General features: G+C 34.6%; 1 protein-coding gene across 1 annotated transcript; it reads right to left on the bottom strand.

Annotated features, from left to right (window-relative positions):
* Positions 1–16,183: 16,183 nt before the first annotated feature.
* LOC139007050 (beta-casein-like) lies at positions 16,184–53,141 on the bottom strand. Its single transcript, XM_070410039.1, has 7 exons — positions 53,091–53,141; positions 51,977–52,003; positions 50,914–50,937; positions 50,534–50,578; positions 48,706–49,245; positions 17,206–17,247; positions 16,184–16,492 (listed from the first exon to the last, which is right to left on the bottom strand). Exons 1-6 carry the CDS (start codon positions 53,139–53,141, stop codon positions 17,242–17,244), a joined length of 693 nt encoding a protein of 230 aa, XP_070266140.1. The 3' UTR covers positions 16,184–16,492; positions 17,206–17,241.
* Between the last annotated feature and the right edge of the window lie 18,948 nt (positions 53,142–72,089).

Genomic DNA, 72,089 nt, shown 5'->3' with positions numbered 1-72,089 from the left:
AGATGTACCACAGTTTTTTAATCCACTCATCTGCTGATGGGTACTTAGGCTGCTTCAAAATCTTAGCTATGGTGAATTGTGCCGCTGCTATGAACATAGGGGTGCATATATCCTTTCTGATTGGTGTTCCTAGTTTCTTGGGATATATTCCTAGAAGTGGGATCACTCAGTCAAATGGGAGTTCTATTTTTAGTTTTCTGAGTAAACTCCATACTGTTCTCTACAATGGCTGCACCAGTCTGCATTCCCACTAGCAGTGCACGAGGGTTCCTTTTTCTCTGCATCTTTGAGGATTTATTTTTTAAAAATCAGACTTATTTCAATACTTACTGAACCTTGTATAACTTTTTTTTCATTGACAATGTACTGGAGATTGCATTTAATGTTGAAAATCAACTATGTGCCATCAGTCATAGAAATAAATAAAAAATAATAAGGATAATAAAAATAATAAGTTGAATTGGACTTTATTTGACTTAATAAAATTGTTATAATGTTTTGTTTACATCTAAAAGAGCGACAATTTCTAATTCAGTTGTTCAATTATAGCATAGGAGATCCACCTAATAAATATTTCCTTAAAACTCCTGATAAAAAATAAAACCTTAAATAATATTTGTAGGGTCTGGTCTATAGACACATAAAGCATGTTTGAGTCATTTATGTGGTTCCTCAAACTTTATGGTACACAAAGAATCACCTGGAGATGTTGATAACATGAGATTGCAATGCACGTCCTGGATTCTGACTCAACATGCCTGGAAAGAGGGCCTATGACTTTGCATTTCCATCAAGCTCCCAGGTGATAGTCACATGAGCCACATTTTGAGTCACAATGGACTTGTACACCAAATATACCTAAGGCTCAAAAATGACTTTTTGTGTATTCAGTTCTGAGTACATTACATTATCCAACCAGCATCAAAGAACTGAATTTTTATACAAATTTGCTTCAGGACATAGTGAAAAAGAATTTTCCCTCATATCTAGTGGAATCATGTTAAAGCATGGCTCACAGCAAGGAGCATGAACATCTAAAGACTCAAAGGAAGTGAATTCAATATCAAAACATATGCATCCAGTTACTATGTGAGACATAGAGGACTGAGCTTCTGTGATCATAGGCCTTTAAAAATAAGAATTGTTTTGTTATCTAACACTCGGTGGATGACTGCATTTTGGCAAACATTGGAATATACTTTAAGACAGAATATTTCCAAGTCAATAGAAAAAAGATACACAGTAATAATCTGCAGGAGGCACATGTGAAGAAATGATGGCTCCAATTTTATTATGCCAGTTGTTACCATATATTAGAGAACCAGTTAAATTTTGATCAGATAGTATCATTTGGGGCATGGAGTTTTCCCACCTTGGACTCCATTTGTTCACATACAGCAGATGGTGTTCTACAGAAAAACTTTTACCATTTCAATTCATTCCCACGCTTCCTTTACGGTAGCATACTTTTCTCTGTGTCTTATTCATGCACACCTAGACAAACGCTGGCATTAACACATGATGGGTACAATTGTTTCCTGGTCACCCTGCTTCACAATCTTCTATTGTAAAGTTTAAGTCTATTCTTAGTATCTGTGGGGACAGATTTTGGGCATTATTTTTGGTTCTATAATATGATCTCATAATTGACATGATTTAAAAGACAAATGGAGGATCTCAGGGTATATAAATACTTCAGTCCTCTAGAAAAGCACACCATCTCTTAGGGATTCGCAATTTCAGCTTCTTGAACTCCTGCATCGCATCTTGTATTAAAGGTAATCTATTCATGGACAATCGAATCTAATGTCTTATTGTGATTTTTGTTTGCTAGAATAAGTTGTAAACCATTTAAAGTGTATGTTATTTATTGATATTCTCTCATAAAAAACAGTTTAAAGAAATGATGATTCTATGTCAGGAGGATCTGAAAGTGAGGACAGATTGGAATGCCTCTAAGGCAGCGGTTCTCTACCTGTGGGTCGCGACCCCTTTGGGGGTCGAACGACCCTTTCACAGGGGTCACCTAAGACCATCGGAAAACACATGTATAATTGCATATTGTTTTTGTGATTAATCACTATGCTTTAATTATGTTCAATTTGTAACAATGAAATCGGGGGTCACCACAACATGAGGAACTGTATTAAAGGGTCGCGGCATTAGGAAGGTTGAGAACCACTGCTCTAAGGTGACAACAAGCAGGGAGATTGGGGCTGGCAGCCACTGTTCACACCCGCTGATGGCATCAAGCCATCAGGACCAGCTCTGGGCGGCAGCAGCAGGTGCGAGAGCAGCTTGGGCGCCAGCTGTGGATGCCAGCAGGGCGAGCACCAGCAGCAGGTGCGAAAGCCAAATGGGACCTCAGTGTGCGGGAGCAAAGAATTTTCAGTAACCACAGTTTAGAGGTTCGCCCAGATGACAGCAACCGGTGCCCTGCCTTGGTCTGCTGCCCCCACTCGCCTGCTGCACCATCCCACCAGGGCCAAGGCCTGCCATGTTCCACCCTCTGCCACCTGCTGCCAATGCCCACTGTGTTCTGCGTGCACCCCCTGGTGGTCACAGCAACTGGCTGTTTGATTGTTCAGTTGTTTTGCTGTTTCGGTCTATTTGCATATTAGGGTTTATAGAGAGAGAAAGATGATCTCTTGAGTAGCATAAACTCTATTTTTGAGTGTGTGTGTATTACTTCAATGATTTAATTAACCTTCATCACAGTTACTGTGTTACCATCACTAATTCATTTTCCATTATCTTCATTGTTCTTTTTATCATAAATATAAATTCTGATTTCCAGCATAGTTAGCACTGTATAACACACTCTTTTGTTTTAGGAATTTCTTTATTTAACATATTTTTATTTCATGTGTGATTTGGTGGAAGATGCAATTTTTTATACTATATCAATATTATACCATTGCGTTCTTTGGATAATATTTCTCAAAGATTGTAATATATCCATCTGGATATCTATCTGTAGAAGACCAGTTTATGTGAATTTCCATTCATCCTCTACTTTTAATGAAATCTGAGGTAGGAACAAGACTAATGCTGCATCCTTGTTTATATCATAACGTGACCGAATATTTGATAAGTAGTTTCTGATGAAAAAAAAACTTCTTCAAGAAATATGTCATTTTTTCAGTTTGTCGAATGGCACATTCCTGAGTTAATGACACAAAATTAGCAGATAATGAACAAGGGAAATACCATCAGTCACAAATTGTGCTTCATATGTTAGTGATTTAGAGTTATTAGGCAGAAGAATAGTTTCTCCAATCATTGAATATAAGGTGCTACTTTATTGTTCTGTTAAAACTGGGGGCCAAAAATTATAAGGGGGGAAAAAAGCTTTCACTCACTATTTAGTTTATAGTTTGCAATATGTTTTATTTAGAAGTCTATAACTATGAAATAAATAATCTGCTTTATTTTCTATACAACAGCAAAAGAATTGAGTTCATTTATATATATTAACTTACAAAAACCTATCAAAGAGTCCCAGATTAGGGTAATCTCATTGAATCATATGCTTTGGAGATTAAATCATTTTTACCTATTCTACAAATGCATCTACAAATATTTCCCCTGAAACTTCTTTGTAATTTGATTTTTCTTTATCCATTATCATTAATTTCCTAATTAGGGTGACACCACCTCCTCAATTCTCAAGCTAGCAATCTGACTGATATTCTCTAACTCTATTGTAAAATCTGTCCCTTTTACTACTAAACATTTCTTTAAACTCTGCCTTAACAATTACCTCATATGCCATGATGTAAGGCATCTGTAAGATCACAATTTAAATGGCCATCCGGTCTCTGTTTTCGTTCTTACTTGGTGAATTATTTCATTTCCTGAATGCTATCCTCTCTCTCATTTTTGTTTCTTTGCAGGTTCCCTAAACCTCTCTTTATTTATTCTATATAATCTAACACAAGCTTTACTTTTTCTTTACTTTAATACCACCCATTCTCTCATTCTGTTTAAGATGTCCATTTTGTCTGCTTTTATGACACTTTCTTATTTCTGCACCAATAGCACTTACCTTTACTTATCAATGTCCCCTACTAGTGTCTAAGTTCCATGATGTCAGGCGATGTGCTTTAATTCTCTTTGTAAATCCAGTCTGTTTCCCAAAGCTGTGGGTCCTATTTTATCAACAAGTGATTTGCAAGTGCAGGAATGAGTGTGTTACTGATCTGTCATGTATGCTTTCACAGGACTCAGCCAAACGTGAAGATCTTTGTTTTCACCTTTATCGTGGCTCTCATGGTTGCCATGATTGTAAGTATATCAGAACATTTTGAAGAATACGTTCTCAGGAGTTATTCAGAGATTGTCTCTTATTTCTTGTGTTGTGGGCCACAGTTGCATCGCCTGAACATGGTTTTGTATGGACGTTTTCCTTGAATTAACCTACATCAGTGCATTAGGGACTTAGAATAAATCTCAAGTACACACAGACAGACTCTAAGCATACACAGAAGTGCAAGTTAAAAAAAAATCCTGGAAGAACAGAGAACACCATAATCAATTACCAGTCTGTACCTGTACAATCAATACGTAAATACACATAGTTTTTCAGCAACTTAGAACATACATGGTCTTGAGCTAATCCACATGTTAAATTTTCATTTTCACTCTCTTGGTCCCAATGATTGACTTTCTTCCTTATCATGCAATTTGGACCCAAGTGCATTGATACCGGAGTGTAGCAAATTAATTATAGCCTAAGCCTAATCTTCATTCTGTCACTAATATGAAACAGCTAGCTTAGTACATAAGTTTCCTAAGATTTGCTTCCATTTTGTTTAATGATCATTGTGGCAGCTAAGAGCATTTTGATACTCAATCTAGAATTATACAATTGAGATGTTCATTCTTTCTTTTTTTCTTTTTTCAAGAGTGCTGATTCTGCATCTGAAGAGGTAAGACATGTTCACATACTGAGAAACTTAGTAATTAAACATGGATAACAATTTTAATTTGTTCTTTATTTTAACAGGACCATGGTTCCATCGGAAGAAGATACAATGTAAGTATTTTCCAGATAATCTATTATAATAAAACATTTTCTTTTCTGCATATTTATTCTATTAGAAGAATCAATCCTTCTCTCTTAAACATACCCATATAATGAATGCTTAATGTAGACATTGAGTTTATTTATTTATGATAAACTGGTCAAAGACTCAAAGCTTATGTACTGTTAGCATTTACATAGAAACATATAATGCTACCCTCAAGAATCCAGTTATATTCACAGAATATGAGTATCTTTGTTTGGTATGTAATTGCCTTCACCTAAAGAATAGTTGACATTCAAAATCTATTAAATATAATAAATGTGTAATGGAGCTTAGAGGCTGCTAATGACACAGGAGATGTGGTAAATTTTCACCTTTTGATTCTTGTGGAGGACAATGAAGTCACTATGTTAAGTTAAATTGTTCTTGTTAAATAAGATGAAAAATTCATTTACTTGACATTCTGTAATGAAATGTATTCTAGATATCTCAAATTATTTTCATATTTCATATCAATATGATAAGGTCTCAAACATTCTTACTAATATATTAAATAAATGAATTCTAACATTCTTTCATCTTTTTCTTTTTTCAAGAGTGCTGATTCTTCATTTGAAGAGGTAAGACATGTTCACATACTGAGAAAGTTAGTAATTAAACATGGATAACAATTTTAAATAAATCTCACAGATGTTTTAAAACATCTGTGAGCGGTTGGCTATAGTCAATGGCTCCTCCTGTATTATAAAACAATAAAGTTGTCAACAAAGTGTATAACTGTAAATGTTTTCTTACTTTTCTCTTCTTTGTAAAAATTTTAATTAGAAAAGTGAAAACCTATCTAATATTTTGGAAAATCAAACATGTAGATGATATACAAGTTCCTACCAACTGTAACACCTCTGTTTCTAATGGAAATTATTGTGACTAAATAAAATGATGAATAAAATAGATCCAGAGACATAGAAGCATGGAACAGACTGTGGAATCTCAGAGGGAAGCAGAGGGTAGGTGGGTTGGCAGGAAGAGATTAAACAAAGAACTTATATGCATATATGCATAACCCATAGACGTATAATATAGTGTGGTGAGAGCCTGGGGTTGGGTGGGGGTTTAGGCTAGAAAGGGTCAATGGGGAAAAAAGGGAGTCATCTATAATACTTTCAACAATAAAGAATTATAAAAAAAGAAATTATTGTGAAATATTTATACTGTCATTGTCTCAATTCTTTGCAATTTTATCTTTTTAGGCAGAATATTACCCAATTCACTCCTGACATCAACGGTCTCCAAGCATTTATCCATCCTATTATCCATCCAATTATCCATCTTATTATCCAGATCCAGCTGCATATTAAAATGAAGGAAAGTAGTAATCACAGGACAGATGACAGAGGTAAGCCGCATCTAGTGACATATTTTGCTCTCCAGAAATTTCATTGGTGAGAATTAAAACAAGAATAAATAAAATGAAGCCATCAAATCCCAAACAGACCGGTTTGAGCAGTACAGCTAGGTGTAGCTTTCCTAAAGTTGCATTTATTCCTCTAAATGTTTCTAAAAGAAAAGTTCTGTGCTGGTGTGGTTTGAGGTGGGCTTTTAGGACGGGAACCCTGGTGTTTGTATCCTGTTTGGGAAAACTACTAGTTTCATGACCTTGAACTATTTCTAATCTTTACTATGGAATTACAGGTATTATAGTATGTACCCACTTCTCAGAATTGGTGAGAATATCTAAAGAAATATTCCATCAATGCCCATGATTAAAGTTGTATGTGATTGTGACTATACCATGCCGTGCATTAAATCTGTGCTGCATATAGTTTAAAACATGACCTTCAACAATGTAATCTTTGGAGCAGGGGCACAAACACCATCAGGAACTTGTTAGAAAGTTAGAGTGTGAAGGCCTACCCAGACCTATTCAATCAGAATCTGTATTTTAATAGGGTTCCTATTTGATTCATAACACAATAAAGTTTGAGAAACTTAACCTTGGGACTCTGATGAGCAATTAGGATGGAGCTCTAATATAGTTCCAATGAGAAGATGAGGAAATATTATAAATTTACTCTTAAAAAGTCCATTTTATCTCAAACAACATTAAGGATTACAAATTCCTTGGAAGATTAAATATTTCACTACAAAATAAAGCAGTTCTACAATTTGAAGCTGAAACAATTCCAAGAGATTTCAACTATTTTTAAATACACATGCATAATTTATTCAAGTTCAGCTCCAATTACTGACAGGGCAAAGAGTCTGAGCTTACTCCCTAGGCTGTAATAGCTGAATATAGCTGATCAAGAAAGGTTATATTAAAAATATCATTTGCACACTCTGCAACAAAGAGTCAAGGGTTCAATTCTTGGTCAGAGCACACATCTAAGTGAGTATTAAAAAGTTAAATAGATATATATATTGGAGAGAAAAAGATGGATTAATTTTGTGCACTACTCTAGAGAAGGGGCAGGCAAACTGAGATAGGCTGGTGATAGAAAGACTTACAAGAAATAGGAGAAAGAAAACTAAGAAAACATCAGTGGATTTCATAATGGATTGAAATAAGAATGAAAACAGGGAAGGGGAAAAGGAGAAATGGATGCATGTTTCATTTAGCACGTAAAAATGTTAAGCAAATATGCCTTTCAGAAAAGGAACAATTTTCTCCTGTTGTCTCTCCCTTATTTTGCTTTGGTTTTACAGAGACTTCTGTGCCTATGTTTTGCTTGGTTTATGTAGGGGAGGTTAAAGAAAATCATTTGGCTTTGTTAATTTTAGAAGTGAATAGCATTCAAATTAAAAAACCACATGCACTCACATGCAGTATTGAACCTCATGTGAGAAGTGACAGGTGGGGTAAACCACCAAAGAAGCTTATTCAATGATTTTTCATTCTTTGTTCAATGTTTCCTAAAACACTGAAATGCATAAAAGAAAAAATTATAGCTAGGTGCATATAATTAGCTTGGCCAGGAGATTTAAAGACATAGAAATAAGGAATTCTTTGAAAGACACAATTAAAAATAAATCCTGGTTCTTGTGACACTGTTTTAGGAAATAGGGATGCAGCTGAAATTTGTATTCATTAAGTCATCAGATATTTGTGGACCGCATGGTGAGCATGCAGTGAGCTAGCAGTGGAACACAAATACCTATAAGCTAGAGTCTCTGCAGTGGACAGCTTATCGTCTAGTCATGAAGATGGCTATAAAACCATCCATCATCAGTCAGATTATCATTTGACAAAGCAGGGATGTGACCGGATGTGTTATTGAGGCCTATTGCATAAGCCGCAGTATGGCCAGAAGGGTGAGGGGAGTATTGACACGCCATAAAAAAATTCACAGGGAAACTAGCACAGTAATTTCAGTTGGGAAATAAAAGCTAGAACTAAGAAAGAAGTAGCAGAGATAGCAGTAATTTATTCTAAATTGGAATCTAATCATATAACTACTTCAGAATCATTTTAATAAAGCTTTTTATGTGAATAATTTTAACCAAGACATGGTTTTGGGCCAAGCAACCTTTGTTGTGTCAAGTAAAAACTTTTCAAAAATAGACAAGGAAATACTTTATTCTAAGCAAAGATCTTTGCCATGAGGAGGACGCTTGAATCTCAGAAATCTGCAAGTGTCTCAAAATGAAACAGAAAAGGGTTTTTTTTTTCTTTTTCCTACATGGTAGAGAGAAGTAAGTAAAGATAAGTATAAGCTTTTAAGGGGAAAGTGAGCCAACTTGGGTAAATGACCAGTAGGAAAAATTGTCCACTGTAGTCAGCAGACCTTCAGGATAAGCTGATATCTGGGGCATAATTCATTTTTCAGTGCTTGTTCAAGATTTGGGACAAGCAGAAGGTTAGAGCAACCTGACTATCTTTTGGTAGGGGTAACAAAAGTGTAACTATGAACACTTGGTTAGGCACAAAGAAATAGATCTAGATATAATTCAAAAACAGGAAAGCATACTGGAATTAGCAATAACTTGGTCTGTTTTTAATAAAAAACATTTTCTCTTTATCTACAGGCTTGGTGAGAAGACTTTTTTGCTCTCTCCTCATGATGATCCTTCTTACTCAAAAATCCTTTGGTTTATCTAGCAATATATTATCAGCCTGTTTACAATAAATACATCCAAAGTGCCTCAAAAGGCATATTTTGTCAAACAATTCAAAGTGTAGGGTATTATTTGTATTCTCCAATGCATTATATTGGAATTTAAAAATAAATTGACCCAAAAGTAATGTTTCTGTCTACAAATTTCAGCTTTAAAAAAAAAAGCAAAAAAATACCAGCAACCAAAGGAAAAGTCAATCAAGCAGTAGTGTTATATGAACAACACACATCTGAGACCAATGATCCATAGTTGTAACACAGTAGTAATCTTATTCTCTGGACTATTTGATTGCTTTCTAATTTGTTCTCTGTGTTAAAATATCATAAAATGAAAAAAAAAACTTTGCATGTTCAATAAATTGATCTATGAAGCATGTGTCGGATATCCCATTGTATTTATTTCCTAGCCCTGCCAGAACAAAGTACTATAACTGGTGGCTAAGAAGCACCAGCAGAGCCTTGCTCTTTGTGACAGCGCTAGAGTAAAATTCATCTTGGCCTCTTCCTAGTTCCTGACATTTACTGGAAATCCTGACATTTCTTGGTTTGTAAATGCATCACTGCAATCCCTATCTCTGTTGTCACAAAACTGTCTTCTCCCTCTTTGTCTTTTCCTATAAAGACTAATGACACACACCTTACTCCTGGATAACCTTGTCTTAACTAATCACATCCGCAATTACCCATGTTTCCAAATAAGATCAATTTTTGAGGTATGAGAAGTTAAGACTTCAACATATCTTTGGGGAGGGACACAATTGAATGTATAGCAGTCATATTTATTTTTATTCTCATTAACATTTTTTGCAACTATTATATATCAACATTAACAATATTTTTCAGTCTGTCAATATTTTTAACCAAAGACATACGATGTTGTTTTATAATCTTCTGGGACAATTATCACAGAAGAAAGCAGATCATAATCGAGCTGAATAGCTATTCAAAGAGCAAGTAAATCGTCTAGGCAATGACATTGTAGTTGTGAACTGTTCTGTACTAAAAGAAAGGTTAATGCATGCAGTTTACATAAAATCACCAGAGTACTAAGCAAAATGTTGTCTTTAGTCATATTTGTAAGGGAAGCTAATGTACTTCTAGCAGGTGGCTGGAAAGAAAATCTCACTTATGCAATGGTTGTAAATATTGGCAGCTAAAATCTACAAAGTACAGTCTATTATAACTTTTATGAGATAGGAAATTTTATCACCAAAATTCATGAAAACAGACCTTTACTCTTCTTTGGAAAAGCAGCCAAATTAAAGGCCAATCTCCATTCTGCAGAGGGTTGCACAAAAGAGAGAGAGAGAGCAACTTCTGGAACTAAAGACATTGGAAGGGAACAGCGGGATAGTACCAAGGCTCTGATGCTGAGGCAAGAATGTGAGAGTGAAGAGAGGTTGGTAGAATGCAGGGTTACATGTCCTGTGTGCTGTCTCCTGAACTGCCTTACGACCCTCCAGTTTACACACTTTGCATGTAAAAAGCAGTTGAAATTTAACAAATCCAAAATGGAACTCTATGTTTTTACCCCTCATCCTGTCTCAGTTAATTTTGCCCTGCATTTCGCAGTTTCAAAACCTAAGAATAATCATTGTTTTTTTACTCCTCTGTCCTTTAATTGGCCCTGCCTCTAATATTAACAATCAAATAGTTGATTCAATATATATATTTATATATATGTGTATATATATATATATATATATATATATATATATATATATATATTTGATTAGTTTCTCAACTCATGATTTGTGACCACATTGAGTTTCATTTATAAAGAAGTTTCAAGTACAGCATGGTTTCAAAGTATGTATGTTTTTATTTTTTTAATATATTTTTATTGATTTCAGAGAGGAAGGGAGAGGGAGAGAGAGATAGAAACATCAATGATGAGAGAGAATCACTGATCCGCTGACTCCCTACTAGAGATCTAGCCCACAACCCGGGCATGTGCCCTTGACCAGAATTGAACCCAGGACTCTTCAGTCCATAGGCTGATGCTCTATCCACTGAGCAAAAACAGCTAGGGCCAAAATAGGTATGTTTTTAACAGGCAGATGTCATGTAGATGTTAGTTAGTCATTATTCATGAAATTAGGCCTTGACAAATGACTTTGCTTTGTGGTTTTCTTTTGGAAGAGGCTAGATGCAAGTGTTAGCGTTTAAACATCCTATCATTGCCCCACCACTCAAAGAGATATCCTTACATGCATATAAATGTTCAAATGCCTCAAACAATTCTTTCCCTTTGTGGTGACATGATTCTGGCCAAGTAACTTAACCTAGGTGATCCCCATTTTACCTTATGTGGTGATATCCTGCAGGAGCTGCTGGAAGAATTAGTGCAATAACAAATATAAGGCACCTACAGAATCAATATCCAACATAGAACAAATACTTAAACATGGCAACCAAACTGATGTTCACTTTCTATGCTTAGGGGTTAAAGGCTTTTCCACAACTAATTATTAAATCTTTTTTTTAAATTATTAAATCTTTACACAATCTTGTTGACTCAAGTACTATTACATCCAGATAAAGAATGCAATATCAAACAGAATTACATTACTTATTCCAAATTATACATCAGTAAACTGTAAGAAAAAAATCAACATTTAGCTTATTACATTCTAAAGCCCATGATATTATAATAATCTCATATTTCCTGTGTCAGTTACTTATGGTTGCTACAACAAATTGCCAGAAACCTAGTAGCAAAAAATTTTAATAAAAGTTTGGAAACATAGTATTGAGGTAAGAATTTGATAAGTATACCCCAGGAGTTCATCACCACCATTAAGGCCACAGACATATTCATCTTTTGCAAAAATTTCCTCCCACTCCCTTGATTATTATGATATTATGTGAATGTATATAATAATAACATTTATTATAAAATCTACCCTTTTAGAAAATCGTAAGTATGTGATTCAGTATTGTTAGCTAAAGGAGCTATAGAGACCTATGTACAGTAGGTCTCTAGAACATTTACCTTGCACAAGCTAAGCTTTGTACCTCCGACCATCACCACCCTTTTTTCCCCTCACTGTGTCCCCTGGCAAGCTCCATTCTACTCTAAGCATCTATGACTATGACAATTTTAGATTCTACATAGAAATGAGATCATAAAATATCGTACTTTCTATGTCTGACTTATTTCAATTAGCATAATATCCTCAGGCCCACCCATGTTGTTCCAGATGGCAGAATTCCTCATGTTAGAAGGTGAATTATATTTTATTTTATGTATATTCTACAAATGCAAATTTTCTACCATATCCTTATTCTTATTTTTCAAATTTCAACCCCATAAGGCTAAAACCATGCATTTTGCAATTTCATTATCCAGTCATTCCACAGTTCCTGAGGAAACCAGATCCTATGTCCTATGATTGAATTGCATTCAAGTCAAAAGCTAAAAGGTGATTCTGCATTTGGTGAAGTCCCACACACAGGGAAGAAGAAGCAGGTGGGCCTGGCATGGTTTTATATGTAACATACATTTTAAATTTATAAAGCAACAAACAGGCACTTAGAAAAACTCACATAAAAGGAATGATTACAAAGCAAATATATAAACAAGGTTAATAGAAAGAAAATCACTAGCACCAGAGAGCACCTCCTCATGTTCCTTATCAAGATCTAACTCCCTCAGATAGATACTAGTCTAATTTATTTCACTAGAAATTAATATTGTATAGATTCCAATAGAGTCTATTTATGGGGCATGAACTCTGTTATATTTTGTGTCTGGTTACTGTCATTCAATAATCTTATATAATAAAGAGGTAATATGGAAATTAAACATCACGCCATCACAAGATGGCTACACCCACAGTGGAAGCAGGGTTCCCATAAGAAGCAATCAGCGGGGATATGAGGTTGCATGGTGCCGGGCCGTGGCGGGGACCTGTGGGTGCATCCCCCACCCAGTAGGGCTTGGTGGGGGACTCCGGTGCTGGGTTGGGGGACCTCAGGCTGTGCCCTTCGCCCTGGCCAGGGGACCTGAGGCTGCGCCCCCCCCACCCGGCAAGGCATGACGGGGGACTTGAAGCTGTGCCCCCTTCCCGGCGCCAGGCCAGGGGACCTGAAGCTGTGCCCCCTGTCTGGTGGGGCTTGACAGGGGTGAGGCCAGCTGTGTCTGGGTCTCGTGCAATTTCGATGCATGCACGGGTGGACGGGGACTTGACTTTGGGTCCCACAGTGTGCCCCAGACTCTGACAGGAGGAAGATTTTATTATACATTTTACTAATTTTCTTTCATCTCGGACACTTCTATTATAAAGAAAGGGTAAATAGCAATATTAAAATATTTCCTCTAATTAATTCCCTTTTGATGTGCATGACTTTTATGCACTGGGCCACTAGTATTAATATAAAATTCATCCTTATTGGTTTGTGTGGCAGTTGCTCACCCATATTTGTGTGGCAGTATAAGATTCCATTCTATTGAATATTACAATTTATTTATACAAAATAAATTGGATTCATATTAGTGTGATTTTACTTTAAGATCTTAAGAATGATACTGCTAAGCTGAAACTGGTTTGCGTCAGTGGATAGAGCGTCGGCCTGCGGACTGAAAGGTCCCAGGTTTGATTCCAGTCAAGGGCATGTACCTGGGTTGTGGGCACATCCCCAGTGGGAGATGTGCAGGAGGCAGCTGGTTGATGTTTCTCTCTCATCGATGTTTCTAACTCTCTAACTCTCTCCCTTCCTCTCTGTAAAAAATCAATAAAATATATATTTAAAAAAATAAGAATGATACTGCTAAGAACATTGGGTACATATATTTAATGCACATATACATTATTTCTATTTGCTATATATCTGAGTGGAACTACTAGTCATGAAATATGCAAAGGTTGATCTTAGACACAGACTGACACTGGTTTCTAAGGTATTTGTTCCATTTTACATTTTCATCATCATGGCTTAGCATTCATTTTGTTTGCATTTATTATTTATTTGTTTATTCATTTATTTGTTTATTTATTTATGCCTGCCTGAGGATTTTTTTTTCTATTGCTTTTTCAGAGAAAGTGGAAGGGGAAGAGAGAGAGAGAGAGGGAGAGAGAGAGAGTGTGTGTGTGTGTGAGAGAGAGAAATATCGATGTGAAAAAGAGACATGGACAGGCTGCCCTATGCACACCCCTCCAAAAGCTGTGGGGAGCCAATTGCAATCCAGAAACACGCCCTTCACCTGGAATCAAACCAGTGACCCTTTGGTACACAGGCCTACCTGTATCTTCTGCGCAACACCTGCCCAGGCTTCTTTAGTTTGTTTTTGCAAACACTTGATATGTTAATTTTTGTTGTTGTTCATTTTAGTCATTCAAATGCTTGTCATGATATTATATAACAGCTTTAATTTGCATGTTTAGTATATTTTCATAGGTTTATTGTCCAATAAGATATTCTCCTTTGTGAAGTGCCTATTCAAACGAATCTATTGCCCATACCCTATCAGTTGTCTTTTTTATTGAAGTATGCTCAATTAAATTTAAGCAAGTTAGAGAATGAATCCAGATGAAGAGTTATGTTTGGCCAAGCCAGGTTTGTAATATTAATTAGATACTCAGGTGTGGAAGCCAAGAAGGCCAGTGGAATTTATGAGCTTGGAGATGAGGACAGAAGTTTGAAGATATACATTTAGATGCTCTCAGATGATGGATGGATTAAAACCATGAAACTAAACAATATCAGCCAGATAAGGCTAACTCGAGGGTACTCCAACCCTAAACGATTTGGAAAACAAAATATCAGAAGGGATACTGCAAAGAAATGGCTAGTTAATTAAGGGAGAAACCAAGGGTTTAACAGGTTTAGGATTGCAAATGAAGAGAAGTCTGATATTTCAAAAAAGTAAGAATAATCAAGTTTACCAAATAGCACTGAAAAGATGGTTAACACGAACATTTTATCAAGAAGAAAGTTGGAGATCTTGGAAAAATAAGTCGATTCAGTAGGGACAAAAGCTTGATGGGAACAGGTTGATCAAAGGATAACATATGTTTGGTTTGCACTTGATCCTGAAGGTTAGGAAAACGTGGAGGATGCAGCAAAGTGGGAATAATTGCTAGCGATGAATCATTGTGTAAACTCAAGTGGACGGACCTGAGTGTGCAATGCAGGAGTTGGTAGAGGAATAATTCATCACAATGAAATAATTATTCCACTGTCAGTGACAATGCATATCAGAGCTTTCTGTAAGTTTTCGGTTCTTGGGCATTACTGGCAAAAATCACATAACCCACCTCTACTGATTGTGGTACTGGCTCTTGCTGCTCTGATATAAGTCAAGTCAGCAATACAGAGCAACAAGAAACACTTATCAGGTACTGTGCAGTCCACTAATCACATTCAAACTTCAATAAAACCCTTTAAATTGGCTCTTATATAGATGTTGAAATCGAAGCTCTAAAACAGTGATGGCAAACCTTTTGAGCTTGGCGTGTCAGCATTTTGAAAAACCCTAACTTAACTCTGGTGCCGTGTCACATATAGAAAATTTTTGATATTTGCAACTATAGTAAAACAAAGATTTATAGTTTTGATATTTATTTTATATATTTAAACGCGATTTAACAAAGAAAAATCAACCAAAAAAATGAGTTGGCGTGTCACCTCTGACACGCGTGTCATAGGTTCGCCATCACTGCCCTAAAAGATCAAGTAACTTTTAAAGCACAACTTAGCTGCTATGTTGCAGAGCTGTGAATCAAATTTCACATTTGAAACTTTTTTTCTAGGGAGACCAAAGAATCTGACATCTAATGTTGTGTACTTTGGAGGGTGAAAGGCACAGGTGTAATAGTTAAACTGTGACAATGGGGGTAACCAAGTCTTTCTAGAGCAAACCCAGCATATGATTATCTTTTCCCTCTACTTTTCAATATATCTTAATACTTAATTCAAAGCTCTCCATTTAATTTCAATCTTCCCTGGCTATTTTTTACAACAATAATAATCTAAAGTTAACATTAAAGGAACCAATTATGTTTGAAAACTTATAATAAAGACAGGATAACTTAATATGCGTAAAGGGTTAATTTATTGAAATGACTGTTTAGGAAATAGCAATAATAAGTACAATTACAGAAACTATTTGAATACATATTATTGATAGGGTTATGGCATTTCCAACTTGAAATTGAAATTTGTGGTACCTTCTGAATTAAAATATGGAAAAGAGAGGTTATGAGTCAAATTAAAATGAATGTTATATAATACATAAATAAATACATTTTCATGTTTTGCATGTCAAATCATTTAAAAATGTTAACTTTTGTAGAGCAGGATACAAAAATTGAAAAGATGCCACATTTCCAGTCACAGTCAATTCTATGGAATAGAGAACAAATATAGAATTAGTTGTGTTTTATTATATAACCGTACATGTCTCTCCATTTATAATTTTGGGGTGACTAACTCATTAGAGGAACTTTATTACCAATGCACCATGTTGTGCCCTATCTTGCATATGAAAGTCTTCTAAGACCAAAGAGCATCTGACTTGGAATTGTTTTAGAGAAATATCTAGTTTACCATAATAAGTAAAAATTGGTATCTCAAGAATCTCAAAGTTATATTCTCTCCCCTTTTTAATCCTCACACTGGGACTCAATATTTTTATTTGACCCATGAATTAAAAGACAATATGTAAATTTTAAATGTGATAAAAACCATTAAATTTTAATAAGGTAGAAATGAGAATGCAAGTAGATTGTTTTAAAAGTCATACATATTTACATAAAAGTAGAAGAAATTGTTTTCAGTATTACTCTGAAAATTATGGTAATCAAGCATAAGAACATAGGCACTTAAAAAACATATCTGTCAATAATGCAATTATATTTAATGAAATATAAGATGCATAATTTCAGGTGAGTACATAATACTCAACTGTGTGAATGTACATGACACATTGATAATAAATAATTAATTTTGTATGTTGATGGAGTTTGTCACTATCTTGGGCTTATTCAGGACAATGTAATGTAAAAATGTGTTAACTATAAAGACAATCAGTCTAATCACCAACAGTAAGAACTTACCAAATATGAGGGGCAAACATTAACTTTGAAATCCTCTTAAACCTTAAAAAAGAGAAAAATAAATAAATATACAATTAACTTCTTGGCTAGAACAATTCTAAAAATTTAATCAATGTGGGAGTGGGTGGAGGTATAAGAGGGTAAGAGGGCAGGATAAATGGTGATAAAAATTGTAATTAAAAAATAAATAAAAATTTGGCCAATAATGAAATAGATATCTCACTCATTTGTCCTCTCATGTACATATAGAACAAGATATGCATTAAAGCATGTAGAGAATAGATGTGCACAAGGAAAACTTCAAAACTGTAGAAAATAATAGAACTTCTCTATTCTACACTCAAATTCCCAAATTCAACTGTCTTTAGTACATTTCAATCTTCTTTAGCTATATTCTCTAGACATCAATTAAATCAGAATCTCTGAACTAATTTCTTCTAAATATTCAGTATCTTCTACATACATAATCAGAACAATTCTTTCTAAACACCTATGAGTATTCCTAGACATTGGTACTTGGTGGGAAACAAGATTTCTAGATTATTTATTTGTGTAACTAGAACTGAGAATCCCTGATGTCAACTATGTGCATTAGGATGTCCATTAAATATTCATTTCTTCTTTTATTCTGGATCTCTCACTTCTTCTACTATCATATATACACATCATGAATGAAACAGCAGAGTTAATAAAGTAGGACTTACTTGTTGTAAGTTGTAAACTGGGGCAATAGGTTGCATCGCAGGGTAGAATGCCTGCGTAGGGTCAACCAGAAGCTCTGGGTTCAGCACAAGGGCTTGGGCAGGCATCGCTCTCTGGGGGTAGGTCAGCACTTGCTGGGAAAGAGGCAGGACTTTGGACTGAGGAAGGGAGACCAGGGGCTGAGCCAGGGGCTGAGTGGGAAGCATGGGAGTCTGAAGAAGAGGCTGTGGGATCTGGGGCATCCAGGGCTGGAGCAGAGGCAGAGAAAGCTGTGCCTTGAGATCAGTGAGGTTTGGGATCTGGCGCTGAAGAAATGGCACTACTGGAGATTTAGGCAATTGCATCACATTGCGCTTAGGAATGATGGTCTCCTTAGTACTGGGGATTTCCATCACTTCAGGCTGAAGGAGAGGCAGCACCATAGCAGGCTGAGCAAGAGGCAGCATGTTTTGTGGAAGGACAGGGTAAGGCATGGGCTCAGCATAAGGATAGAAAAGAGGCTGTGGCTGGACAAAGGGGTGGGTTTTGTCCTGGCGTTCATCCTGGAAAAACAGAAAAAGAATCTTTGTGTCCATGATTCAGCTATAATTGTCATTCATGATGAGTTAACCTCCTCTCTATTGAGGAATCCTGAGTGAAAGAGATGGAAAACCTTTTACTTATGCTGGTAAATCATGTGAAAATCATTTAAATACTCATTGAAAGGTTTCTTACTAACCCACTCCTTTTTAGGGTGACCCAGATCAAACTGAAATCAGTGTTTAGGGATTTCAAGCTTGTTTCTCCTTTCTGAGTAGCTTTCAATACTGTGGCTAGCTGTACAGTTTGGTACTCAGAGGGCATGCACTTCTCAACGTGGTGGAATAATATTAAACCAGATTGTTTTATATAATGAAAGTTAATTTTTTAAAAACTTAGAGGAATGTCTCCAAAGTTCATTTCTCTGTGTTTTAATGAAAAGTAAATCTTAATTTCTGTTTTAATTGAAGGAGTGCCTCAAAACCAGCTAACTTCCAGCACTGCTTTCATTGGCTGATGGTCATTTCTGTGAGTCTTTAAAGAGCCATCTTTTTGTAAATTTATTTTCAGTTATAGAAATATTTGGTGTATGTTCCAAACAAATGGTAGCCATTGATAAAGCAAGAAGTTGAAATAATATAATTAGATAACTATGTTACCACATGTGTAATTTAATGAAATAATTCTTTGTTGTCTAAGAAAACCTAATTTTTAAGCAAGGTCTGCTACTTAATAACTGTATGATATTGTCAGACAATTGTGTACTCAGTTGTTCTGTATCTCAATTCTCTCCTCTGTGTCATGCAAAGTCTTTTATGAACTGTATTCATCAATGTTAATATAAAATATACAATTTTAAAGTAAATCCTTGAGTATTTACTGTGTGCCAGCTCATCAACCCTAGGGGATTATTAATATTTTCAGTTTATAGTTGAAGAAATGGAAGTGCAGAGAAACTTGGGGCCACAGTTATACAGCTAATCAATGATCAGATTCGGATTTGTGCCATATTTTCTTCCCATTTCTTTCATAAGCCTATCTATCTTGAAAATAAGGGAAATTAGTTCCCAACCTGAACTTGTATCCAATAGTGTACATTTCTGGAAAACAGGTGCACCATTAATAAAGTGAGCAAATCAATAATTATTCTTAAGTATTTAGTCTATTTTCTATAAGTGGATTATGAGCTTAAAAATTCACTTTTATCTTTAAAAATATTTATAATATTTTATTTCTTATTCTGGCAGCATTTTATTACAATTCTTTGGACTGAATAATGCACTTCTTTTTGTATGGATTATATTTTATAATAATTTTTGAAATATATGCATCATGAACAGATTACCTTTCTTTGTTGCTGTTTCTCATTTTCAAACTGCTCAAGTTTCTGTTAAAAAACAAATAACTTGAAAATAAATAGTATGATCTGTAGTAATTAAATGTAGGACATTTTGAAAATATTACATTTAAATATAAGTGTTTTATCTCCTCCCCACACACACCTTAAGTGGAATATAAAACTGAAATTCATAGACACAATAGTATGGTGGTTGCCAGAAAGAAGAGGTTTGGGGGTAAAGGATAAATGGGGTCAAAAATGGTGAATGAAGATGATTTGACTTAGGGTGATGGGCACAGAATGCTATATACTGATCATGTATCATAGAAATGTACATTTAAATTCTATATGATCCTATTAACCAATGTCACTCCAATAAATTTTAAAAATAAATAGCTTTACCTTGTTGATGTGGGTAATGGATTCCTTCATAAAAATAAAAATAAAAATAGGTTAAGTTATAATGGAAATTTTTTTGCCAGTATGAAACAGAAAATGAAGAAATTACAAGGTTAATGTGGACATCTTGCTTGATAATATTTAAAATACAGCATAATTACTGAAACTTATATGTTTCACTGTTTTACACAAGCTTATTCTATAAAAGAGACAGATGAATGCAGTCAAGAAAGAAGAGGAAATTAGCAAACATATTACAAACAGAGGCATTTTATAGACGCTAGTTTTCCCTCTATGTTCCCTCCCTATGACAACAAATGAAAAATACAAAATCAACAAAAGACGCCATCTGATTCTAAAAGAATAAAATTCATTAATAAGAAATTATAAGTGTTCATACATTCTGTTCATTATTCTTAGTTCATTAGTTATGTTCAGTCTTCAAATGAACTGTAAGAACTAAAATACTTTCCCTAAGGATCTGGTAACCTTTAAGAAGACATAAAGTAATCCAGGTACCATTTATCAGGTGACAGACCCCAACAGTGGTGCAAGTGTACATATCTGCCTGACTCTCCCAGACAGACTGAAGACTAAAACTAAGTCTCACTGCTTCTTATTTACTAAAGTGACTCCTGTAATGACAAAATATGTCTATTTGCATGTCTTCCCACCCCTATATTGCAATTCTTTCCTATGGGCATCTGCTTTTCAATTTGTAGCACAGCTCCTACTCAATGTTTAATCCACAGAAAGTGCTCAAAAAGCAGTCAAAGCAGGACATGAGGTCAGGGTGGAGAGAGCTCAAGACACAAAAAAAGGACTGTAGAGTTCTCTTGAAGAAGAGGGTGAGGCACAGTGACAATCCAAGTAGCAGCTAGCACAGAAAGTGCTTGAACAGAGAATTCTGCAGGCATTTTACTTTGTTCTTAAATACATCATGGAAATTTACATTAGAATTTATGTGTCAGAACTAGCTGCCATGACTTAAATACCCTAAAGTAACACAGTATAAGCAGGGGTGGGGAACCTTTTTTCTGCCAAGGACAATTTGGATATTTATATCATCGTTTGGGGGCCATTTTAAATTATCAACTTAAAAATTAGCCTGCTATATTTGGTAAAACATTTCATTAGCTCACCCCTAATGCCTTGGCAGGGCCAGACCAAGTGATTTTGCAGGCCTTATACTGCCTGAGTTGTTCCTCACTCCTTCAAGAGTATCTAGCAATTTATTCTTCCTGTATGGAAAATAGCCACAAAAGGAACATTGTCTTACCTCACTGCTGGAAATGCTTTCTACAGTCTGTAAAGAAAAATACAAAATCAATAACTGGATCATCAGAGAATATTATTTTTTATTTTTTTTATATTTCAATTTGAGAGCGAGAGAGACAGAGAGAGAGAAAGAGAGACTTCGATGCAGGAGAGAAACATGTATAACTTGCCTCCTTTCCACCACAACCAAGGATTAAACCCACAGCCTTTTGGTGTATGGGACAACCCTCCAATTAAGTGAGCCATAACAGCCAGGGCAGAATGTTACTATTCATAGTTGTTAAATTTTTCTATAAATAAAATCTTACCTCACTAGATACACTGAGTTCTTTTTTCTGTAAAAACAAAAACAAAACAAAACACCATTTAGTTTCCATAGCTAACTCATTTTCTATTTACTTTTCACCTTCTTTATGCAGAGATATGTCCTTCACAAACTTAAGAAATAAAAAAATGTTGTATGTCTTCTGAGATCCTTGAAATGCAATCGTGTTTTATGTCTTTTATACTTGATAACTTCAATAGTATAATTTTATTTTACCTGAGTGAAGAACAGTTTTTCACAAGTAACAGAAAGGGAGTTATTTGAATTTGTATCAAACACTTTTCATTATGGTTACAAGTATATTTATAAATATGACTATTGTTTTATGCTTCACCCTCTGGATTTCTTTGAGTAGACACAGGTAGGATTTGGCCTGATGCCCCAGGGTAAAAGGTACATCAGTTTCATCACTGACATGTTTATCTAGGTTGCACTACATGCAATTGTATGTGTTCAATATGACTCCTTTTTATTGTTTATATATTTGTTTCTTCTTCTTTTGCCTGATGCTTATTGGTTTGTTTGTTTTTTAGGGACTGGTTTCCCAGTGGTGTAGAAAACATTTAACCAAGATTTATGGTCCTACAGGACTCTATTGAAATAATGGGTGAAAATAAGTGATTAACAAAATATTTGCTGAAATTCAGCTTTATATGTGCATTTAATGTTAATCATTTAGCGTTTTTTCTTACCTCCCAGGCAAGAGAAAGGGCCACGAGGCAGGCAAGGATGAGGACCTTCATGGCTCTCAAGTCCTGTGAAAGGGAAAATGAGGAAATGATAGTGTAGTTGTCTAACCTCTTATTTAGGTAGAATTACTTTTTTAAAAAGAAACTAAAAACAATGTAAAATATTTGCATTTTAGAAAAAAATACTAAGAGAAGTTTTATTATACACCAAAGACAAAATCTACAATGGCAACTTGATCTGACATATCAATTTTATAGTTTAATGCCAACCATTCAGATTTTTTTCAGCTATCAGCTGTACCCTACCTCACTCTTTTTTATCTCATTTAAATACAGTATGCTGTGTGTTTTTTCAAAAGATAGAAAGAAGCTTTAAATTTTATATAAAACTTTATTAATTGCATCATTTATTCAAAATGAGTAATATTTATTTCACATCCTTAAATATCCGATGCTGTCTGGTGTCTTGATTTAAAATAATAGAACAAAATATTAAGGTCTCAGCCCTAATGAATCCTCATATCTGTTGGGAAAACGCTGATTAAAGAAAATGTATACATAGAAGAACATATTTTGTTTTTACCTTTCTAGGAATATTTTGTTTAATCATATGTCCTTATTTCTAAGCAAGACTGGGATCTTTGTTTAAGCATTTCATTATTTGCTTCACTTATACAGATATTTCTTGGACTGAATGGTTTCTTTATTTTTCATGTGTACCCAGTACACAGTCTTCATCCTCATAATCCTAATGATGTCTCTTCTCCTTTGTGACATGTAACTTTATATATCATACACCATGTCTTTTCTTTTTTCTGTAATCTCTTGATTTATCAAAGGATCAGATTCTGTTGCCCAGTCGCTACTGCAGACCACTCCTTCTTGTAGCATAACATAAACTATTTGTTAACATTTTTTACCATAATGTATTCAATGCTTGACTTTGTTTCATCTCTATAATTTCTTGTAAAAATATTATTTGTCCTATCAATACATGTTGACAAATAATCTTCAATTTATAAACAGATTTATAAACTGAATCTCTAAACTACAAATATTTCATGAAAAAAGCTTTCTAATTCATCAGAAAATATTATTTTCTATATTTTAATGTTGAAATATTTTTCTTTTTCAGCAAAAGTATATTTCCTAGCCTTTCCTTAAGGTTGTTATACAATTATTTTTAAATTTAATTTATTGTGGTGACATTGGTTAATAAAATTATATGTTTCAAGTGTACATTTCTATAGTATATCATTGGTGTATTGCATTATTTACTTACCAGCTAATGTCAAATCTGTTTCAACCACCATATATTTGACTCCCTTTACCCCTAACTACTTCTCCCCATGTCTCTTTTCTTGTGGTAACCACCATAGTGTTGTCTGTAACTATAAGGTTTTTTACTTTGTCCTGTTTGTCCAGTTCTATGTGAGTGAAATTACATAATTCTTGAATTTTTCTGTCTGACTTATTTTGCTTATCATAATAAGATTCATTCATGGTCTTGCAAATAGCAGTATTAATTTTACTTTGTTTAAGACCTCCATAAGTTTACAAATAATTTATTCGCAGATTTCAAAAAAGTGTTAGAGATGATTATGGTTATGAAAGATCTCATTACATTTTCCAAATTTATTATTAGCATTTTATATGCCATTTTTTAAGCCAGATTTCCATAGTGACTAATTTATTCTCAGGTACGCTTTCTTCAAATCACTCTTTTGTTTTTGATTCCAAGTTATTTGTATATATTCTAGAATTTCTTAAAAGTAAAATGTTGTATCTCTTTAACTAAATTCTGTATTTCATATGTCTATTTTTAAATTATTTTGAAATATAAATTGAAAAAAGTGGTATGCTGCATGTTGTAAACAAGTTTTATTAATACACTCTTCTAAAAATTATTCAAAAGCATTTCTAGTAGTATATGTTCCCAAACAATTCCTATAATATCTTGACTCAACATGCCACTTCTATACCTACCTGGTGAATAAAGTTTTCCCAATAATTATTCCTATTCCCTTACAATAATTTAAATATATTTGCTTTAATGACTGTGGTATGTTTAATAAAATTGGAAGAGTTATTTAATTCAGAAAGGAGATTTTTAAGTTGTGTTTAATTGTTTTAAATTTATTGATCTCAAAAAGAGAGAGACATTGATATGATTTTCCACTTATTTGTGCATTTATTGCTTTATTCTTGTATGTGTTCTAACCAAGGATAGAACCTTCAACTTTGGCATATTAAGACAACACTCTAACCAACTGAGCTACCCAGTCAGAGCCTGAAAATTGATCTGTTAATATAACCTCTTAACTAGCCTTGTATTAAAAAATATTAATCACCATTATTATATTTTCTTGAACTCATTAAGCTTATGTGATCATTATAATTTTTACCAAATCTTTATAAGCACTTTTACTATTTTCACATAAGTTTTTAAAATAAAGTCAGCACTACATAAATACTTTTTTTCAAATACTATATTTTAAAAATTATTTTCTTTATATGTATATGTATATATATCATATATGTATAAATACCAAGTTTAAAATAAAGCAAAAACAGGACACATCAAACTTATATCTTAAGTTCTTACCTTTCTTCAAAGTGGAGAACGAGAAGTGAAGAAAGAGCTTAGTGAATGATGGTCTGTCTGCTTTTGTGGCTACTTATATAGTATATTTAATGGTATGCTAATTTTATTGTTTGAAAAAAATCAATAGTGAGTTTCAATTCCAAGAAATTGACATTATCAGAAGATAATTTCTGCCTAATATCTGTCCCCAGAAATGCCCAGGAGCATTTTAACAAGGGAGCAATTCACATCTGTAAAGGAAATCAGTCCAGGAAATGAAATTATCGAATAACTAAAGACAATCCTTAGAGGACAGTGGCCTTCTGGCTCAGAGGCCAAGCTTTGAGACATAGGTTTCTAGCACTTGGTGGTTCGTCAAGATCTCAGCTGTGGGGAAACATTATATGAGAGCGAGTGGAACGTAGGGGCTTCACAAAGGCCACAATTTCATGCTAATCGGAGCAGTTGTTAGTGCTTTGTGCCACATTGGGGGAAAAATGACAAGATAAGTCCATGATGGTAGCTTCATTGTGTAAGTCAAATTACTCGCTCCAGTGACGCTTAATCTGGGGATAAAAAAATCATTTCTTAAAACCTTTACCTTGTACACAAGAGGAATAAGCCTCCCTCTGTAAAGAAACAGCCAAGAAAAGGAATCTGGATGGCTGGTATAAAAAAAAAGAGGATAAGATCAGTAAACATGATATATACTTTGAAATATAGGGTAGAAAAATTAAAATTAAATGATCTTATTTTCCCTACTGATGTGAATGATTGAGTTTTCAACTGAAAGTGAGACAAGTGGTGATGAGTTTGTGATATTTAAAAGAGGGAACATTTTCGGTTACTGTGAAAATAAAAATGAATGAAGATTTCCTCAACAGTAATGCCTAATGAGAGTAGAAATCAGCTTGTTTTCTTTACCCCAGTTGATTTATGCCAAGAAGGTTGCATTACAATATCAAAAGATCAAAGGAATGTTGGGGTAAGGACAGGGAATTGAATGTGTTTGTACTAAAATTTCTAATCATGAAGTGGTGGAGCTAGGAAAGAGGAGATGGCAGTAGTTGAGTAATAAACCAGAACTCTCATATGGGCTTGAAGAAAGAAAAGGGAAAAAAAAAGGAAAAAGCAAGTCCTATAAGAGTGAGCAATGTTAAGAAGTACAGATTACAGTTTTTGACCAGCTGGGAATTTCAGCATCAGAAAGAACAGACTTTCTGGCCCCAGCTGGTATTCTCAGTGGTTAGAGCTTTGGCCCACACACTGAAATGTCCCAAGTTCAATTCCTGGTCAAGGTTCATACCTGGGTTGTGGGTTCAATCCCAGTGCCTAGTTGGCGTGCGTCCAGCAGAAAACCATGCAATGTGTCTCTCTCACATTCATGTTTCTCTGTTTCTCTTTTTCTCTTCTTTCCTTTCTCTCAAAAAAAAAGAAGAAAAAAAAAAAAAAAAAAAGAAAGAAAGAAAGCCAAAAAGAGACTTTCTGGACAATGACTAGATCCAAAGATATTCAAGTATGCAGTATTGAAGATAGGCAGATATGAAGGTTGTTGAAGGTCAATAGTTAAATATACTCCATTTTAATATCTTTGTTTGCCAGAATTTTGCTAGTTCCCAAGAATGCAACAACAATAAAAAAGACAAAATTCTTGTCCCTAAGGACATCAAAACCTTTAGGATAAATTAATATGAAGCTGACTTGTTATGAAATTAAAAAACATTTTAAAAATACATATTTTGTATATTTTTATTGATTTCAGAGAGGAAGGGAGAGGGAGAGAGAGATAGAAACATGAATGATTAAAGAGAATCATTGATTGGCTGCCTCTTGCATGCCCCCTACTGGTGATAGAGCCAGCAACCCGGGCATATGCCCTTGACTGGAATCTAACCTGGGACCCTTCAGTCCACAGGCTGATGCTCTATCCACTAAGCCATATCAGCTAGGGCTGTAACAAACATTTTAAAATAAAACTATAATAAGGTGCAATACACACAAGGGAAATGCCTAATTTATGTTAGCTGATGAATAGGAGAAGCAAAGAGGATCTTCTTGGAGACAGGAGTCATGAGTAGGATCTTGAAGCCAGATGAAGGGTTTGACTTGAGGAGGAGAGAGAATTTTAGGCTAAAAAGAAATAAAGGAATAGGGTCTTGGATATCAGAAACCAGTAAATACAACTAAATCAAGTAGTGAATCGGGGTCATAAAATACAATGCAGGGAATCTGGAGATGAGAACAGAGAATGAAAAAGAGGTCAGATAACAACGAGCAAAGCATGCTGTGCTCCTTATAAGCAAGAATTATATTCTGAAAAGGAGACATATATATTCCTATATGTAATACTTTAAACAATAAAGGATTTTCTAAAAAAATTATTCTGGAGTTGGTGCGAATTTGCTGATGGGTTTTAGGACAGAATTACATCTAGAAAATAACTACTTGTAAAAAATAATTGATAATGCTACAAATTTATTAAATTGAGACTTCTCAGGTTTGAGCTCATATCTTTTGCAGTGAGTTAATGTTCATCAGCTAATGTTTATGGAAGGACAGAAGATTAGAAAAGGGAGAAATATGTAATACTTTACACATAAAAAATTTAAAAAAAAAAAAGAATAAAGGAATCTGGAGCCCAGGGAGGAAAAGGGTCTTTCCCAAAGTTCACAATAATGTCTGAAGCAGGCTTCAAAAGTACTTAGTATGTGCCTATTTACAAAAGCAGTCTTCAAGTTTTTGTTCAATTAAGTACATAAACATAATTGGTTGATTGTGTTTTACACTGCTCAATTTTACACTCTTCTCTTTTTCTGTTTGCTGTGTTTAAGAGGTAATACATTCAGGACTTTAGCACAGGTATATGCCCTTTTAAAGCAAGTAAATAAAGTATTTGCATACTTAATAATTTTCCTTTGTAATATAACTTGCATTTATATCATGCTTGATGTTTGAGGGAGGGGATCACTGCTAATTGTCACTATACTGCTTAGAAAACCTAAGTCAATGTCTATTGTCTGTTTCAACCATTCAGCTAATATTTATTCTTGGACCATGTTCATACTGAGCAAGGCAGAAGGCATGAAAAGAAATGATGAAACAATCCATGTCATAAGTCCTATTGGAAAGAGCCATGTCTGCTCTCAGTTGCCATTGTCACTGGCATAAATTTGCATGATTTCTAAGAAAAGAAATACAAAAGCATTCATGTCCTACCCATTCAATATTTCCTTTTCATTTTCTCAGCAAAATGATTTACATATTGTACAATATATACAGCACTTCTTTATGACACCTTTTCAACAATTTTGAATTACATAAATCAGTACTTATTGAGTCTGTTGGGCCAGAATGTATGTAAAACCTTGATCAAAAAAAAAAAAAAGATCACTAACAATACTCTAGAGAAAAATGCTTGTCTAAGAAAAAATTGAAAATCCAGAAGTTTAACATCAGTGTCACTGGTTAGGTAAGCTTCAGAACACAATGACAAGTAGGTAGCAAAGTGCCATGTAGGCAACCCAAGATTTCCCAATACATAACTTGAGTTGCCATTTTGTAAGGTAAAATAAGAATTTTATCCATTGAAATTTTATATGACAACCCTCATTGAGAAGCAAGAAATAATCAAAGCAAGATGTTCTAAGACTACTTGTCATAAACAGAATGTGCTCATCCAAAGCTCTTTCCCATATTGGGCGACAGATCTGAAATGCTCAGGCATGAGGTTTGGGTGAAGCACAAAGGCGAAGCTATATACCAGTAAATAACAATCTCAAGAAAGAAAGCAGATAGGAAACCAGGATAAAGAGTATATTACAGGGACCAAAAATGTTAAAAAAAAATGAGAACTGTAAGATACACTAAATATTACCCATATGGTGTTTTGAAGATTTTTTTAGTGATGGGGAAACTGAAGATGTGAGAATTTGCATTATTTGCTCAGGACACTACGACTATTTAGAGATAGGGCTGGTACTAAAATCCTCTGTTTCCTGAGTAATATTTGAGATACTGTTTAATAACTGCCAAAACATTTCAGGGGGGAAGAAAGTAAAATGAAAAAATAGTGTGAATTTGCATAATGATCCAGGTTTTTGTATAGTATAACATATACGTGTTACCTCTGACAAATTATTAGATAAAAATAGGTATTTCTGCATTATGTATATAGAGTATTTCAATTATTCCAATGAGATTGTTCAAATATAATAAAAACATCTTATATTTAAAACACAGCTATTAAAATTTATTAATAAAGTTAGTCAAGAATCAAAGAATAAGAAACCTATATTATTCCCATTAGCCTGTCAAGTTTTTTTTTGTATTAAATGTTTATTTAAAATTTTTATTAAATATATTGGTTATAACATTATGTAGGTTTCAAATATACAACTCTATCCATCATCTTGTATATTGTATTGTGTGTCCTCCCCAACATCAAGTCTCCTTCTGACACAACTTATCCCCCATTTACCTTCTTCTACCTACCCCACCCTGGTAATTTTTCTGGTAATCACAATATTGCTATCTGTGTTTATGTGTGTGTGGCTTTTTTGCTTAATCCCTTCATCCTTTTCACCTAGCCCCCAACACCCTCACCAAGACACCTGACAGTCTTTTCTCTGTATCTATGAGTCCATTTCTATTTTGTTTGCTTATTTATTTATTGGATTACATATATATTTTTATTTGTAATTAAATTGCTCTTGCTATTTCTCCTGCTTTGGATTTTGATCTTCCATGCTCATCCCCATACTCAATTTACCTTTTCTTAAATGTCATTCTACCAGAGAAGATATTCTGGACTCTCATATTTCAAATGTCATCTGTGCCCTTGCCTGTTAGTTTCTTAGAGCACATATCACCACCTGAGATATATGTAGCATTTTTTAATTTCTGGTTTTCTATTCCCAATTATAATGTAAGCTCCAGGAGAGCGGGGGTTTTGTCTCTTTTGTTCTCTGCTATGTCCTCAGCATGCAGAGAAGTGCTTGAGAGCCAGACACTCAATAAATACATCATTCAATAAATATTTGCTGAATGAAAGTCATTGGAGAAACCACTAATAGAGGGTCTTAGATCATTTATGGCTTGTTTTGTTTTTGTTTGTTTTTGCTTACCTGTTGCTGTGGAGTTAAATTAGGGGTTATCTTCAGGCTTCTATGGACTTACTGAAAATATGAGGATCCCGGAGAAGGTTGAGAATAGGAACTGTGGCTAATGAACCAGGGACAAATCAGAGAAATGTTAGAATTGTTCAAAAATGTAGGATATGAAATGTGATAAACTAGAGGCCTGTTGAACAAAGAGATTCATGCAATAGGCCGTCCCTTCCCTTAGCAGCTGGCACCAGTTTTCCTCTGGCACCAGGGACCCAGGCCTTTGCTCTGGCTGGGCTCCAGCCAGAGCCACCCCTCCCCCCAGCCATGAGGGCTGATCCCTGGGGGCGTGAGGCCTCGCGGCTCCACCGATCCCCAGGGCGTGAGGCCTGGAGGCTCTGCTGATCTCGGGCGTGAGGCCTTGCTGCTCAGCTGGCTTCAGTTAATTTGAATATCGCCCTGATTAGCCAATGGGAAGCTAGCAAAGGTACGGTCAATTACCCTTTTTGTCTTTTATTAGATAGGATAGATTAGAATTGGTTGACCTCATAGAAACTCTCATATAAAGTTGAATCAGTATTAGCCAAACTGGGAAAAGGAATTGGTTAAAGGAATGATTATGGCATCTTAGTTTATCAATATGAAAAATTGAAATAAACACTATACACAAAAGATTATATTTCAAAGTTATTTCTCTATGATCCAAAATGGTGGTGGAGTTAGGTACAAGCTACACTCACCTCTCCCCAGCTCCAAACTGAAATTACAACTAGATTATAGAACAATCATCCTGAATAACCAACTGAAGACTAGCTGAAAAGAAGTCCTATAACCAAGGATTTACAGAAATCACATTGAGATTGATAGGAAGTGTGGAGATGTGAAAAGGGTTGGCTCCTTTCCCACAGACAGTCGACAAGGTTCTGGAGGGATATCTTAGCTGAGGGTGGGGTTGAGGAAGAGATTCCCGCCGGAAAGCCTCAGTCTAAAACCCAAGCCAGTCTCTTTAGCCAGGAGCACCAGAGCCATGAAGAGGCACCCACATAACATCTGCCTGTGAAAGATGCAGGTTTTCTGTCAGCCGGGGAGAGATGGGGGTTTGCAAGAGACACGGGTACCATCTTAAAGGACCAGTGCACACAATTTTGTTTGCAGTCACTCATCCAGGGCTACAGTGGAGGGAGGGCGAAGTGGGCTAGTCCCTTGAGGAGAGACTGGGATTTGTGGCTGTGGGTAGAGAGCTGAAGGGACAGCTGCCATAATCTCTGTGCTGAGCCATTCTCCCGTACCACAGAGGCCAACGTTCTTGGGTTGACCTGTTCATGCCTGGGATTGAAGCGGTGATACCTTCTTTACTTTGACCTTACAGAAACCACCAGCCCCTCAACCTTTCCACATATGTTTATTTTCTCTGCTCACTTCCAATTTTATTTGTTTTTTAAAATAGAGGATGTCAAGTTTATCACTTAGTACATACTTGCAATAACTCAAATGACTTCTGTGAAACTGTGGCTTTAAATAGCCCTACTTGTTTAAATCGGAATCCTAGAAATACCTTAAATTTACTCACACTGTTGTCCTACCAAGGACATTCAAATCTATAGGAAAAAAAAATTAATTTAGGTTTCCTATACATAGACTACAACACTACTCACAAAATATTTTTCTTGCTTTTGGCCACACATCTCTAATTCTTTTCCTTCAACAAACTATTCAAAAATAGCACTAATTTTTGAAGCATATAACTCATCACACTCACTAGTCAATTACAGGAAAAAAATCACCTATTTTGTAGAGAAAATTGCTTCTATTTGGCATAACTATCTTTAGATTGCCACCTCACTCTTCTGTAAATTGACTAATATCTGATCAGATCTCTAACTTTCTCCCTCCAGTCATAAAGTTTTAGATGAAACATAATTTCTAAAGATGTTTTATCACTGTGATTTGGTTTTCATTTCCTGAATCTTCCTGAGTGAATTTATTTAAAGTAGGATTCACTTTCCAATGAACATTTTGACGATGCATAAATATTATATTTGCCTGGCTGGTGCTGCTCAGTGGTTGACACTCGACCCAGGAACCATGAGATCACTGTTTGACACCTGGTCTAGGACACATGCCCAGGTTGCAAGCTTGATCCCCAGTGGGGGGCATGCAGAAGGTAGCTGAATAATGATTCTCATCACTGATGTTTCTATCTCTTTCTCCCTCTTCCTTCCTCTCTCTGAAATCAATAAAAACATTTTTTTAATTATGCTTTATATTTAAATATATTTTTATTGATGTCAGAGAGGCAGGGAGAGGAAGAGAGAGATAGAAACATCCCAGGCATGTGTCCTTTACTGGAATCAAACCCGAGACCTTTCAGCCCACAGGCCAATGCTCTATCAACTGAGCCAAACCACTAGGGCTAATGTTTATATTTAAACCATTTCTATCTGAGATACAATTTATATATTTTCTGCTTAATCCAGAGCCCACTTTATTACATCTATTCTAGATAAGAAGATTGTAGTTCATGGAGGCTAAGCACTCTGCAAGGTCATTGCAACATTTGTTCATTATACTTCCTTCCTGAATTTTCACCTTCTTGGCTTCCACAATTCAAAAATTGCCTGGAAATGATCATCTCTTCTGCTGTTCTTTCCATTCTAGGAAATTTTCATGGACTTCTCAAATTTTCTTTCACATTTCCTTGTTGTTATCAAAGGATTCTGGCCTTTGCCCACTTCTCTTCTGATTCTACAGCAATATAACACAAACTGGTTTTTAGTTAAATAAACTGCATGCGTTTTGTCATAGACTCCATACATTCATTGCAGGAGAAGTAAAGGAGGGAGAGGAGAAAGAGAAGAAAAGTGTGGGGCGGGGGGTGAGAAAAAAGAGGGAGGAAAAAAAGAGGATAAGAATAAGAAAAGGGAAATTCAGCACAAATATCATCATAAATGCTCATTTAAAGATTGCATCTTTATGCCACCAACTTTATGCCACACTTGTGATATAGCAGTCACTCTTTATTGTTTTTTTTCCTTGTCACTGACATTTTCAATCATTATGGTGCTTGGTTGTAGTTTATATGATACCTGTTTTATTTAATTATACAATAACAGGACAAGTTCTGGTTCATCAATATTCTAAAATGGCCTACTGTTCATAGAGGATGAATCCATAAGTAACACACAAGGCCAGTCCTATGTGTAAATTCCACTGTTCTTGTTTACTTCTATCACACATAATCCCCACACTTCCTATCACCTTGAAGCAGAAAATGGCGTGTGGAATAATGCCCAAATATAAGTGTCCCTGCCTAAAATACGGGTGAGTTGGGTTAATCGTAGGTTTTAACTGGGTGTATGAGCAACTATCAATTTTTATTACCTAGAGTTTTTTTCGTTTTTTTTCTCATGTCGTAGTTTGGTCGTGTCTTTGAATCGCCAGTTTATACTTTCTTCAGTAGATTGTGAATATCATAGGTCCATGAATATAGTACCTAGTAGAGAAATTACTGTAGAAATGAATGAAGGGAAAAAGAATGTGAGGCAAATAAGCAAGAGAGAGGGAGAAAAAAAAGAGAAAGGAAAGAAGAAAATCATTTGACAGTCCCCAAACAAATAAAGCAAGATGTATTTTTTAAAAATCATACTTATTTTTATACTTACTGAATCTTGTATAACTTTTATCCATTGAGAATATACTAGACAATGGATTTGTTTTGAAGTGAGAATTGTCTAAATATCTACAAGGAGTAGAAATCAATAAAACAAAGATTATGAATTATTTAAATTGAATTGGACTTTATTTGCTTTAATAAAACATTAATGTTTTGTCTACTACCTAGAAAATAACAATATCTACTGCTGTTGTTTGAATATAGCATAGAAGATTCACCTAACAAATATTATCTTAAAGCACTTGATAAAAATTGAAACCTTAAATTCTATTTATACAGTCAGGTCTACAGAAACATAATGCACTTATGAGTTGATTATGTGGTTTCTCAAAATTTATTGTAAACAAGGAATCACCTAGAGATATTGGTAACATTAGATTGCTGCTGCACCTCCTGGATTCTGATTCAACATGCCTGGAAAGAAGGCCTATAAATTCCCATTTGCAACAAGTTCTCTGGTGATGCTGACTGTGATGGTCACATGAGCCACATTTTGAGTAACCACAGACTTGGACACCAAATATACCTAAAGCTTAAAACTGACTTTCTGAGTATTCCGTTCTGAGTATATTACTTTATGCAACCAGTTGCAAAGAGCTAAATTTTTATAAAAACTTACCTGGGGACTTAATGAAAATTAGTTTTTCCTCCTATCTAGGAAGAATCATGCTAAAACATCACAGTAGGAACATGAGCCCCTAGAGACTCAAAGAAAGTAAATTCAATACCAAAACATATGGATCCAGTTACTATGTGAGACATAGAGGACTGACCTCTGCTATCATTGGAATTTAATACTAAGATTTGTTTTATTATCTTATACTCGATAGGTTACTGCATTTTGACAAACATTTGAATATACTTTAGGACTTAAAATATTCCAAAGTCAGTAGAATAGAGGTACATTGTAATAATTCATAGGAGACATATTTGAAATAAATGGTGACTCCAATTTGATTATTATAAGAGTTGCCACCATATATTAGAAAACCTGTAAAATTTTGATAAAATAGTATCATTTTGGACATGGAGTTTTCCCATCTTAGACATGCATTTGTTCAAATAGAGCAGGTGGTGTTCCACAAACACACTTTCACCATTTCAATTCATTTCCACGCTCACTTTACCGTAGCACACATTTCTCTGAGGCTTGTTCATGTATAACTAGACAAACTCTGGGATTAACACATGATGAGCACAATTATTTCCTCGTCACTCTGCTTCACAATCTCCTATTGTAAACTTTAAGTCTATTCTTAGTATCTTTGGGGACAGATTTGGGGCATTATTTTTAGTTCAATATTTATCATCTCATAGTTGACATGATTTAGAAAAACAAATGGAGGATTTCAGGGTATATAAATACACCAGTCCTCTAGAAAAACACACCATCTCTTAAGGCTTCACAGTATCAGTTTCTTGAACTCTTACGACTCATCTTGGGTAAAAGGTAATATATTTACGAAAAATGTAATATGATGTCTTTTTCTGATTTTTGTTTGGCAGAGTAAATTATAAACTATTTTTAAAATGTACATTATTTATCGGTAATTTCCCATAAAGAAATGATTGAAAGAAGTAATGATCCTATGTCAGAGTTGGAAGTTGAGGACAGGATCACAATGACCCTAAATTTACAGCAAGCATTGTACCAAAGGAATAATATAGAACAAAGGGGAGATATGCTCATGTTCTCCATAGATGGAAAATCCTAGATGTCTTTTTATTTTCTTGACTCAATTTATAACAACCACTGTGTTAATATTTAATTTTACCTTTAACTTAAAGGTTAAGATTATCTTTTATACAAAAAATGATCCCTTGAGTAGCATTAAGTTTAATTTTTTTCACATGTGTGTATTATTTCAAAGGTTTAATTAACCATCACCAAAGTTACTGTATTACTATCACTAATTCATTTTCCATTACATTTTCATTGTTTTTTTATCATAAAAATAGTTTCTGATTTTCTGCCTAATTAGCACTATATATATAATAGACTATTTTGTTTTATTGATTCATTTTATGTAATATATTTTTATTTCATTGTGATTTGGTTGAAATTTATACTACATCAAATTTTTATCATTGTGTTCTTTGGATAATATTTCTTTAAAAATCCTAAATTATCTATCTGGGTATCTATCTATAATTAGTTTCTTTGAATTTACCTTAATTCCCTACTTTCAATAAAATTTGAAATATGAACAATACTAAAAGCTGCATTTTAATTTGTATTATCACATGACTAAATGTTTGGTAAGTAGTAGAGGATAAAAAAAACTTCATCAAGAAACATAATTTTCTTAGTTTTTCCAATGATACAGTCCTAAGTTTAAACCAATGAGGCAAAATCAGCATATAAGGAACAAGAGAAATACCATCAGTCACAAATTGTGCTTCATATGTCTGGGATTTAGAATTATTATACAGAATAGTTTCTTCTATTATCAGAATAAAAATGTTTTTCTATTATTCTATCAAAAGTGAGGGCCTAAAATGATCAGTGGGAAAAAATTTTTACTCACTATTTACCTTATAGTTTATAATATGTTTTTATTTAGAAGTCTGTAACTGAGAAATGAATAATTAGATTTATTTCTCATACAACAGCAACAGAAATGAGTTCACTTGTATATATTGGATTACAGAAAGCCTATCAGAGTCCCAGATTAAAGAACTTTTGTTGAATAATATTTTTTGGAGATTAAATCATTTTTACCAATCCAACTTCTCAATTTATCTATAATTATTTTCCCTGAAACTCCTTTAATTTGACTTTTCTTTGTCCATTATCATAAGTTTTCTAATACTAAGGTAATACCACCTCCACAATTCTCAAGCCAGAAACCTATCTGATTTTTTCTACCTCTATTATAAAAACTGTTTCTGTTGCTTGAATTCTAACTTCTAAACATTTCTTTAAACCTTACCTTAATTATTACATCATATGTCATTATGTAAGGCCCCTATAATGTCACAACAATCTAAATGATCAGCCTGTTTCCATTTTTGCTCTGCTTACCTGGTGAACTATTCCATTTTTTATGTGTTATCCTCTCTCTCATTTTGTTTCTCCAAATCTCTCTTTGCTTATTCTATATACACAAGCTTTACCTTTTCTTTGCTTTAATACTACTACCTTTCCTCTCTTGGTCTGTTTAAGATGCCCGTTTTGTCTGTTTTTATGATACTACTAGAGCCCTGGTGCACGTAATTCGTGCACTTGAGGGGGCCCCTCAGCCAGCCTGCACCCTCTCACAGTTGGGAGCCCTTGGGGGATGTCTGACTAATGGCTTAGGCCCACTCTCCATGCTGCCACAGAGGTGGGAGAGGCTCCCACCACGGCCACTATGTTCACCAGCTGTGAGCCTGGCTTCTGGCTGAGTGGCGCTCCCCCTGTGGGAGCAGACTGACCACCTGTGGGGCAGCTCCTGCGTTGAGTGTCTGCCCTCTGGTGGTCAGTGCACATCATAGCGACCAGTCATTCTGCAATTAGGTCAATTTGCATAGTAACCTTTTATCATATAGGATATTATTTCTATGCCACAGCACTTATCTTTACATATCAATGTTCTCTATTGGTCTCTAAATTCCATGATGTCAGGTGATGTGTTTTAATTCTCTTTGTAAATCCAATCTGTCTCCCAAAGCTGTGGCTCCTACTTTGATCAATAAGTGATTTGCAAGTGCAGGAATGATCTGTCATGTATGCTTTCACAGGACTCAGCCAAATATGAGGATCTTTGTCTTCGCCTTTATCATGGCTCTCATGGTTGCCTTGGTTGTAAGTATATCAGAAAATTTTGAAGAATATGTTCTCAGGAATTATTCAAAGATGGTCTCTTGTTTCTTGTGTTGTGGACCAAAGTTGCATTGCCCGAACATGGTTTTGTATGGAAATTTTCCTTAAATTAGCCTATATCAGTACATTAAGGACTTTGAATAAATCTGGAGTACACATGAGACACTAAGCCCACAAAGAGGTGGAAGTGCAAAAATAAATAAATAAAAATCCAAGAAGAACAGAGAAAACCATAATAATATCAGTCTGTACCTATACAATCAATATGTAAATGTACATAGTTTTTCAACAACTTCAAACCTACATGGTGTTGTGTTAACCCACATTTTAACTTATCATTTTCACTCTCCTGGTCACAGTGATAAATTTTCTTCCTTATCACACAAAAGAAATTTGGTCCTGAGTGAGTTTATATTGAAATGTAATGAATTAATTATAGCCTAAGCCTAGTCTTTATTCTGTCACTAACATGAAACAGCCAACTTTGTGATCAGTTACCTAAGGCTTTGCCTCCATTTTGTTTAATCATAACTGTGGAAGCCAAGAGCATTTGACATTCAATCTAGAATTATACAATTGAGATGTTCATTCTTTTCTTTTCTTTTTTCAAGAGTGCCGATTCTTCATCTCATGAGGTAAGACACATTCATGTACTGAGAAACTTGGTAATTAAACATGGATAACAATTTTAACTTGTTCTTTATTTTAACAGAAACATCGTTATTATAAAAAGAAACACCATGTAAGTATTGCCCAGATAATGTGGTATAGTAAAACACATTCCCTTGTCTGAGTATTAATTCTATTAGAAGAATCAACCCTTATCTCTGAAACATATCTATATAATGAATGCCTGATGTGGACATTGAGTTTATTTATTTATGATATACTGCTAAAGGACCAAAGCTTATGTACTGGTAGCATTTAGATAGAACATATAATGCTACCCTGAAGAAGCCAACTGTTGTTGCAGAATGTAAGCATCATTGTTTGGTAAGTAATTGCCTTGGCCTAAAGAATAGTTGAATATTAACCCTTTGAGTGCCAACCAATATCCTAGGAACTATGCCAAAATTGCCAAGGCATTTTTGATGATTTTACAGCAGTTTAGGAAAAACAATTATGAATCGCAAGTAAATGAAGTTACATATTCAAAAACTTAAGGAAACCTTTAATACATTTGTTTTCATCTTTGACATATATTGTTTGCTGATTATATTATAAAATACTAGTAGAAAAAAATTTTGAACAAAACGTATAATGTTAAAATAGAGGGACACCCTTCTCCAATATCTTTCACAAAATCGTCATCTTCACAGCAAGAATTGACATATTTAGCAATATCATCATCACTAATAAAAGCAGACTTAGAACTGGATGCCATTTTGAAGCTTTAGGGCTACAAAATCTGAGTAAACTTCATAAAATCGTAGTACCTGTAAAAAATTAGGCAGATAAATGCCAGTGGTCAATTTTAGAACTACAAACTTTTGGCATCACAAGTAATCTGCACTTAGGTGCCATCTGTCAATAAAGAGTGAACTACTAGCATCTAATAGTGACACTGCAGGAGGAGGGCGATAGCGATCCCGGCACTTTTGGCAAAAGACAGGAGGAGCGCGATTGTGCCGCCCGGCACTCTAGGGGTTAAAATATATTAAATATAATATATCCACAATGGAGCGTAGAGGCTGCTAATGCACAGGTGATGTGGTAAGTTTTCACCTTTTGATTCTTGTGGAAGATGATGAAGTCATTAAGTTAAGTTAAATGGATCTGTAAATAAGGTAAGAAAGGTCATTTATTCAGGATTTTTTAATGAAATACTCTTAATATCTCAAATTATTGTCATGTCATATAAATATGTCTCAGAAATTCTTATGAATATATTAAATAGATTAATTTTAACATGGCACCAAATTAAAAGATAAAGGAGAGATAAAAAATATTGAATTTAGCAGGAATGAAATTAGAGAAAGTAGGAGTTTGAAGAAACAGTTAAGGTCATTATAAGTCAAGAATGAGACATAGCAATTCCACCTAACCTGGAAACAGCAAATTCCTTCTCTCTGGAAAACTCAAGGATGGAAAAAGCAGGAATTTGGAAGTAATACTTTAAGGAATATTTAAATTTCTGGAGTGGTTGGCTCCACGTGTATTATAAAACAATAAAATTGTCAACAAACAGTTTAACTGTAAATGTTGTTCTATTTTTCTCTTAAACATTTTTCTTATAAAAAAAGTGTAAAACTATCTAAAATTTTGAAAAATCAAACATCTAGGTGATCTATGTGTTCCTACCAACTTTAACAAATTAAGTTTCTAATGGAAATTATTGTGAAATATTTACAGTCATTGTCTCAATTCTCTGCAATTTTATCTTTTCAGGGAGGGTATTACCCATATGGGCAGTATCCACCAGCATATCCATATCCATATCCATATCCATATGAAGGAAAGTAATAATCACAGGACAGATGACAGAGGTAAGCCACATCCAGTTACATTTTTTGTTCTCCAGAAATTTCATTGAGTTAAAACAAGAATAAATAAAATAAAGCCATCAAACCAAAAGCAGACCGGTTTGAGTAGTATAGCTAGGTGTAGCTTTCCTAAAGTGCATTTATTCCTCTAAATGTTTCTAAAAGAAAAGTTCTGTGCTGGTGTGGTTAGAGGTGGGCTTTTAGGATGGGAACCCTGGTGATTGTATCCTGGTTGGGACAACTATCAGTTTCATGACCTTGAACTACTTCTAATCTTTTTTAAACTTCAATTTTCTCATGGACAAACAGGTATTATAATATGTACCCACTTCATAGAATTGGTGAGACTATTGAAAGACATATTCCATCAATGCCCGTGATTAAAGTTGCATATGATTGTGACTATACCATGCCCAGCATTAAATCTGTGCTGCATATTGTTTAAAGGTGACCTTCCAAAATGTAATCTTTGAAGCAGGCACACAAACTCCATCTGGGCAATTGTTAGAAAGTTAGAGTGTGAAGACCCACCCAGACCTATTCAATCAGAATCTGAATTTTAATAAGGTCCCTATTTGATTCATAACATAATAAAGTTAGAGAAACTTTGCTTGAGACTCTGATGAGCAATTGGGATAGGGACCAGTGTTCTGATAATTCTAACAAGAAGATAAGGACATATTACAAACTTATTTTTTAAAAGTCAATTTTATATGAAATAACATTAAGTATTACAAATTCCATGAAAAATTAAATATTACACTATAAAATTCTGCAATTTAGAGTTAAAATAATTCTGAAAAATGTCAGTTATTTTTAAATGTTCATAGATAATTTATTCATATTAAACTCCAATATGAATAAATTACCTATGTACATTTAACATAGGGCAAAGAGTTTGAACTTACTCCCTTAGGCATTACAAATCTACACTAATAAAAGACAAACATGCAAATTGACCATACCTTTGCTATGCCTTAAGCCACACCCACCAGCCAATCAGAGAAACTATATGCAAATTAACCCAACCAAGATGTCGGCCAGCAGCCACAGAGCTGGAGCAAGCAGGAGGCTTGGTTGCCCCAATGATGGAGGAAGCCAAGCTTCCCGCCTGCTGCAGCCCGGCTCTGAACTCCACTCAAAGCAACAAAGTTTCAATTATAGAAGATAAATAAACCCCAGATACCTGCTCTCAGCCGGCCATGGCCACAAAGCTGGAGTGAGCAGGAGGCGTGGGTTGCCCCTGGCAATGGAGGAAGCAAAGCTTCCCTCCCGCCTGCCCTGGCCAGCTCTGAGCTCCTCTCAAGACTAAAGTTTCAATTGTAGAAGGAAAATAAATCCCAGAATAAAATAAGAAAAAGAAAAAAAGGAGAGGCTGGGAGCTTCCGTTGCTGGAGGGGTTTGGCCAGCCTGAAAACGGCCCTCAGCCCCTCACCCAGGCTGGCCAGGCACCCCAGTGGGGACCCCCACCCTAAAGGGGGTGTGGCCAGCCTGAAAAAAGCCATCATCCCCTTACCCAGGCTGGCCTGGCACCCCAGCAGGAACCCTACCCTGATCCAGGACACTCTTCAGGACAAACCAGCCAGCCCCCACCCATACACCAGGCCTCTATCCTATATAATAAAAGGGTAATTTGCAAATTGACCCTAACAGCAGAATGATTGGGAATGGCTGGTCACTATGACACACACTGACCACCAGAGCACAGATGCTCAATGCAGGAGCTGTCCCCTGGTGGTCAGTGCACTCCCACAGGGGGAGCTCTGTTCAGCCACAAGCCAGGCTGATGGCTGCCAGCACAGTGGTGGTGGCGGGAGCCTCTCCTGCCTCCTCAGCAGCACTAATGATGTCCGACTGCAGCTTAGGCCTGCTCCCTGCTGGTAAGTGGACATCCCCCGAGGGCTTCCAGGCAGCCAGAGGGATGTCTGACTGCCAGCTTGGGTCTAATCCCCCAGGGAGTGAGCCTAAGCCAGCAGGTGGACATCCTCCAAGGGGTCCCAGACTGCAAGAGGGCATAGGTCAGGCTGAGAGACCCCACCTAGTGCACAAATTTTTGTGCACTGAGCCTCTAGTAGCTAAATATAATTGATCAAGGATATATTAAAAGGATATATTAAAAATACTATTTGAGAGACAAATATGGATGAAATATGTTCACTATATTTAAGAGACGGGGCAGGCAAACTGAGATAAGCTGGTGATAGACTTAAAAGAATTAGGACAAGGGACTCTAAGGAAAAAAATCAATAAATTTCATGATGGATTGAATGCAAAATGAAACCAGAGAAGGGGATAAAAAAGAAATAGATGCAAGTTCTGGGTCCTGAATTAGCACATAAAAGTGCTTAGCAAATATGCCTTTCAGAAAAGAAACAATGTTCTCCTATTGTCTCTGTTGTTTGGGGTGAGAAAGTTGTTTTGTTTGTTTCAGGGAATTTTGTTTTGTTCCTCTGTTTTGCTTGATTTATGTAGAGGAGGTTAAAGAAGATCATTTGGCTACATTAATTTTGAAAGTGAATAGCATTCAAATTCAAAAGCCGCTTCTTAAAACACTGAAATGCATAAAAGGAAAAATCATAGCTAGGTGCATATAATTAGTTTGGCCAGGAAATTTAAAGACATGGAAATAAGAAATTTTTTGGAAGACTTGAAAGAAATAATTGGAAATAAATGCTGTTCCTTGTGATATTATTCTATGAAACAGGGATGCAGCTGCAATTTGTATTCAATCATCAGGTATTTGTGGACCACAGTGAGCATGCAGTGAGATAGCACTGGGAATATAAATACCTTTAAGCCAAAGTCTCTGCAGTGGACAGCTTATTGTCTAGTCATGAAGATGGATATAAAGCCAGTCATCATCAGTCAGAATATCATTTGACAAAGCAGGGATGTGACTGGATGTGTTATTGAGGCCTATTGCACAAGCCGCAGTATGGCCAGGAGGGTGAGGGGAGTATTGACAGACCACAAACAAGTTCACAGAGAAACTAGCACAGTAATTTAAGTTGGGAAATAAAAGCTAGAATTAAGGAAGAAGTAGTAGAGATAGCAGTAATTTATTCTAAATTGGAATCTGATGATACTGCAGAATAATTTTAGTAAAGCTTTTTCATCTGAATAATTTTCACCAAGGCATGGATTTGGGTCAAGCGACCTTTGTGACGTCAACTAAAAACTTATCCAAACTTGGACAAGGCCTGGGGAGAATACTCAAATCTCATAAATATGCAAGTTTCACAATATTGAACAGAAAAGCGCCCCCCTCCCCATAGGGTAGAGAGAGGTAAGCAAAGATTAAGGGGAAGGTGAGACACCATGGGGAAATGACCAGTAGGAAAAGGTGTCCACTGTTGTCAGCCGATTCTCAGGATAAGCAATGGGGCTTTTCCATTTTGTAGTGCTTGTTCAAGCTTTAGGACCAGTGGAATTTAGGGGCTTAAAGCAGCCTGACTACCACTTGGCTGTGCTGGTGTGATTAGAGGTGAGCATGGAGTAATATAAGTGCAATTGTGTACAGTTGATCAGACACAAATGAATAGATCTGCATATAATTCAAAAACAGGATAGCATAATGGAATTAGCAATGACTTAGTCTGTAGTTTAATAAAGAGCCTTTTCCCTTTTATCTACAGGCGTGGTAAGAAGTCTTCTTTGCTCTCTCCTCATGACGATTCTTCTTACTCAAAAATCCTTCGACACATCTAGCAACGTATTATCAGCCTGCTTGCAATAAATACATCCAATGTGCTACAGAAAGCATATTTTATCAAACAATTCAAAAAGTAGAGTATTATTTGTATTCTCTCAGGCATTAGGTTGGAATTTTTTTTAAAAAATCAAACTATAAATAATGTGCCTGTGTACAAATTCCAGCTTTCAAAACAACAACAACAACAAAAAGGAAAAGTCAATCAACTAATGTTACATGAACAACACATACCTGAGATCAATACTTGTAACACCGTAGTAATCATATAACACAATGATCAATAGTTGTAACATAGTAGTAATGATATAATGATATTATCCTGGACTATTTGATTTTTTTCTGTTTGCTCTCTGTGTTAAATGTCATAAAATTAAAAAACACTTTCCATGCATAATAAATTGATCTATGAAGCATGTGTCAAATATCCGATTGTATTAATTTCCTAGCACTGCCAAGACACAATACCAAAACTGGTGGCTAGGAAGCAACAGCAGAGCCTTGCTCTTTGTGACAGCTCTGGGAAATAATTTATCTTTGCCTTTTCCTAGTTTCTGGCATTTACTGGCAATCCTGACATTCCCTGGTTTGTAAATGCATCACTGCAATCTCTGCCTCTGTTGCCACAAAGCCGTTTTCTCCCTCTTTGTCTCTTCTTATAAAGACAACAGTCATATTAAACTGCAATAAGGACACACAAGCTTATTCTTAGATAACCTTGCCTTAACTAATTAAATCTGCAATCACCAATATTTCCAAATAAGATCAATTTCTGAGATATGGTTTTTTGTCTTTGTTGTTTATCCTCACCTGAGGATATTTTCCCACTGATTTTTAGAGAGAGTAGAAGGGAGAGATACACAGAGAGAGAAACATCAATGTGAGAGAGACACACATCAATTGATCAATTGGTTGCCTCCCACACGCACCCCGAACATGTCCTGGAATTAAACCTGCAAAGAAGGAATGTGTGCTTGACAGGAATCAAACCCAGGACTCTTCAGCCCACTGGCCGAGGCTCTATTCACTGAGCCAAACCTGCTAAGGGTGGGGAATGAGGGGGGATGTGAGGGTGCATTAGAAGAGGTCAATGGGGGGGGGGGGAAAGAGAACATATGTGGAACTTTCAATGATAATATATTTTAAAAATTAAAAAAGAAAGTGAAAAAATTCATTGCAGTTTTATGTTCATATATATTTAATTTTTAAGAAATGGTTTGTATTAAAATTGGAAAAAAATTCTGAGGTATGGGGAGATAGGACTTCAACATATCTTTGGGGAGGGACACAATTGGACATATAGCACCCATATCTATTTTTATTCTCATTTTTTACAACTATCATATGCCAACACCCATTAAATTTTTCAGACTGTCAATATTTTTAACTAAAAGCTATACAGTATTATTTTATAATCTTCTGGGACAATGATTATGGAAGAAAGCAGGTCATGACATAACTGGATGGCTATTCAAAGGGCAAGAAAATCATCTAGGCAATCTCATTTTATATATTTTAAATATATTTTTATTGATTTCAGAGAGGAAAAAAGAGAGAGAGAGAGAGAGAGAAACATCGATGAGAAAGAATCATTGATCAGTTGCCTCCTGCATGCCCCACACTGGGGATCTACCCTGCAACCAGGGCCTATGTCCTAACCAGGAATCGAACCATGACCTCCTGGTTCATACATCGACACTCAACCACTGAACCACGTCAGTCAGGCGGCAATCTCATTTTAATTGTGAAATGTTCTGTACTAAAAGAAAATCTAATCCATGAAGTTTACCTAAAATCACTAGAGTACTAAGCAAAATATTGCCTTTAGTCATATTTGAACGGGAAGCTAGTTCACTTTTAGCAGGTAGCTGGAAAGAAAATCTCAGCTATACAGAAGGGAGGTTGCAAATAAATGGCTAGTGAGTTGAGAGAGAAACCAAGGGTTTGACACCTTAGGATTTCAAATGAAGAGAGAAGTATGGTATTTCAAAAAAGAAGGGATGATCAAGTCAACCTAATAGCACTAAGAGGATGGTTAAAATGAGCACAGTTTAGCAAGATGAAAGTTGTTGTTGACCTTGGAAAGACAAGTGGTTTCAGTAAGGATATGATTTGATGGGAACAAGTTGATGACAGTATGTTTGGTTTGTACTTTTGATCCTAAAGGTTAGGAAAACATTGCGAATGCAGCAAAGAGGGAATAAATTATTAGAGATGATTCTTTGTGTAAACTCAAATGGATTGAGTTGAGTGTGCAGTGCAGGAGTTGGTAGAGGAATAATTCATCACAATGAAACAATTACTCCACTGTCAGTGACAATGAATATCAGAGCTTTCTGTAAGTTTTTGGTTCTTGGGCATTACTGGCAAAAATCACATAACCCACCTCTTACTGATTGTGGTATTGGCTCTTGCTGCTCTGATAAGTCAAGTAACAACAAGGAACACTAATCATATACTGTGCAGTCCACTAATCACATTCAAACTTCAATAAAACCCTTTGAATTGACTCCAATAGATGTAGAAAATGAAGCTTCAGAAAAATCAAGTATCTTTCAAGGCACAACTTAGCTGCTATGTTGCAGAGCTGTGAATCTGATTTTACATTTGAATCTTTTTTTTTCCTAGGGTAACCATAGAATTTGACATCTGATGCTGGGTACTTGGAAGGTGTAAAGCACAGGTGTAATGGTTTAACTGGGATTATAGATGTAAATTAAGTCTTTTTAGATCAAACAGTATATGATTACCTTTTCCCTCTACTTTTTGATATCTTTTAATATTCAATTCACTGCATTCCATTTAATTTTATTCTTTCATGGCTATTTTTAATGATAGTAATAATCTAAAGTTAATATTAAAGAAACCAATTAAGTTTGAAAGATTATAATAAAGACAGGAAAAATTAATATGCATAAAGGATTACTTTATTGAAATGACTGTTTAGGAAATAGTAATAATAAGTACAATTCCAGAAAATATTTGAATATATATTATTGATATGGTTATGGTATTTCCAACTCAAAACTGAAACTTTTGGTACATTTTTAATTAAAATATGGAAAAGAGAGGTTATGAGTCCAATTCAAATTAAGATAAATGTTATATAATACATAAAATAAAAAAGAAATACATTTTTTCATGTAGAATAATTTACACATTATTACTTTTTTTGATTGCATGATACAAAGATTAAAAAGATGCCACATTTCCAGTTGCAGTCAATTCTATGGAATAGAAAACAAACATACAAAGAATTAGTTATGTTTTATGATATAACCATACATCTCTCTCCATTTATAATTTTGGGATGACTAATTCACTAGAGGAACTTTATTACCAATGTACCATGTTGTGCCCTATCTTGCATATAAGTCTCCTAAGACCAAGTAGCATCTCACTTGGAATTTTTTTAGTGAACTATCTACTTTAACATAATAAGTAAAAAATTGGTATCTTAAGAATCTCAAAGTTATATTCTCTCCTCTTTGTAAACCTCAGACTGAGACTAAATAAGTTTATTTTGACCCACGAGTCTAAAGATATGTAAATTTTAAAATTGATTTAAAAATCATTAAATTTTAAGAAGCCTAAGATAGAAATGAGAATTCAAGTTGATCTTTTTAAAAGCTCATAAATATTTACATAAATGTAGGAGAAGCTGTTTTCAGTTTTCTCTAAAATTATGATAATCAAGCATAAGGACATAGGCACCAAATGTCATAACACAACTATCATTAATGAAATAAAAGATACACAACTCCAGGAAAGTGCATAATAGTCAACTATGTTGATGTTCCTGACACACTGATAATTAATAAATAATTTTGTATATTGATGGAGTCTGTTACAATCTTGATCTTATTCACAACAATGTAATGGAAGAATGTATTAACTATAAGAATAATCAATCTAATCTCCATCTCCCCAAACTTACCAAAAGTGAGATGCAAGTATTAACATTGAAATCCTCTTAAACCTTAAAAGAAAGAGAGAGAGAGAGAGAGAGAGATGAATATACAATTGAATTTTTTGCAAGAATACTTCTAAAAACTCAATGGTTGTGGTAGTGGATGAAAATGAAAGAGGGTAAGGGGGAATGAATGGTGATGAAAAATTAAATTAAATTAGATACAAAAATTAATGAATAAATAAAAATTTGGTGAGTAATAAAATGAGCATCTCAATAGTTTGCCCTCACATGTACAAATATCACAAACAGGATGTGCATTAAAGCATGTAGAGAATAGATGTACACAAGAAAATAATTAAACTCATTTCAACATTCAGATTCCCAAATTGAATTCTTAATTTGGTATGTTTTAATCCTCTTTACCTATGTTCTCTAGACATCAAATAAATCAGAATCTTTGAAATAATTTCTTCTAAATACTCAGTATCTTCTACATAGAAAATCAGAAGATTTATTTCTAAACCTTTGTGAGCAGACCTAGGCATTGGGATTTGGGGGAAAACAAGTTTTCTAGGTTATTTTATTTCATAACTAGTGTTGAGAATCCCTGATGTCAACTACATGCATTAGGAGGTCTATTTAATATTCATTTATTCTTTTGCTAGTGGTCCTGCACATGAATCCATGCACGACTAGCTCTTTAATGTTTGCCTCAGCTGGCCACCCCACCCACCGCCAATTGTAGCTCTCCGCTGCACAGAGCTTGCTGCCCCATCCTCCTGTAGCTCTCTGCCCTCCTGTAGCTCTCTGCCACACATAGCTCACTGCCCTGTCCTCCTGCTGTTCCGTTGTTACATGACGACATCCCAGACCAATTTGCAAATTACCCTATTATAAGTATAGATTCTGGATCTCACACTTCTTCTACAATCATATACACATCATGAATGAGAAAACAGAGTTAATAAAGTAGGACTTACTTGTTGTAAGTTGTAAGCTGGGGCAATAGGTTGCATCACAGGGTAGAATGCCTGGGTAGGGTCAACCAGAAGCTCTGGGTTCAGCACAAGGGCTTGGGCAGGCATCGCTCTCTGGGGGTAGGTCAGCACTTGCTGGGAAAGAGGCAGGACTTTGGACTGAGGAAGGGAGACCAGGGGCTGATCCAGGGGCTGAGTGGGAAGCATGGGAGTCTGAAGAAGAGGCTGTGGGATCTGGGGCATCCAGGGCTGGAGCAGAGGCAGAGGAAGCTGTGCCTTGAGATCAGTGAGGTTTGGGATCTGGCGCTGAAGAAATGGCACTACTGGAGATTTAGGCAATTGCATCACATTGCGCTTAGGAATGATGGTCTCCTTAGTATTGGGGACTTCCATCACTTCAGGCTGAAGGAGAGGCAGCACCATAGCAGGCTGAGCAAGAGGCAGGATGTTTTGTGGAAGGACAGGGTAAGGCATGGGCTCAGCATAAGGATAGAAAAGAGGCTGTGGCTGAACAAAGGGGTGGATTTTGTCCTGGCGTTCATCCTGGAAAAAAAGAAAAATCTCTAAGTCCATGATTCAGCTATAATTGTCATTCATGATGAGTTAACCTCCTCTCTATTGAGGAATCCTGAGTGAAAGAGAGAAGGGAAATCATTTACCTATGCTGGTTAAGAAACTATTTGGAGTCATGTGAAGATGAGTTAAATACTCATTGAATTATTTTTCATTAATCCACTTCCTTCATATGTGGACCCAGATCAAACTGAAATCAAATGTTTGGGAATTTCAAGCTTGTTTCTCCTTTCTGAGTTCCCTTTAATACTGTGGATGGCTGCAGAGTTTGGTACTTAGAAGGCATGAACTTCTCAACATGGTGTAAAAGTAAACCAAATTGTTTCACGTAATGGAAGTTAATTTTAAAAAGACTTAGAGGAATGTTTCCAAGATTTACTTCTATGTGTTTTAATGAAAAGTAAATCTTAACTTGTGGTTTAATTGAAGGAGTTACTCAACACCAGCTAACTTCTAGTACTAGTTTATTTAGTAGATAGTCATTATTGTAAGTCTTTAAAGAGGCATCATTTTGTAAATTCATTTTTATTTAGAAAAATATTTCTTGTATTACCAAACCCAAGTCATTGACAAAACATGAAGCTGAAATGTTATAAGTAGATATGTTACCACACATGTATTTCAATTAAATAATTATTTGTTGCCCTAGAAGACCTATGTTTTATAACTGTGTGATATTGTCGCACAATTGTGTACTCAGTTGTTCTGTATATCACTTCTCTCCTCTGTGTAATGCAGAGTCTTTTATGAATGTATTCATCAATGTTAATATAAAATACACAATTTTAAAGTAAATCTTTGTGTATTTAATGTGTGCCAGCTCATCAACCCTAAGGGGTTATTAATATTCTCAGTTTATAGTTGAAGAAATGGAAGTGCAGAGAAACGTGGGGTCAAGTTTAAATAGCTAATCAATTATCAGATTCAGATTTATGACATATTTTCTTACCATTTCTTTTGTCACCTATGTATCTTGATAATAAGGAAACCTATTTCTAACTTGAAAATGTATCTACTAGTGTTCATTATGGTAAACATAAATTGAGCAAATCAATGATTATTCTAAAGTATTTAGTCTATATTCTCCAAGTGGATTATGAGATTAAAAATACACTTATATCTTTAAAATATATTGATAATGTTATATTCCCCATGCTGGCAGTATTTTATTATAATTCTTTAGACTAAATATGCCCATCTTTTGTATGGATTATATTTTATAACAATTTTTTAAATATAATCATTATGAACAAATTACCTCTCTTTGTTGCTGTTTCTCATTTTCAAACTGTTCAGGTTTCTGCTAAAAAAAATAACATGAATAGAAATAGAATAATCTGTAAAAATTAAATGTAGAATATTTTGAAAATATGTACATTTAATTATGTCTCCCCACTTACGTGTGATATACAACTGAAATTCATACAAACACACACATCATAGTAAGGTGGTTACCAGAGAAGAGGGTTGGAGGGTAGTAAAGGATAATGGGCCTAGATATACGGTGATTGAAAATTATTGGACTTTGGGTGATGGGCACACAATGCTATAAACAGGTCATGTATCATAGGAACATATATTTGAAGTCTATATGATCTTATTAACCAAATAAATAAATAAATAAATAAATAGCTCTACCTTATAGATGTGGGTAATGGATTCCTTCAGAAAAATAAAAATAAAAGTAGGTTAAGTTTTCATGGAAAATTTTTATTTGCCAATTTGAATCAGAATATGAAGGCATTTAATAGGCTAATGTTGACACCTTACTGGATAATATAATGAAAAACACAGCATAATTACTGAAACTTATATGTTACACTGTTCTGCACAAGTCTGCTCTATAAACAAGACAAGTGAATGCAGTCAAGAAAGAAAAGTTAGTGAATATAGTACAATAAGAAGCATTTAATAGACACTAATTTTTCCTCACTAAGTTCCCTTCCTAAGACAACAAATGATCTCTAAGACGCCATCTGATTCTAAAGAATAAAATTCATTAATAAGAAATCATGACAACTATTAATACATTCTGTTCATTATTCTTAGTTCCTTTGTTATGTTTAGGCTTCAAATAAATTATAAGAAGTAAAATACTTTCCCTAAGGATCTGATAACCTTTATGAAGAGATAAAATAACCCAAGTACCATTTAGCAGGTGACAGACTTCCAAAAGTGGTGCAAGTGTAAATATCTACCTGACCTTCCCAGACAGACTGAAGAATAAAACTAAGTCTCACTGCTCTGATTTACTAAAGCGACTCCTGTAATGACAAAATATGTCCATTTGCATGTCTGCCCACCCCTTATATTGCAATTCTTTCCTATGGGCATCTGCTTTTCAATTTGTACCATAGCTCCTAGTCAATATCTAATCCACAGAAGGTGTTCAATGAATATCAAAACAGTGAATGGGGTCAGTGTGGAGAGAGCTCCAGTCATATAAAAGGAGTGTAGCATTCACTTAAAGAAGGGTTTGGGGCAAGTGACAAGGTTCAAGTTGCAGCTAGCATAAAAAGCATAGAGAATAAGGAATTCTGTAGACATTTATTTTGTCCTTAAACATATAATGGAAATTTACATCAGAATTTAGGTCTGAACTAGCTGCATTGACTTATGTGCCCTAAAGTAACACAATATAAAGAGTTTCTAGCATTTTACTGTCCAAATGGAAAATTCCCTCAAATGAACATTGTCTTACCTCACTGCTAGAAATGCTTTCTACAGTCTGTAAAGAAAAAATGCAAAATCAACAACTGGATCATCAAAGACTGTTACTTTTTTTGAATTTTTTTTTATTGATTTGAGAGCGAGAGAAACATTGATGTGGGAGAGAAACATGTATAAGTTGCCTCCCATCCACCATGACCAGGGATTGAACCCGGAACCTTGTGCTGCATGGGATGAGCCTCCAACCACTTCAAGCAAACCAGCCAGGGTAGAATGTTACTATGTATGGTTGGAAAAATTTTCTCTGAATAAAATATCTTACCTCACTGGATACACTGACTTCTTTCTTCTGTAAAGAGAAAAAAAAAACCACCACCATTTAGTTTTATAGCTGACTCATTTTTCCTTCTTTATGCAGAGCTATCTCCTTCACAAACTTAAGAAATAAAAAATGTTATATATCTCTTGAGATCCTTGAAAAATATTTGTGTTTTATGTCCTGAATATTTGATAATTATAATGGTATAATTTCATTTTACCTATTTTATTTTTCTATTTGTCTTTGGAAGGGAACAGAGTGAAAGAGAAAATTAGGGTCTATTAAATGTTGCTTGTTGTATTATGTTCACTAAAATAAATGAAGAAAAATTTTTGATGGGTAACAGAAAGGGAGTTATTTGAATTTGTATCAAACAATTTTCATTATGATTATGAATATTGCCTTTGCTCCACCCCCTGGATTTCTTTGAGTAGACACGGGTAGGATTTGGCCCAATGCCCCAGAGTAAGAGGTACATCAGTTTCATCACTGATATGTTTGTCTAGGTTGCACATGCATGCAATTGTATTTGTGCAATATTACTCTTTTTTTCTGGTTTTTCTGTGTGTTTCTTCTCCTTTTGCCTGATGTTTGTTTTTTTCTTTAGCAACTGGTTGCCCAGTGGTGTAGAAAGCATTTAAACCAGATTTATGGTCCTACAGGACTCTGTTGAAATAATCAGTCAATATAAATGATTTTCTTGGAAGTAAACAAAAAAATCAGTTGAAATTCAGCTTTCTATGTGCATTTAAAATGTTGCTGATGTTGTTCTCAACACGTGGGATCATATTTCACTACATGTTAATCATTTAGCCTTTTTTCTTACCTCCGATGCAAGTGCAAGGGCCACGAGGCAGGCAAGGATGAGGACCTTCATGGCTCTCAAGTCCTGAGAAAGGGAAAATGAGGAAATGGTAGTATAGTTGTCAATCTAACCTCTTATTTAGGTAGGATTATTTTTTTAAAGAAACCAAAACAATGTAAAAGTAAAATATCTGTGGTTTAGAAAAAATTACTAATGGAAGTTTTATCATACACCAAAGACAAAATCTACAATGGCAACGTGGTCTTACATATCAATTTTATAATTCAATCCCAGCCATTCAGGTTTTTTCAGCTATCAGCTGTAACCTACTTCACTCCTTTAAGTCTCGTTTAGAGTACAGTGTTGTTGTTTTTTAAAAGATAGAAGGAAGCTTTAAATGTTTATATAAAGCTTTATTAATTGCTTCATTTATTCAAAATAAGTAATATTTATTTCACATCCTTAAGTGCCCGATGCTGGTTAAGGTCTTGGTTTAAAGTAATGAACAAAATATTAAGGTCTCAGCCCTGGTGAGTCCTCATATCTGTCGGGAACAGACTGAGTAAAAAAAATGTATACATAGAAAATGTATACATAGAAAATGTGTACATAGAAGATCTTTTTTTGTTTTTACCTTTCCTAAACTAAACAGTTTTCATGAATATTTTGTTTAATCATATGTCCTTATTTCTAGCAAGACTGAGATCTTTGTTTGAGCATTTCATTATTTGTTCCACTTATCCAGATGTTTTCCTGGACTGAATAGTTTGTTTTTTTCTCCATGTGTACCCACTACACAGTCTTCATCCTCACACATCTGATGGTATCTCTTCTCCTTTGTGACATATAACTTTAGAGTTCATACACAATGTCTCCTCTTTTCACTCTGATCTCTTGATGTTTTACCAAAGGATCAGATTCAATTGCCCCATCCCTACTGCAGACCACTCCTTCTTGTAGCATAACATATACTATATGTTAACATTTTTGACCGAAATGTACTAAACGTTTGATCTTGTTCCATCTCTATAATTTCTTGTAAAACATAATGTTTGTGCTACCAATACACCCTGGGTGATATATAATTATTTTTATTAAATTTATTGGGGTGATACTTGTTAAGAATATTATTTATGTTTCAAGTGTACAATTCTAAAATATATCATCTGCATATTGCATTGTTTATTTACCAGCCAATGTCAAATCTCCTTCAAACACCATATAATATTTTTTATTCCCTTTACCCTTTATTTCTCTCCCATACTGCTTTCCCTGTGGTAACTACCATACAATTGTCTGTGCTTATGAGTTTTTGTTTATCCTGTTTGTTTTCTTTGACGCTTTCAGTCTTATATCCCACATATGAGTGAAATTACATGGTTCTTGAATTTTTCTGTGTGACTGATGTTACTTAGAATAATATTCTCAGGATCTATCCATATTCTCACAAATAGCATTATTAATTTTACTTTGCTAAAGACCTATGTAAGTTCCCAAATAAATTTTTATTTTCAAGTTTCAAAAAATATTATAGATGATTATGGTTAGGAAAGACCTTATTACATTTTTCAAATTTTATAATTAATATTTTATATACAATTTTTAAGACAGAATTTCATTATTGACTAATATATTCTAAGGTGCTCTTTCTTCCAAATCTCTTTCTTTTGTTTTTGTTTTCAAGTAATTTCTATGTCTTCCTGAATTTTCTTACAAAGTAAAATTTTATTTTTTTAACTGAATTCTATATTTCATGTGTCTATTTTAATATTTTGAAATATTGTAAATTGAATAATAAAATGAGATGTTGCATGTTGTAAACAAGTTTGATGAATACATTCACCTGAAAAATTATTCATAAGCATTCAAGTAGTGCATGTTCCCAAAGAGCTCCCATAATATCTTGACTCAAAATGCCACCTCTATAGCTACCTAGTGAATAAAGCTTTCCCTATAATTATTCCTATTTCTTTATAATAATTTAAATATATTTGTTTTATGACTGCAGTAATGCTTAATAAAATTTGCAACATTTAATTCAGAAAACATATCTTTTAAAGTTTTTTTCCAATTTTTTATTGATTGAATTGAGAGAAAGAGAGGTAGAGAGAAACATCAATTTGTTGTTCCATTAATTTATGCATGCATTGATTGATTATTGTATGTACCCTGACCAAAGATTGAACCCTCAACGTGGGAGTATCGTGACCCTACTCTAACCAACTGAGCCACCCAGCCAAGGTCAGTAAATAGATATTTTAATATAGCCTCTTAACTAGCCTTGTACTAAAATAATATTAATCACCATTACTGAATTTTCTTAAACTCATAAAGCTTATGTGGTCATTATAATTTTTACCAAATCTTTATAGGCACTTTTAGCTTTAACATAAATTTTGACAATAATGTCAGCACTATTTAAATACTTTTATTTCAAATACTATATTTTAAAAATTATTTTTTTCATATATTTTAAATAAAACAAAAAAGGGCATAAAACAAATTGACATCATATATTCTTACCTTTTCTCCAAAGTGGAGGCCAAGAAGTGAAGAAAGTGGTAAGTGAATGATGGTCTGCCTGTTTTCGTAGCTATTTATAGTGTATTTAATGGCATGTGATTTGGAAAAAAAATCAATAGTAAGTTTCAATTCCAAGAAATTGACATGATTAGAAAATAATTTCTGCCTAATATCTGTCCCCAGAAATGCCCAGGAGCAATTTAACAAGGGAGCAATTCACATCTGATAAAGGAAATCAGTCCAGGAAATGTAATTATCTAATAACTAAAGACAATCCTTAGAGGACAGTGACCTTCTGGCTCAGGGCCCAAGTTATTGAGGACACAATTAGGTCTTTAGCACTTGATGAGTCCTGAAGATCTCAACTCAGGGGACAAGGGGGCTGGGGGGGGAGGGGGTGTTATATAAGAACCAGAGATACTCAGAAGCTTTGCAACGGCCACATTATCATGCTACCGGGAGTAGTTGTTAGTGCTTTATGCCACAATGGAGAAAAATGACAAGATAACAAATCCATGGTGGTAGCTTCATCATGTAATTCAAATTGCTCAGCTCCCAGGGCCACTTGTTTTGTAAACAATAAATAATTTACGTAAAACCAATATCTTGTATACAAGAGGAATAAGCCTCTCTCTGTAACGGAACATCCAAGAAAGAGAATTTGAATGGCTTGTTGTATAGGCAAAAATGGTTGGTAAATGTCCTATAAAATGTAATAGATACTTATTTACCTGACAAATATTAGCTACTTCTCTTCAATCAAGCATAAGAACTATAATAGCTTTTTTTTTTTACTTAGTATCAACCCTATGCTAGGTATTGTTTCATTTACATACTTATCTTGTATGATGGTAACAAAAACATCATGAGATAGCTTTCCCATCCATATTATGGATGAAGAAATTAAAACACCAAAAGGTTAAGTAACTTGTAAAATCCATACTATTTGTTAATTTCTTTTTTCTTTTTTTAAATATTACTTTGTGTTTTTTAAATTTTATTTTATTGTTTAAAGTATTACAAATAGCAGTACATATGTCTCCTTTTTTTCCCCATTGATCTTCCCCTGGCCTCCCCTACTCCCTGACACATGCCCTCACTCCACCCCCACCCCCCAGTGTCTTGTATCCATTGGTTAGGCTTATATGCATACATACAAGTCCTTTGGTACTATTTGTTAATTTCAATGATAACATTTAAAATCAGATCTGTATGAGTACTTGTGTTTATATTTGATTATATGCAAAGTCCATGTCTTAACCCCCTGAGATTTTTAAATAAGATTTAGCTATCAATTGTAGCATTTGGGTTTATATGTGCATTATTTGTTATGCCTGGATTGGAAGAGTGAGCATTTTTGCTGGGTGTGTGCATGGGGAGCAGGTCTTTAAGGAGTTGTTATTATAGTTGGAACTTAAAGAATGAGTACAATTATTTTTAATATATTTTTATTGAGTTCTGAGAGGAAGGGAGAGGGAGAAAAAGAAAGAAACATCAATGGTGAGAGAGAATCATTGATTGGCTACCTTCTGCATGTCCCCTACTGGGGATCAGGCCCACAACCTGGGCAAATGTCCTGACCAGAAATCAAACCCCCATTTTTATAGGTTGATGCTCAAGCCCTGAGCCACACCAGTTGGGCAAATGAGTACAATTTTGAGACATCATTACATAGCAATAAGCTATTTTTTTAATTTTATTTTTTTAATCTTCACCTGAGGATATTTTTCCATTGATTTTTAGAGAAAGTGGAAGAGAGAGGGAAAGACAGAGAGAAATATCTATGTGAGAGAAACACATCGATTTGTTGCCTCCTGCATAAGCCCTAACCAGGGCCCAGGTTGGGGAGGTACAAAGCCTTGACAAGAATTGAACTTGGGACCCTTTGGTTCACAGGCTGATGCTCTATCCACTGAGCCAAACCAGCTAGGGCAATAAACTATTTTTGCTGAAGAAAATATAGGTGGTTGAACAGTAATAAACCACATTTAATGGATTCTGTATTTTAGGAATCACAGAGGATATAGAGCATAAATTATTGTTACAAGGTATTGATAGAGTCAAATCATAAATGCTTTTGAACTTTAGATATGCATTGTGACATAATTCACTAGAAATAAGAAATATATTAAAAATTTGAAAGAAATAAGGATTGCAAAATTTCTTGGAATTTAGTTCTTTATAACAATATTTCAGGCAACCTAGTAAGAGGGATTGTTATAACATGTTATTATAGTAGTTGAGGATAAACATTATGATGGCCTCAACTATGGAAATGGTGCTGAGTATCTTAGCCAATGGGAAGCAAACTTCTCATTAAAATATGAGAAATATGATAAATGAATGAACAGAATACTGTTATGCCAGGGTAATTGAAAAGTTATCCATTTTATAAGCCGAGATAGAAACCAACCTGAAATTAGAAAGAGGGTACTCAGTTAAGTCTTATACATGCTAAGATTGAAGGTGTCTAAGATGTGTTGTGAATTAAATATGATGCTCAAAGAAGTCATATGTACAACTGTAGAACTGATTTTTTTCGGGCAAAAGAATAAATAAACTTCCCTACAGAAAAAGTGGCAAGGGAAAAGAGAACTTGTCTAAGAATAGAACTCAATATTATTATTATCATTGTTATTATTATTATTCAGAGGCTGGTACAGCAAAGGGAAATAGGAAAAAATACAGAATATAAAGCAGAAGAGAGTAGGAAGTCATGGGAGCCATTGGAAGAAATAGTTAGAAAACAAACAAGTGAAGGCAAGAGTGAAAATGCTACACAGATGTGGAATAAGCTGGAACAGAGAAGAAATTTTTGGACACATGGAGTCACTATAACTGTAACCATTAAGATACACTCCATGTGGTTAAGAAATAAGTAATGTGTGAGGAATTAAATGCAACACTACTCTCCCGGGACTTTAAAAGAAGAACTAATGACACCTATGGAATCTTATCTAATACTGTAGGAACAATCAGAATTACACAAAGGTAATTTTAGGATAGAGATTTTTAGCTTAAAAGAAAGAGGCCATTGGTGAGAAATGCCTGAAACACATCATCAAAAGGCTGAGGAATAAATTGATGGATCAAGTTGCAGTAGGATCAGAGTCACACCAAAAAGAATTAGACCTATACAGAATGTACCAGTGTTTTTGTTTTGTTTTTTTTGTTTTGTTTTTGTTTTTGTTTTGAGAATGGAGTAAAGGAGGAGAGGATGAGTAAATACAATATATACTTTGAAATACAGGGTAGAAAATTTAAAATTAAATGGTACTACTTTTCCATGTAAGGTACAAGATGGAGTTTTCCACTGACAGTGGCAAGTGGATATGAGTTTGTGATATTTAAAAGAGGGATCATTTTTGGTTAATGTGAAAATACAAATGAACGAAAATTTCCACGGCAGTACTACCTACATAAAAATTGAGGTCAGCTTGTTTTCTTTACCCAAGTTGACTTATGCCAAGGTGGTTGCTGTCTAATATCAATAAATCAAGAGAATTGTTGGAATAGGAACAGGAAATTGAATGTTTTTTTGCTAAAGTGACAAACAATGAAGTATTGATGGACCTACTAATGAAGAGATGACAATAATTGAGTAATAAACTAGAATCCTCATAAGAGCTTGAATGACAAAAGATGAAAGAAAGGAAAGTAAGAAAGGAAGGAAGGAAGGAAGGAAGGAAGGAAGGAAGGAAGGAAGGAAGGAAGGAAGGAAGGAAGGGAGGGAGGGAGGGAGGGAGGGAGGGAGGGAGGGAGGAAGGAAGGAAGGAAGAAAGGAAGGAAGGAAGGAAGAGAGGGAGGGAGGGAAGAGAGAGAAAGGAGAGAGAGAAATATTGAAAGAGAAAGAGAGAGAGAGAGAGAGAGAGAGAGAGAGAGAGAGAGGAAGGGAGGAGAGAGAGAAAGAAAGAAAGGGAAAGAAAGACAGACCAGGCCTGATGAGAGCGAGCAATGTCAAGAAGTACAGATTAGAGTTTTTTACCAGATGGAATTTCAGCATCAGAAAGAAGAGACTTTCTGGATGATGTCACAATCCAAAGAGTAATCATACATGCAGTATATGGAAGATAGGTAAACACAAATATTGAAGGTTTATAGTGAAATACATTCTCTATTAAATGTCCACGTTTGCCAGGATTTTGCTAGTTGACAAGAATGCAACAATAAAAAAAGACAAAATTCTTGTCCTCAAGAACATTAAAGCCTTTAGGCTAAGCTAATGTGAAGCCTACTTGTTATGAAATGTAACAAACATTTTAATAAAGCTGTAATAAGTTGCAATAAGCACAAGGAAATGCCTAGTTTATTTTAGCAGATGGATATGACAGGCAAAGAGGATCTTCATGAAGACATGAGTCCTGCGTAGGATCTTGAAGCCAGATGAAAGGTTTGACTTCAGGAGGAGAGAGAATTTAGGCTGAAAAGAAAAAAAAAGAACAGAGTCTTAGATTTAGAAGCCAGTAACTATAGCTAAATCAAGTAGTGAATTGGAGTCATCAAATATAATGAAGAAAGTAGATGGAGATGTTAACAGAGAAAGAGAAAGTGGTCCAATAATGAATGAGCAAAGCATGCTGTGCTCATTAGAAACATGGATTTTATTCTGTAGATGATGGGGATTTGCTGATGAGTTTTAGGACAGATAGTAACATCTAGAAAATAACTACTAAAAATATATAGTAAAAAAAATAATTGATAATGATACAAACTTTTAAAAATGAGGCTTCTCAGGTTTGAGCTCATATCTTTGGAGTGAGTGAATTTTTATCAGCAAATGTTCATGGGCGGACAGGAAATTAGTAAGCATAAAGGAATCTGAAGCCCAGAGAGGAACAGGGTCTTGCCCAAAGTCCACAAAAATGTCTGAAGATTGCTTTTGTAAATAGGCCTCCAAAGTATTTAGTATGGGCCTATTTACAAAAGCAATCTTCAAATTTTTCTGGTTCTCTAGTGACTGATGTTCACAAATGTAATTGATTGATTGTGTTTGACGCTGCTCAATTTTACAATTTTCTTTTTTTCTGTTCACTGCTTGTAATAGATATATTCAGGACTTAAGCACAGGTAAATGCCCCTATAAGCAAGTAAATAAAGTATTTGCATAATTAATCATTTTCCTTTATAATATCACTTGCATTTATATAATGCTAGATGTTTGAGGGAGGGAAACACTTCCAATTGTTCCTTATGTTTTATATTGCTAAGTGAATGTCTATAGTTCGTTTCAACTATTCAGCTAATATTTATTCTTAAACCATGCTCCTCTTGAGCAAGGCAGAAGCTATGAAAACAAATAATGAAATAATCCCAATTCACAGGTCCCATTAGAGTCTGTGATTACTCTCAGTTGCAATTGCCATGAATATAACACAAACTGCTTTTCTAGTTAAATAAATAAATAAACATCATGGATTTTGTCGTAGACTGTATAGCATATGTTCATTGTAGGAAAAGTAAAAAGAGGGACAGGAGAAAGAGAAGGAGAGGGAGAGGAGAAAGAGGAGGAGGGGAAGAGGAAAAGGAAGAAGAAAAAAAGAGGAGAGGAAGAGAAGGAGAAGGGGAATCCAGCATAAACATCATCATAAATACCCATTTAGAGATTGCACCTTTATGCCACCAATTAAATGCCACACTAGTGACATAGCAGTCACTTTTTATTGCTTCTTCCCTTGTAGGAAAGACTCTGACATTTTCAAACTATGGTGTTTAGTTGTAGCTTATATGATATCAGTTTTACTTAATTATAAAAAAACAGAACAAGTTCTGGTCCATCAATATTCTAAAATGGTCTATTGTTCAGGGAGGATGAATTCATAAGTAACACACAAGGCTAGTCCTATGTGTAAAGTCCACTGTTCTTGTTTCCTTCTATCACACATAATCCCCACACTTCCTATTGTGTTGAAACAGAAAATGAGGTGTGAAACAATGCCCATATCTTGGTTTACCTACCTAAAGTATAGGTGAGTTAATTGTAGGTTTTAATTTTGTGTATTAGCACCTGTCAAATTTTATTTCCTGGCATTTTCCCCATGATGTTTATTTACTTAACTACTGTTGTAATTTGGATTCAATAGTGCCTTTGGATCACTATTTTACACTTTCTTCAGAAGTAGTGAGTACCATAGATCTACTAGAATAGCGTCTAGTAACATGGCCCAAGAAAAATCACTGCAGAAATAAATGAAGGAAGAAAGGAGGTGATATAAGTAAGAAAGAGAGAGCGAAAAAAAAGAAAAAGGAAGGAAAAAATCATTTGACATTCCTTAAATAAATAAAGCAGGATATATTTTTAAAATCATATTGAGTTTTATACTGTTGAACCTTGTATAACTCTTATCCATTGAGAATACTCTGCTACACAATCTTCTATTGTAAAATGTAAGTCTATTCTTAGTATCTGTGGGGACAGATTTGGGCATCACTTTTAGTTCTATAATATGATCTCATAAGGGTATATAAACCTTGAATTTGTTTTGCATTGAAAATGGACTGTCTACAAGGTGTTGATATCAATTAAAAAGAATAATTATTATTTTAATTGAATTGGACTTTATTTGCCTTAATAAATCATTAATAATATTTTGTTTACCACCAAGAAAATAACAATATCTAATGTGGTTGTTTAAATATAGCATAGAAGATTCACCTAACAAATATTTCCTCAAACCACCTGATAAAAAGTAAAACCTTATAAATTATAAGGTCCATTTTACAGACGCATAATGAGTCGATTATGTGGTTTCTTAAAATTTATGTTAAACAAAGAGTCACCTGGAGAAATGGATAAGAAGAGATTGCTACTGTACCTCTGGGATTCTGATTCAACATGCCTGGAAAGAGGGCCTATGGATTTGCATTTCCTTCACATCAAGCTCCCAGGTGATGCTAACTGTGGTGGTCACATGAACCACATTTTGAGTAATGATGGGCTAGGACAACAAATAATCCTAACACTTAAAAATGCCTTTTTGTGTACTTAATTCTGAGTACATTTCATTATTCAATCAGTGGCAAAGACCTGAATTTTTATATACATTTGCCTGGGGACTTAGTGAAAACTAATTTTTCCTCCTATCTAGTGGAATTACACTTAAACATGGTTCCCAGTGAGGGTCATGAGCCTCTAAGGACTGAAAAAGAAGAAATTCAATTCCCAAATATAAGCATCCAGTTACTATGTGAGACATAGAAAACTGAGCTTCTGTGGTCATTGGACTGTAATACTAAGAATTGTTTTATTATCTAATACTCGCTGGATTAGTGCATTTTGGCACACCTTTAAATATACTTTAAGATTTAAAATATTTCAAAGTCCATAGAAAAAGTTACATTGTAATAACTTGTAGGAGATACATTTGAAATAAATGATGACTCCAATTTTATTATAAGAGTTGCTACCATATATTAGAAAACCAGTAAAATTTTGATAAAATAGTATCATCTTGGACATGGAGTTTTCCCATCTTTGACATGTGTTTGTTCAAATAGGACAGTTGGTGTTCTTCAGAAATACTTTTACCATTTCAATTCATTTCCACGCTTACTTTACTGTATATCTCTGAGGCTTATTCATGCATACCTAGACAAATATTGAGATTAACATATGATGGGCACAATTATTTCCTGGTTACTCTGCTACACAATCTTCTATTGTAAAATGTAAGTCTATTCTTAGTATCTGTGGGGGCAGATTTGGGCATTACTTTTAGTTCTAGAATACGATCTCATAAGGGTATATAAATACATCAGTTCTCTAGAAAGGCACATTGTCTTTCAGGGCTTCGCAATTTCAGCTTCTTGAACTCTCATCTTGGGCAAAAGGTAATATATTCAAGGAAAATCTAATATAATGTCTTGTTATGATTTTTGTTTATTAGAGTAAGTTGCAAACCATTTGTAAAATGTACACTATTTATTGGTAATGGCACATAAAGAAACAATGTATAGAGGTGAAGATTCTATGTCAGGATTTGAAGTTGAGGACAGAATCACAATGCCCCTAAATTTACAGCAAGCATTGTACCAAACAAAGGATTGTACCTAAGAAATGTGGTACAAGAGGGAGATGTACTCATGTTCTTCATAGATGGGATATCCTAAATGTCTTTTTATTTTCTTAACTCAATATATAATAAGCACTTTGTTAATGTTTAGTTCTACCTTTAACTTAATGGTCAAGGTCATCTATTATAAGAAAACAACCTCTTGAATAGCATAAGCTCTATTTTTGCACATGTGGGTATTATTTCAAATTTTACCATAGTTACTGTATCATCATCAATAATTCATTTCCATTACATTTTCATTGTTCTTTTTATCATAAAAATAGATTCTAATTTTCTGCATAATTAGCACTGAATAATGGATTTTTTGTTTTATTAATTCATTTTATGCAATATATTATTAATTCAGTAGTGATTTGGTTGAAAAAGCTTTTATGCTATGTCAAACATTTATCACTGTGTTCTTTAGAAAATAGTCAATAGTTACCCATCTGGGGTATCTATCTATCTATAGAAGACCAGTTTCTTTGAATTTCCCTTAATCCCCTACTTTCAACAAAGTTTGAGGTATGAACAACACTACAAACTGCATCCTTGTTGGTATCATCACATGACTAAATGTTTGGTAAGTAGTAGATGATTTAAAAAACTTCATCAAGAAATATATAACTTACTGTTTTTCCAATGACACAGTCCTGAGTTTAAAACAATGAGACAAAATTAGCAAATACGGAACAAGGGAAATACCATCAATCACAATTTGTGCTTCATATGTTAGAGATTTAGAGTTATTAGGCAGAAGAATTGTTTCTTCTATCATCAGAAAAAAAAAATATTACTCTATTATTCTATCAAAACTGAGGGCCAAAATTGATCAGGGGGAAAAACTTTTACTCACTATTTATCTTAAAGTTTGCAATATGTTTTTATTTAGAAATCTATAACTGAAAAATAAATAACCTGATTTATTTCCTATACAACAGCAACAGAACTGAGTTCACTTGTATATACTGAATTACAAAATCATATATAAAATTCCCAGATTAGGGTAATTTCATTGAATAACACTATTTGGAAATTAAATAATTTTTACCAACCCATTTTCTCAATGTATTTATAATTATTTTCCCTGAAACTTCTTTAATTTTACTTTTCTCTATCTATTATCATTAAATTTTTATTACTAGGGTTACACCACCTCTACTATTCTCAAGCATGAGACCTAACTGATTTTACCTACCTCTATTATAAAACCTGTCTTTGTTGCTTGAATTCTACCTTCTAAACAGTTCTTTAAACCCTGTCTTACTTGTTACCCCATATGTCAATATGTAAGGCCCCTGTAATGTCACAATAATATAAATGTTAAGCCAGTCTAAATTTTTGTTTTTCTTACCTGGTGAACTATTTCATTTCCTATATGCTATCCTTTCTCTCATTTTTGTTTTTCCAAACTTCTCTCTGCATATTCTATATAATCTAACACAAGTTTAACCTTTGCTTTATTTTTTATACCACCCTCCTTCTCTCAGTCTGTTTAAGATGTCCATTTCTATACTACAGCACTTACCTTTACTTATCAATGTCCCCTACTAGTGTCTAAGTTCCAGATGTCAGGTGATGAGCTTTAATTCTCTTTGTATTTCAAAGCTGTGGATTCTACTCTGATCTATAAATGATTTGCAAGTGCAGGAATGAGTGTGTTACTGATCCACCCCATATACTTTCACAGGACTCCGCCAAAATATGAAGATCTTTGTCTTTACCTTTATCGTGGCTCTCATGGTTGCCATGATTGTAAGTATATCAGAACATTTTGAAGAATATGTTCTCAGGAGTTATTCAGAGATTGTCTCTTATTTCTTGTGTTGTGGGCCACAGTTGCATCACCCGAACATGGTTTTGTATGGACGTTTTCCTTGAATTAACCTACATCAGTACATTAAGGACTTAGAATAAATCTGGACTACACACAGACAGACTCTAAGCACACACAGAAGTGCAAGTGCAAACAAAATAAAAATCCTAGAACAGAGAAAACCATAATCATATCACCAGTCTGTACCTGTACAATCAATATGTAAATGTACATAGTTTTTCAGCAACTTAGAACATACATGGTCTTGAGCTAACCCACATTTTAACTTTTCATTTTCACTCTCCTGGTCACAGTGATAGATTTTCTTTCTTATCACACAAAAGCAATTTGGATCCAAGTGAGTCGATATTGAAATGTAGCAAATTAATTATAGCCTAAGCCTAGTCTTTATTCTATACTAACATGAAAGAGCTATCTTTGTGCATCAGTTACCTAAGGCTTTGCCTCCATGTTGTTTAATCATAACTGTGGCAGCCAAGTGCATTTTGACACTCAATCCAGAATTATACAATTGAGATGTTCATTCTTTTCCCTCTTTTTTTTAAAGAATGCTGATTCTTCTTCATCTGAAGAGGTAAGACATTATCACGTATTTAGAAACTTGATAGGTAAATATGGATAACAATTTTAATTTGTCCTTTATTTTAACAGAAACGTTACCGCAGAAACAGATTCGATGTAAGTATTGCCCAAATAATGTGGTATAATAAAATTCATTCTCTTGTCTAAGTAATTATTCTATTAGAAGAATCAATCCTTATCTCTGAAACATCCGTAGAGTAAATAGCCAACGGAGACATTGAGTTTATTTATTTTGATATACTGGAAAAGGAAGTAAAGGTAATACACTGGTAGCATTTAGATAAAAACTCATAATGCTATCCTGAAAAAGCCAATTTATTTTTTACAGAATGCAAGTATCTTTGTTTGTTAACTAGTTGCCTAAAGAATAGTTGAAATTCTATAGCTATTTAGTATAATGTATGCGTAATGTAACATAGAGGCTGCTAATGACACAGATAATGTGGTAAGTTTTCACCTTTTGATTCTTGTGGAGGATGATGAAGTCACTAGGCTAAGTTAAATTGATCTTATTAAATAAGATAGAAAATTTCATTTATTTGGCATTCTGTAATGAAGTGTATTCTTTTTTTTTTTTAATGAAATGTGTTCTTGAAACCTCATATTATTTTCACATCCCATACCAATATGATAAGGTCTCAAAATTCTTACTAATATATTAAATAGATGAATTTTAACATGGCACCAAATTAAAATATAAATAAGGAGCGATAAAGAATATTGAATTTAACAGGAGTGAATATTAAAGAAAGTAGGAGTTTGAAGAGATAGTAAGGTCATTATAAATAGAGATTGAGACATAACAATTCCACCTAATCTGGAATTAGCAAATTCCTTCTCCCTGGAAAATTCAAGGATGGACAAATTAAGGAGCTCGGTAATTTTTTAAGGAATATTAAAACTTCTGTGAGGGGATGGCTATAATCAGTGGCTCTACCTGTATTATAAAATAACAAAATTATTAACAAAGAGTATAACTATAGATGTTTTTCTAAATTTTTCTCTTCTTTTAAACTTGCATTCCAACCAATTTTAACAAACTAAGTTTTTAATGGAAATTATTATGAAATATCTATACTGGCATTGTCTCATTTTTTGCAATTTTATTTTCAGGGAGGGTATTATCCATATCCACAGTATCCACAGTATCCACCCAATTATCCATATCCATACCCATATCCATATCCCTATCAAGGAAAGTAATAATCACAGGACAGATGACAGAGGTAAGCTGCATCCAGTTACATTTTTTGTTCTCCAGAAATTTAAGTTGTGAGAGTTAAAACAAGAATAAATAAAATGAAGCCATCAAACCAAAAGCAGGTGAGTATAAGCAATATAGCTAGGTGTAGCTCTTCTAAAGTGCATTTATTCATCTAAATATTTCTAAAATTAAAATTCTATGCTGGTGTGATTAGAGGCAGGCTTTTTTATGGGAACTCTTTATCTGTATCCTGATTTGACAACTACTAGGTACATGACCTTGAACAATTGCTAATCTTGTTTAAATTTCAATTTTCTCATGGACAAACAGGTATTATAATAATATGTACCCAATTCATAGAATTGGTGAGACTATCGAAAGACACAGCCCATCAATGCCCGTGATTAAAGTTGTATATTATTGTGACTATACCATGCCCAGCATTAAATCTGTGCTACATATTGTTTAAAGCATGTCCTTCTACTAGTAAAATGTAATCTTTGAAGCAGGCACAAAAACTCCATTTGGGAACTTGTTAGAAGCCCCACCCAGACCTATTCAATTGGAATCTGTATTTTAATAAGGTCCCTATTTAATTCATAACACAATAAAGTTTGAGAAACTCTGCCTTGGGACTCTGATGAGCAATTAGGGTAGGGACCCGTGGTCTGAGAATTTTAACAAGAAGATAAGTAAATATTACCAACTTATTTTTTAAAAAGTCAATTGTATATCTAATAACATTAAGTGTTACAAATTCCATGAAATATTAAGTATTACACTGCAAAATAAAGCATTTCTGCAATTCAGAGTTAAAATAATTACAACAGATATCAGTTATTGTTAAATGCACAGTGATAATTTATTCAAATTGAATTCTAATTATTGACACCGCTAAGAGTTTGAACTTATTCCATAGGCATTACTAATGGCTGAATATAATTGATCAAGGAAGGTTGTATTAAAAATACTATTTGAGAGAGACAACTATAGATGAAATGTGTTTGCTGTATTTAAGAGAAGGGGCAGGCAAACTGAGTTAGGCTGGTGATAGAAAACCTTAAAAAAAAATAAAAAAAAAGAGAGAGAAGCCTAAGGAAAAAACCCCCAGTAGATTCCATGATGGATTGAATGCAAAGTGAAACCAGAGAAGGGGATAAAAAAGAAATGGACGCAAGTTCTCAGTCCTGAAATTAGCACATAAAAGTGTTTAGCAAATATGCCTTTCAGGAAAGAAATAATGCTCTGCTATGTCTCTGTTGCCTGGGGTGAGAAAGTTGTTTTGTTTTGTTTGTTTCAAGGAGCTTTGTTTTGTGCCTTTGTTTTGCTTGGTTTCTGTAGGCAAGGTTAAAGATCATTTGGTTATTTTAATTTTAAATGTGTATAGCAATGAAATTCAAAGCCAAGTGGTTAACATGCAGAGTGAACTTTATGTGAGAAGTGACAAGTGGGGAAAAGGACAATATAAATTTATTTAATTAATTTTTTCTTTATTTGTTCAATGTTTTGTAAGACCCTGAAATAGATACATGAAAAAGGCATAGGTTGGTCTAAAATTAGTTTGGCCAGGAGGTTTAAAGATATGGAAATAAGGAATTCTTTAAAAGACACAATTGGAAATAAATCCTGGTTCTTGTGATACTATTTTAGGAAACAGAGATGCAGCTGAAATTTGTACTCATTTAGTCATCAGATATTTGTGGACCGCATGGTGAGCATGCAGTGAGATAGCAGTGGAACACAAATACCTTTAAGCCAGAATCTCTGCAGTGGACAGCTTATTATCTAGTCATGAAGATGAGTATAAAGCCAGCCACCATCAGCCAGAATGTCATTTGGACAAAGCAGTGATGTGACTGGATATGTTATTGAGGCCTATTGCACAAGCTGCAGTATGGCCAGGAGGGTGAGGGGAGTATTGACAGACCAGAAACAAGTTCACTGGGAAACTAGCACAGTAATTTAAGATGGGAAATAAGAGCTAGAACTAAGAAAGATGTAGTAGAGATAGCAGTAATTTATTCTAAATTGGAATCTGATGATATAACCACTTTAGAATAATTTTAATAAAGCTTTTTATGTGAATAATTTTAACCAAGGCATGGTTTTGGGTTAAGGAACATCTGTCTTTTCAGGTAAAAACTTATCAAAATTTAGACAAGGCCTAGGGAGAATGCTCAGATCTCAGAAATACTGCAAGTGTCAAAATAGTGAACAGAAAGGGGCTTTTTTTCTTCGTACAGGGTAGAGATAGGTATGTAACAATTATAACCTTTCAGGGTAAGGTGAGCCAGCATGGGAAAATGACCAGTAGGGAAAAGTATCGATGCTGGTGAGTCTGTTCTCAGGGTAAGCTCATAAAAGGGGCAGGTTCCACCTTTGAGGACAGCAGAATTCAGGGACCAGAGTAGCCTGGCTGTCATTTGGTGGAAACCAAGTAGGGGATAACAAAAGGGCAATTGACAACACTTGATCAAACATAAAGCAATAGATATGGATATAAATCAAAATCAGAAAAGCATAATGATATTTGCAATGACTTTGTAGTTTAATGACAGGAATGTTTTCTCTTTTATCTACAGGCTTGGTGAGAAGTCTTCTTTGCTCTCTCCTTATGATGATTTTTCTTACTCAAAAACCCTTTGACACATCTAGCAACATATTAACCTGCTTACAATAAATACATCCAGAGTGCTTCAGAAAGCATATTTTATCAAACAATTTAAAAAGTAGAGAGTATTTGTATTCTCTCAGGCATTAGATTGGAATTTAAAAACAAACTGGCCAATAAATAATTTTTCTGTGTACAAATTCCAGCTTAAAAAAATAGTATTACATGAGCAACAATTTCTGGAGATCAATGATCAATAGTTGTAACATTGTAGTAATGACATTCTCTGGACTATTCGATTGTTTTCTGTTTTACTCTGTATGTTGAAGTTTCATAAAATTTTAAAAAAAAGCTTTCAATGCGCAATAAATTAATCTATGAAGCATGTGTCGGATATCCCATTGTATTTATTTCCTAGCCCTGACAAAACAAAGTACTATACTAGTAACTGGTGGCTAAGAAATAAGAGCAGAGCCTTGCTCTTTGTGACAGCTCTAGAGTACAATTCATGCTTGCCTCTTCCTAGTTCCTGACATTTACTGGCAATCCTGACATTTCTTGGTTTGTAAATGCATCACAGCAATCCCTGTCTCTGTTGTCACAAAGCCGTCTTCTCCCGTCTTTGTATCTTCTTATAAAGACAACAGTCATATGAAACTAAGGACACACACCTTGTCCCTGGATAACCTTGTCTTAACTAATCACATCCGCAATTACCCATATTTCCACGGAAGTTCAATTTCTGAGGTCTGGGGAGTTAAAACTTCAACATATCTTTGGGGAAGGAAGGACACAACTGAATGCATGGCACCCCGAATGTTTTTGATTCTCGTTAACAGTTTTTGCAACTATTATATGCCAACACACATTATTTTTCAGTCTCTCAATATTTATATATAAAAAACATACAATGTTGATTTATAATCTTCTGGGACAATGATTATGGAAGAAAGCAGGCCATAATAGATCCAAATAGCAATTCAAAAGGCTATGAAATCATCTAGACAATCTCATTGTAACTGTGAAATATTCTGTATTAAAAGGAAGTCTAGTCTATGCAGTTTACATAAAATCACTAGAATACTAAGCAAAATATTGTCTTTAATCATATTTGAAAGGAAAGCTAATTCACTTTTAGCAGGTGGCTGGGAAGAAAATCTCAGCTATACAATGGTTGTAAATATTGGCAGCTAAAATCTACACATTTCAGTGTATTACAACTTTTATGAGATTGAAAGTTTTAGTCAACAAATGTCATGAAAACAGGGCTTCTCTTCCTGAAAAAAAATCAGTCAAAACTAAAGGCCAATCTCCATTCCACGAGGGCTCCCAGAGCAGAGAGAGAACTTTGGAACAACAGATATTGGAAGGGAACAGCGCAGAGTCCCAAGGCTCTGATGCTGAGGCAAGAATGTGAGAGTGAAGAAAAGTTGGTAGAGTGCCCAGTTACATGTCCTGTGTGCTCTCTCCTGAATTGCCTTTTGACCCTCCAGTTCACACACTTTGGCATGTAAAGGTGGCTGAAATTTAACAAATCCCAAATGGAACACTGTGTTGTGCCTTCTTCCAGTTTCGATTAACTTTGCCCTGCATTTCTCACAATAATCATTTACGTTTTTTTTCTCCTCTGCCCTCAATAGACTCTGCCTCTAGTATTAACATATAGCTATAGTTGATAAAAATATTATATTTGACTAGAGGCCTGATGCGCAAAATTCGTGCAAGAGTAGGCCTTCCTTCCCCCACCTGCTGGCATCGGTTTCCCTCTGGCACCTGAGACCCGGGCTTCCCTCTGGCTGCCAGTAGGCACCTGGGACCTGGACTTCCCCTGTAGCCCCATTGTCCGGAAGGTCGTCTGGAAGGGCATTTGGTCTAATTAGCATATTACACTTTTATTTTTATAGATTAGCACCTCGTGTCACTATTTGTGACCACAGTGAGTATTACATTTTTCTTTCTATGTTTGGCTTATTTCAATTAGCATAATATTCTCATGGCCATCCATGTTGTTCCGAACAGCAGATTTCCTTCTGTTTGCAGGTGAATATTTTATTTTATGCCTGTGTCACATTTTCTTGATCCTTTCATCTAGTAATATGCATTTAAATTGTTGCTACATCTTGATTAGTGTGAATAATGCTGCAGTAAACATGGGAGTGCAGGTATCACTTTGATTTTAATTCCTTTGGGTAAATACACAGAAATTAAATTA

Source organism: Myotis yumanensis, unplaced genomic scaffold (assembly GCF_028538775.1).
Source record: "Myotis yumanensis isolate MYYU_CA2020_CCGP unplaced genomic scaffold, mMyoYum1.0.hap1 SCAF_1, whole genome shotgun sequence".
In the NCBI taxonomy this organism is placed as follows: domain Eukaryota; kingdom Metazoa; phylum Chordata; class Mammalia; order Chiroptera; family Vespertilionidae; genus Myotis; species Myotis yumanensis.
The sequence above is the reverse complement of the archived record's forward strand: the minus strand, read 5'-3'. Positions and strand labels throughout refer to the sequence as shown.

What these genes read in the sequence shown, in the direction of transcription:
- LOC139007050 (XM_070410039.1), bottom strand. Translation starts at nt 53,141, where the DNA reads ATGAAGGTCCTCATCCTTGCCTGCCTCGTGGCCCTTGCACTTGCATCG. An exon ending in CCCTTGCACTTGCATCGGAG is followed by an intron (nt 52,004 to 53,090) that starts GTAAGAAAAAAG and finishes TTTTCTTTACAG; the next exon opens with ACTGTAGAAAGCATTTCTAG. An exon ending in AGAAACAGCAACAAAGAGAG is followed by an intron (nt 49,246 to 50,533) that starts GTAATTTGTTCA and finishes CTTTTTTTCCAG; the next exon opens with GATGAACGCCAGGACAAAAT.